The 72,089-nt window shown below is 42.4% G+C and overlaps 3 protein-coding genes across 3 annotated transcripts in view; all 3 read left to right on the forward strand.

Annotated features, from left to right (window-relative positions):
* The first annotated feature begins 21,743 nt into the window (after positions 1-21,743).
* LOC117467445 (calretinin-like) lies at positions 21,744-34,924 on the forward strand. Its single transcript, XM_034111084.2, has 11 exons — positions 21,744-21,911; positions 28,768-28,844; positions 29,189-29,278; positions 29,555-29,635; positions 30,882-30,938; positions 31,712-31,789; positions 32,188-32,243; positions 32,347-32,386; positions 33,259-33,312; positions 34,229-34,300; positions 34,470-34,924. Exons 1-11 carry the CDS (start codon positions 21,818-21,820, stop codon positions 34,587-34,589), a joined length of 819 nt encoding a protein of 272 aa, XP_033966975.1. The 5' UTR covers positions 21,744-21,817; the 3' UTR covers positions 34,590-34,924.
* Positions 34,925-52,587: 17,663 nt separating this feature from the next.
* Positions 52,588-63,549, forward strand: LOC117468263 (aspartate aminotransferase, mitochondrial-like). The gene is made up of 10 exons (XM_034112286.2): positions 52,588-52,745; positions 55,479-55,635; positions 58,426-58,554; positions 58,645-58,704; positions 58,782-58,943; positions 59,382-59,486; positions 59,651-59,801; positions 60,682-60,847; positions 61,003-61,153; positions 62,459-63,549. Exons 1-10 carry the CDS (start codon positions 52,663-52,665, stop codon positions 62,579-62,581), a joined length of 1,287 nt encoding a protein of 428 aa, XP_033968177.1. The 5' UTR covers positions 52,588-52,662; the 3' UTR covers positions 62,582-63,549.
* A 715-nt stretch (positions 63,550-64,264) lies between these two features.
* Positions 64,265-72,089, forward strand: part of slc38a7 (solute carrier family 38 member 7) — a 20,729-nt gene continuing 12,904 nt past the window's right edge. The window contains exons 1-4 of the mRNA XM_034112273.2: positions 64,265-64,334; positions 67,002-67,434; positions 68,142-68,195; positions 69,262-69,406. Of these exons, the coding sequence (XP_033968164.1) occupies positions 67,177-67,434; positions 68,142-68,195; positions 69,262-69,406 (457 nt within the window). The 5' untranslated portion in view covers positions 64,265-64,334; positions 67,002-67,176. The remainder of the gene's footprint in view (positions 64,335-67,001; positions 67,435-68,141; positions 68,196-69,261; positions 69,407-72,089) is intronic.

The following is a 72,089-nucleotide window of genomic DNA, read 5'->3' on the forward strand; positions in this document are numbered from 1 at the left end:
GTTTAGCTGGTAATTGAGTATTTTTATATTGATGTATTAGTACTTTAACTTAAGTAGTGTATCTGAATACTTCTTACTTCGCTGTTAACTAGTGTCAGTCAGTGCTTCAATAAATATGTATTTACTACAATTCATCTGTAGTACAAAGCCAGACCCCTTGAACAGAATATTTACATGATCAGAGGTGCGGGAAAATAAATATGCATGTTAATATAAACTCATCATATGAATGATCGTCTTGCTGATTTAAACATTAGGCTGTTGTTGAAGACTTTATGTGCACTTGTAAGCATGTGCACATGTGAGAATACAGAGACATAATTAGATCCAATCTATTTTGTAGGGATCTAACACCAAAGGTTTGAACATATTTCATATGAGTGTGTAACCTACATGGTGGGACTGCAGATATAAAGCACAGGAACAGCCTGCAGACTGGAAATATGCTACTGTAGTACTGAATGTATGTTGGTCATCATTCAGTTTCACTCTGAATTCAGCCTCTAATGAAGGGCTGCCAAGGATTATGTCAAAAGAAGTAGAGTTATTAAATTATGTGAATGTGTTAATGTGAGATAACTGTTGTAACTGTCTTACAGTCATAATTCAGCTCCTTTATTTTCTGTAAAACAGGCGGATATGTGTGGTAGATTTTTAATTAGCACCGTGTCTGCAGACAGATCTGTGCATTTCCATGAAACTGGGATTCCTCAGCGCTCCATGGATAAAGAGAAAAAGCAGAATCTCCTGCAGCATGCCTTCACCTCCAGCACCTGCTAATGTAGAACTGACAGGATGTTGGATGTTAAGACGTTAAGTGATCCGGCCCAGTGGCGTCTCCAAGGGGGGGCTGTAGGGGGATGGGCACCCATCTTCTGGCCCCTCTTCACCTCTCTATGAGTATCCTCTATGTGGCAATTTTAAACATAAAAGGCTTGTTCCCTTCAAATAAATGTCTTCCTTAAAATCAATGCACTGATTAATTAATCACCGAACACATGTAGCCCATATAAAGACGCATACAACATTAAAACAGGATTGTTGTGTCACTCAAAATACCTTACAGGTATTAATGCACAACAGATATTTAGCTGTTTAACTGTGAACTAAGGAACCAAAGTATGCAGTTCCTTAAAGGGGCTCTATTATGGTCATTTTCAGGTTCATTTATCCTATTTAGTGACTCTATTGTGACCTGACTTTAATGTTAAAAAGGGTTTTATTTTTCTCATCAACCTAAGTTTCGCAACAGAACATCTGGCCCACATCGAATATTTCTAAGGGCATCATAGATTTGCACTAGTTTTACTTCAGAGGTATAGCATCTGATATCTGTTTCAGTGCTCTAACAAAAAAAACTGTCCAGCAACTTGTAAACTGAAAAAAAAAAACTACAATCTGCTTCTATATACACGAGATAATTCCTTATGTAGCCCAATATCCTCAGGTTAAACTTCAATCAATAGAAATTAAGTTTGTGAGCCAGAAAAATCAATGCAAAGATGAATGCCATTAGTCGATATTAACAGTTCTCGAACACTTTTCACTTTGGCTTTTGCCTTTATTCACAGCCATAGTTTTGCCTCGTGTTTTGTTTTAGTTTATACAGCTTGGTTTAACATGCAATGCTAACTCAGCGTAGAAGGTTAAAATGACTCTAATCTGTGTCATTGTTGTCCCGTGTTCAGTCCTGACATACCTTGGTTTAGGGTCAACCCCTTTAAAATACCCCTTTAACACAAAACACACCAACGGTTCTTTTTCATCTGAAGGTTTAATACCTCCGGAGTTTCTGATGCTGTGATTTTGTGGATTACGGTCATGAACCAGATCAGAGAAAATCATAAATTATGATCCGTCTAATCTCTGTTCCTTGTCTGGCTCCAGAGGCACAACCCGTCCATTCAACCCAAACACAAATCAATAATGTAATCGTTCTTTACATGCTTAACATAGAGATGGCAAATAAGTATTGTGTACAGTGAGTCAGCGTTTGGTTAAAAGGAGGGTGTGTTTGTGTGTCAGAGAGTGAGTGTGTGTGGTTGAGTTTAGAGATTGGGTTGTACTGTGTCCCGGGAATGTAATCTGTCTTCGGCGCAATATTCTGCTATGTGACTACAGCCCAATCTGAGCGGATGAAGTAATCACATGGTGAACTTGTGAACTGTGTCCTGATGAACTCAGAACAACCACACAGATATGTGTATTGATGAAGTGTTAGTAGGTCAGTCGGTATCCATTCACACTTTAGGCAGCAATACATTATGGACCTATTAAAGCTGTTCAGATTTTAACACGGTGATGAGGAGTCAATAATGAATCAGATCCATGTTGACAAAAATGACCCTTCAGGCAAGTTGTGAACTAGATAGGACAAACACTTACAGAATATTATCTTTATTTATCATAACAGTTCATACAGTATTATTAAAAAACATTAAAAACATAATCAAACAACAGTAAAATTAATAATAAAAGCAAGTCTAAATTAGTAAATCTGCTGATGGAGCTGATTATAATGTCAGTATAAATGTTCCTAATATCAGTATACATGTGTACAATTGTGTAAATTGTTAGTATAAATGTTACTACGAATGTTTAATATTTCAATGTCTCAAAATGTTTACAACGCAGTAAAAACATTTTGTATAAGTGTCTATAATGTCAGCATAAATGTTTGTTTATGTTTTAAAATGATTGTATGTATGAATGTGTTTGATGTCAGTACAAATGTGTGTATAAATGTGAGGGAATAAATGCGTTAATGTGAGTAAAGTGTCGGTAAGAAATAGAAAAACAAGATAAATATCAGTACATATGTCACAAAATGCATCAAAATCTTACATTTATAGCTGATATAAATGTACACATTTTGATATAAATGTTATCTTCTTTTTCTGTTTCTGTTTTGTTTTCGCATTGCTGCTGAATGAAGACTTGCCACTTTTCTTTGCCGTCTGCAGAGAGAAGAAACTGACGGACCAGGTGAAGTAAAACTGTCGTTATGTAACAACAACGCTGCAGCAGGACAGGAAGCTTGTGAGGAGGAGAGTTTTGTTCCCCACGGAGCGGGATGTGTTCATCAGAGGGATTCGTCTCCATCAGTCAGTCGTCTCTGTGATCACATTTCAAGAGACGCTGTCTTGCTTGTTAGTCTCGCTTTGTTCCTGCAACCATTAATCTGTGAGAGAGAAAAAAGGTAGGCTACAGTAAAGAAAGTATTTACATTTCTCAAAACGTCATAAGCCTAACTAAATGACTCCATGTTTTATTCATTGTTTTCTTGATCCTGTCAGGAAACAATAATCCTAATAATTGGATTTCCAAGGTGTTCAGTGCAGCTTTGCATGGTCTGCCTGTAATGACTATTCATTCATTTATTCCTTATACCTAAACGTTTTTTGTTTCAGACCTCAAGTAAAAAAAGCAGCCTCGGGACATGTGTCAACGTTAAAGGAATAGTTGGAAAAACACTTTCTTCCTGGGAGTTAAAGGAGAAGAGGGAAACCACTTGCCAAAATCGCTTTAGTCAAAGTTCATGAAACAATAGACAGAGGCCCAGTGAAGTCGTCCATTACTGTGTGTGCTATGGTTTTGAAGCCTCAGTTCGGCCACACAAGAAGGGGGGAGCTAAAACTGATTTAGCCACACAAAATGTTACGTTTAACTTTCGTGAACTGAAAACACAGTGTCGATGGGTTACAGTTCCAAGACGGAAACACAGACTACACAGAAAATGGTCAACCGTGGTTAAAAGCTCTAACTTAGATGTTAGCCTGTCCTAAATCCTTCTGCTTTATCGTATTTTTTCTTTAAAGGTGTCAATAATTTACAAAATGAGCATCATGATGTATTGAAAAAGGACTTAAAACTAGTGGATAGGACCATAAACTCATTAGTAAAATGTTTAGTGAATTGATAAATCAAGTGAGAAGTAGGTTCATTTTTTCATAGACTTCTATATAATCTACTTATTTTCGCAACAAATGGAGTCCCTCTCTGCTGGATATCATAGAAATGTAAGTTTGAAGAACATTTACATTGGCTTCTCTTGTTTGCTAAGTGATGAATACTTAAAATGCATTTAGCAGAGACTCTGTACTCAGGTCACATCTGTCTGTTTGATAAAGCAGTTCAGTAATTACATGTGTGTCCCTTCATGTTATCTGATCAGTTGTTGTTACAGATGCTGCGTCCGCTCTGCAGTACAGAGAAGAAGAGAGTCAAAGGGACTTCTCTTCCTGTTTCCTGGTCTGAACATTATACCTATAACTTAGCATTTACCTGCTGTAGACTCTTGTACCACTGATCAAAAACAGCACACTAACGTAGCCTGCTGCCGACACTCGGTGAGATGTCAAATTCAATCTCATACATCCCAACTGCACAGTAAGTGGATATATGTATGCATGAAAAGTCAGCCTGTGTACTACATTAGCAATCATTTGACTCGTAATGCATTGCGTCTCGTCAGATGGTGGACTGCAAGGCATATGGATAAAATAATTAACCATGGTAAAGCTAATAATGTCAAATGACCTTAAGATGCATGATTCACATATAGAATGTGGCACAGTAGGTAGTGCGCTGATCTTCAGATCAGGGGAGCACTGCAATGTAAGTCGCTTTGGATAAAAGTGTCTAATAAGTGACATGTAATGTATGCATTGTACAAAAAAACACATTCTATATTGTGAATTAAAATACAAATAGTAAAGTGGGCCTATCATGCTTTTTGGGGGTTCTCTTTCTTGTAGTGTGTTACATAGTTTTGCATTCCTGTAAATTGTTTACTTCACTATGTAACTGTTGCGCTTCTATTGGATAGCGCTCCAACACATTGTACGTGATAGGCTAAGGGGAGGGACATCTCTAAGTGGTTGACCAATCACAACAGAGCTAACCAATCAGAGCAGACTGGGCTCTGGTTTCAGACAGAGGGTGAAAAGAGGTGCTGCAGCACAGGCAGTATGAGAAAAATAAAGGGCTTTTGGAAAATGTAAAGCATGGAGACATGTCACAGAAGAGGCACAAAATACAAATATGAAACCTGACAATGAGCCTCTTTGGGCCCCTTTTAAATGTATTTATTGCCTTTCTTTAGGTTTAGGGGAACATAGCTGATTGAATCCAATTCAGTCCATTTAATTAAAAAATACGTTATTCATACTTGAGGGACAATACCTCTTGGGAATACCAAATAAAAAGATATCCAGTCTGGATTATAGAGTGATTACATTTGGTCTAACTTTAGCTATTATGGGCTACTTGTTTTAATCGGTCACAACAGCAAAAATAAAACAGCTGAGCCAAAGAGGGCCAATGGGCCGTTGCTCGATAGACTGTAGTCTGGCCTTGTACACGTGATAAACTGATCATTCCACGTTAGCTGAGACGGGTAGTGATTGTTATGAGTTGCCAAGAAGACGTATTGCTTGAGTTCACTTCAGTGTGAACGGTCTTCTGGTAATGACATACTTTATCATTAATCTAGTTTGCAGGAAGCAGTTAATGCTGATCATAATGCAATATGCAATTTTGAACACATACAATGACCCAGTTTATGCATATTTTCTGTAGTTATTTTCATCATAATATCATAACAGAAAATGACAGTAAAAAGTGAAGTACCTATAGAGCTTTTAAGGACTGATTGTGTGATACTGGAGTGCGTCTTTATGCAGGATGAATGTTGGGGATGACAGTAATGTTTCAGCTCAAACTAGACGAGTATGGGAGTAGAAATAGACACACCACTAAACATCACAGGGAACATCTGCTCTCTGTCACAGCGACGCTGCAGCGATGCAAACGAGTCGCTCTCTTTCCTCTTGCAGCTGTTGTCTGAAAACAAACCCACTTTGTCCCTCTCACAGACGAAAGAAGGATCATTTAAAAACCGAGGGAAGACAAATTACTCTCTGAATTGGAAAAAAAGAGATATGGGGCACATCACATCTGGCACAACATACACAAACAATACTTTGACATCATAAACAGGGATATGAACACATAGGAATACACATTGTATTTGTGTTAACAGCCCAAGAGTCGCTGGTGAAGCTACTTTCATGTCTGAGGAGGCTTTTAAAATGTACTGCCCAAAGAAAAGCCTTCCGAGGTCTGCAGACTGGTTGTGATTAAGCTCAGCAGTATTGGAGGAGAATATATGAATGAACTAAAGAACCATAGATAGAAAAGTGTGAAGTTGTAATCCAACCATACGTTGATGGGGTTGCCTTCAAATCAAATAAGATAAAAACACTGCTTATAAACCTGACTCCTGCAGATAATGTTTGAAGTGATAAATATGTATATTTTTATAATAATCCTCGAGTCCTTACTGAAAAATAATATACTGTAAGAAAATCTGTTGGATGGGGGAAATGAATAAATCCAACTTTCATTTGGAGTACAGTGTTTGGTCTGAGTGTGTGAGGTTGTAGATACAGCTTAGGAGTCTGTAGGGGCAAATTAAAAAGGAGAAAACAGCGATTTGGGGTCACAAATCTTTCATTGTGACAGGTGTTTTCCACTCATAAACAACAACAACCAATTAACCTCTGACACCCGGCCAGAATTGGAGTGTCAATCGTTGTCGATTCTTGGAAATATTGCACTTTAGTTTCTGTTCTAACGGCTGGTTTTATGGATTGACTATGTAAATCATGTTGGATGGTCTAAGATTTATAATCAAAGCAGAATGGTCTTTGGGTTGGTCTTCTTAAAATGCTTATCAGTTTAATTCTCTTCTCTGGTAATCCTGCTTCTCTTCAGACAATCATCTGTGCGCGAGGATCCAGCACGAATGCATGTCATGAAACAAAACCTTGTCCTATATGGAGCAGCCTTGAGCTAAAAAAAAGGTATGAACAGTAAATGTAAATGGGGACTATAGTTTTTTTATTGGATATTTTAACTTTTTCATGAATTGTTAGTATTTGTTTATTTCATGTCTTGTTTCTATGCATTTATATTTCCATATTGTATGTTTTGGACCTAAATGGCCCAAATTAGCACATTTATTCAACAATGCCACTACATCAGTACGAATCATCTAACTCATTCAAACAGTTGCTTAAGTGACATATACTGTAAGTTGCAAAGCTAGTGGTTTTATACATTTTTAAATACATGTGTTCAAACCTTCCATTATTCCTGTCAATGTTAATCTAAAATACAATAATTTAGAGACTTTTGCTCACATTTAAAGGTCCCATATTGAAAGAAGAAAATATTGTCATCTATCTTTAAGTATAAAGTGTTAGTAAAAAAATGCTCAATACAGAGAGAAGTACACAGCTGGTATTCAGAATTTGTGCCTTCACAGCGAGCCATACAAATAAAATAAAGTGCCACTACAGTGCTGTTGCCGCCCGGCTGCAATGATGGTGCAGAGATGCCCAGAAAGCATGCGCGAAAGAGCCAGAAACACTGACCAATAAGAGCTAACCGGTTTTTTTCATGAGGGGGGCTTAAGGAGAAAGTCTCTTAATTGATTGATTCGAGATATCTTTGGACTGACAGCAAAATATGAGTATGGACTGGCACATTTGCATAAATTGTCTCCTTTAAGTTCTAACTTTACATCTCAATACCACACACATTAGACTTATTTCACTAAGAAATATATTCAATAAATAACCACCACTAAATCAATTGTGAAACACTCACAGACACACTCAATGGCGGCATTAGAGACTTACCATTTACCATACATCAACTGCAGCCAACTACAACATGAGGTCTTGATGTTGGATCAATTGACAATCATAGTCAAAGTAGTAGTAATGAAGGCCCTGAGTGATCTGGAGCCCTGCATCTTGTATTGAAAGGTGAAAATACTGTTGAAAATAAATGATATCCGTGAGACAACGGTAACACATGACTCAAACTGATTTAATTTGAGGTTGATTTGTTTCGAGTTATTGGATTGGACATTGGAAAGATATTTGAAATTGAAAATAAATAAATGCATTACTTTGTCTTTTGCTACTATGATAGAGTTAATGCACACATCATGCAGCGCTGGCAACCAGCAGGAGAAGTATAAAAGTTGAAGTTTTTACTCACAAAAACACAGGTGACTGTCGGAAAAATCAAGCAAATGTTTCAGGAGCAGGATTATAGTCTAAGACAAAAAAGGATGGTCAAATAACTTGGCCTACTGTGTCTGGAACGCTAAAGCAGCGAAGACAGACTGGAGCACACAGAATAAAGTCACAAGAGAAGAAGGGTAATGAGGTACAGGTACAATCAGACGAGGTAATCACAAAGGTGAGAAACACATGAGAACAGGAAGTGAAAAGAGAGACTAAAATAGAATAGGAAATAACTTTGAAACTGTAAACAAGAAGCTTGGCAGAGGACCGGATCGATAGTTACGGCTGTAACTACGGTTCTATGAGTCCCGGATGACCGCCAGAGGCGGTGCTTTGGCACTGGATATGTCCATCGCGCGCATGCGCAGCTCGAGTACCAATAACAACAAAGTCACCTGTGACCCACGTGACACCGGCTACATCAGCCGGTGTCGACAGAGGATCTGTTCCCAGAATCTTCTCGCGAGCACACAAGAATTCTGAGTGACAGGAAACTCTGGCGGTCATCCGGGACTCATAGAACCGTAGTTACAGCCGTAACTATCGTTCTATTTCGTCCATACTGACCGCCAGAGGCGGTGCTTTAGCACTGGATGACCTATACCAACCATGTCATGAAGAATCCAAGCACTTACTCACCTAGTTGGAAGCAGCGGAGCTTGGCCACAAGACCACCCCCAGGGGGTGAGGAGTGGCGACATTGACCCGGTAGAACCTGGAGAATGTGCCCGAAGACGCCCATGACGCCGCGGCGCAGATGGTCTCCAGGGGCACCCCTCTTAGGGCAGCCCACGATGTTGAGACGCCTCTTGTAGAGTGGCATCTGGCCCCTGATGGCGGGGGGCGGCCACTGGCCCCATAGGCACATGTGATGGTATCCACCACCCAGTGGGACAGCCGCTGCTTCGAGAGAGCACGACCCTTCCTAGTGCCGCCATGGCAAACGAAGAGCTGCTCTGACTGTCGTATACAGGCCGTAGCATCAATATACGCCCTCAGGGCACGCACAGGGCACAGCAACTCAGGTGTGCCGTTCTCCTGTGGAATGTTAAAGCGTGCCAGCTGGATAGGCCGATTGGAGTGGGCTAGTGGAAGCACCTTGGGCAAGAACGCCACATTCGGCCAGAGGGTGACACCCGAGCCATCGGAGTTCCACCTCAGGCATGTACTGCTTACGGAGAGGGCATGAAGCTCTCCGACTCGCTTCCCTGAGGTTATGGCAAGCAGAAATGCTGCCTTCAGGGACAGCCATTTAAGCCCGACCTGGGCCAAGGGTTCGAAGGGAGGAGATGATAGTGCATCCAACACTAGGGGCAGGTCCCAAGCCGGGGCCCTTGGGGTGCTAGGGGGGCGCTGCCGTAGAGCCCCTCTTAGAAAGAGGGACACCAACCTGTGGCGCCCCACTGTGGCGCCATCGACTCCGACATGTCGGGCAGAGATAGCAGCCATATACACCTTCAAAGTGGAGTGAGAACGTCCACTATCCAGAAGGGACTGCAGAAACTCTAAAATGGTGGCCACGGAGCAATGTCCCGGATTCTCAGCCTTACTCACACACCAGTGGGAGAAGAGCCTCCATTTGCACTCATACTGTGCCCGAGTGGATGGAGCTCTGGCATTCAGGATAGTTTCCCTGACAGATGCCGTGACACCGCTCAACAGTGGGTTGGGCCCTGCAGAGGCCAAACCCAGAGCTGAAGGCGGCGAGGGTCGGGATGCCAGATCTGACCCTTGAGCTGTGACAGGAGGTCCTTCCTGTCGGGGAGACGCCACGGTGGGCTGCCGCAGAGACTGCGTAGCAGTGGGAACCAGACTCTCCCCGGCCAGCGGGGGGCGACTAGAAGGAGCCTGTGCCCCTGGGTAAGGACCCTCTGAAGCATCTGAAGTATCAGAGGCAACGGCGGGAAGGCATACAGGAGAGTGTCCGGCCAGTCGTGCGCCAGGGCATCCTGACCCAATGGGCTGGTCACCTCCGACCAGGAGAACCAGAGGGGGCAGTGCCTCGACTCTTCCGAGGCAAAGAGGTCCACCTCGGCCCTGCCGAAGAGGCTCCAAATTATCTCCACCACCTCCGGGTGAAGCCTCCACTCCCCCGGTGGAGGCTTGCGCCGTGAGAGGAAATCTGCGACCTGATTCAGGTCCCCTGGCAGAAAAACTGCCCGCAGACTGGTGAGGTGGGGGAGCGCCCAAGGCAAGAGGCTCTGCGAAACGCGGAGCAGCTGTGCGGACCTGGCGCCCCCCTGGTGGTTGATTTGGGCAACTGCGGACATGTTGTCCGAACGAACGAGCACATGCCTGCCCGCCAGTTGGGGTAAAAAGTGCATGAGTGCGAGCAACACCGCTCGAAGCTCCAGCACATTGATATGGCGTGCACCTTCCTGGGCAGACCACTGACCCTGCACAGTCCTGCCCTGCCACACCGCCCCCCACCCCGAGAGACACGCATCCACAGTGACAGTCTCCCGGCGGGATGGGATGGTGCCCATGGGCACACCCCTCAGGAGATAGGCCCTGTCCCTCCAGCGGGACATAGAGTGGAGGCACCGCTGAGACACCCTGACTCTCTTGTGCCTGTGCCGCTTGGCGTCCAAGTGACGGCTGTTCAGCCACATCTGCATGGGGCGCAGTGACAACAGGCCCAAGGGCACAACGGCTGAGGCAGCTGTCAGTCTGCCTAAGAGCCGGAGGAACTGTATGTAAGGCACCCTCTTGCCTAGTCTGAAGATGCGAAGATGGTGGGAAATGTCGTCCACACGACGAGGTGTCAAGTAGGCCCTCATGGTGACCGAATCTAGGACCATCCCCAGATAAGTGACCTGCTGGGAAGGGTCAGGGCAACTCTTCCCGGTGTTCACTGTCAGGCCCAACCGGGCAACGTGGGATGAGAGGCGCGCCGTATCCTGGGCCCCTTGGGCCCGGGACGGCGCGCAAACCAGCCAGTCGTCCAGGTATGGCAGGACCTTCATGCCCTGTGCCTGCAGGGGAGCGAGTGCTGCCGCAACAACCCTGGTGAACACCCTTGGGGAGAGGGAGAGACCAAAGGGAAGCACCCGAAACTGATAATGTCGACCCTGAAAGGCGAACCTCAAGAACCTCCGGTGATGGGATGCAATTGGCACGTGGAAGTAGGCGTCCCTCAAGTCCACGAAGGGTGTCTGCTGTGGTTAGCATATGGAAGGGTAGTACCCTCAGGAATCTGTTGATTCCTCTGAGGTCCAGAACTGGACGGAATCCGCCAACTTTCTTGCTCACAAGAAAGTACGTCGAGTAGAACCCCCCGCTCTGACGCAGGGGGTCCACTGGCTCGATTGCGCCTTTGGCCAAGAGGACGGACAACTCTTGGGCTAGCGCTAAGGCCTTCGCCGGGTCCTTGACAACTGTCATTCTGACCCGGCCGAAGGCTAGGGGCCGGCGTCGGAACTGCAACTCGTAGCCCCGGGTTAGTGTGGAAACCACCCAGGGGTCGGAAATACAGGCAGCCCAGTAGCTGAGCTGCTGCTGGGAAAACCAGCCGACGACCGGCCCCGGGACTTCAGGGCCTAGCCCCCCGGCCCCTGGAGCCCCTCGGGGGGCGCCGGTAAGGCTCTGAAGCGCGAGGCCGCCTGGAAGCCAGGCGACCTGGGGCACGAAAGTCATTGGCCGGTTGAGTGGGCCGCTGGGAACTCTGCCGACCACCCCAGTAAGCCGGTGGCTGAGCGCGGCTGCTAGAGCGGCCCCTGGGCCTGCCGGGAGCGGCCGCGGGACTGCGAAGACCCGAGAGCTGCTGCCTGGTCTGCCTCGCTTGGGCAGCGCGCTCCAGTGTCTTCAGGGCAGCTGACCCAAACAGCTCCCCTGGCTCGACTGGCACGCTACGTAGGACCCTCCTACATGTCTCCGTCAGTGGTGACTGGGCCAGCCAAACCTGGCGACGAGTCTGTACCAGAAAAGACATAACTCGTCCCAATTCCCTAGTCATTAGGGCAAAGGCCTGCAGTGATGCATCGCTGAGGCCCAGCAAAGAAGGCTCGGCCGGAGCCTGCTGCAGCGAGGCGGAGACGGCCAGCATTAGATGGGAGAGGGAGTTCCCGATACGACCCATGCGTGCCGCTGCGTCGTAGGCCCTACAGAGCAGCCCATCCGTGACCCTGCACTGAGGCTGAGGGCACCTGACCTCAGGCCTTAAAGCCTCGTCAGGAGCCAGAATCAGGGAGGCGATGGCAGGCTCAATGGGTGGCATGCCACCCAGCCCCGCCCTCGCCGGGTCCTGCATGGCAGCCAAGGTCCGGGCATCGGAACCAGTGCGGCTAAAGGCCCTGGTGTCCCTCCAGCATGCCTGGAGCTCCCTCAGGTACTCCTCTGAAGGAGGAACGGTGAGGGGGACACGGGCTGGGTTACGCCTGAAGAAGGCACTAGCCGGAGCCAAGTTGGCCTGCGGAACCGGAATCTGCAGGTGCGCCAAGGCTGTACGAATGATGGCCGCCATGGAGCCGTCCTCCCCGTCCTGCAGAGACCCCTGAGCAGAGGAGAGGGAAAACTCCTCGAGCGGGACCTCGTCCTCCGTCTTTTCATTGAAGAGGTTAGCCGAAGCCGCTAGCGACAAGGCATCCTCGTACAGAGGTGCGGCAACCGAAGGAGGGGCGGCAACCGAAGGAGGGGCAGCAACCGAAGGAGGGGCAGGCGGCCCGCTAGCAGCCCCTATACCGGGCCCCGGCTGAAGGGCCACGAGGAGCGACTTCATCGTGTCCATGTCGGTAGCTAGCTGATCCACTCTAGAGGACAGCCTGTTCCTAGTCCTCTTATTGGGGGGTGCACCCATGGCCATCGCTCCCTCAAGTCGCCAGGGACGGTCGAACTGATCTGGGGGAGGATGTGACCAAGAGAGGTGTCCGTTGGCTGCCGCCAGACGTTCCACCTCAGTGATTCTAGCCACTCTGAGTGCCCGGGGCATGCAGCTACAGTTCATGCAGGCCCCTACTGTGAGAGCTTCCCTTAGATGCTCGAGGCCGAGGCAAGAGGGGCAACGGTCGTGGCCGTCCTCGGGCTCGAGAGAAGCCATACAGGCGCTACATGAATGAGCCATTCTGTAGGTAGCCAGATGCAGAGAAGCCGGGAGCGGGTGCGGGAACACAGCCTTCACCAGCTACCTGCCCTTCACTGGCTGAGCCGAGGCGAGTGCCAGATGCAGCGTAACCGGGAGCGGGTGCGGGAACGCAGCCTTCACCAGCTACCTGCTTAAACCAAACACAAGGCAGTTAGCGTCTACCAGGAGCGGGGGCGAGAACACTGCCTTCACTGGTTAATTTACAGACGAATGCCTGATGCAGCGTAACCGGGAGCGGGTGCGGGAACACAGCCTTCACCAGCTACCTGCTAAACAGAAAACACAAGGCAGTTTAGCGTCTACCAGGAGCGGGGGCGAGAACACTGCCTTCACTGGTTAATTTACAGACAAATGCCAGATGCAGCGTAACCGGGAGCGGGTGCGGGAACACAGCCTTCACCAGCTACCTGCTTAACAGAAAACACCAGGCAGTTTAGCGTCTACCAGGAGCGGGGGCGAGAACACTGCCTTCACTGGTTAATTTACAGACGAATGCCAGACGCAGCGTAACCGGGAGCGGGTGCGGGAGCACAGCCTTCACCAGCTACCTGCTTAACGCAAAAAACCAGGCCGTTTAGCGCCTACCAGGAGCGGGGGCGCAAACACTGCCTTTACTGGTTAAACTGAAGACGAACGCCAGATGCAGCGTAACCGGGAGCGGGTGTGGGAACACAGACTTCACTAGCTACTTGTTTAACAGGATAAACACGGCAACTTTAGCGTTAAATCAAAGGCGAATGCCAGCTGTAGCTAAAGAAAAAAGAACGGCACGGGAAACTCCGGTGCTCAACCCGGCGTCCGCCGAGTGGCTGCAGCCGCTACTGCTAACTAGCCAGTACAGCTCAATGCCAATGAAGTTTAGCTCAATGCTAATGAAGTTTAGCTCAATGCTAATGAAGTTTAGCTCAATGCTAATGAGGTTTAGCTCAATGCTAATGACGTTTGGCTCAGCGCCGCGGCCAAAACAGTACAAAAGCACAGCAATACTCCTGGGAGAGGGAGCGAAAACACCTCCGTCACCAAAAGACTCAGCAAACAGACAGAAATCAGGACAACTAGGCTGGGAGAGGGAGTAGAAACACTGCCGTCGCCAACCAAGCCAACACCAACCTGTCCGAACGAAGTCTCTGCGCAGCCAGCCGCAGCTCCTGGAGGACGGGTAATCCCGCGGCCCTGACTGGATGAGTCGCGAAGCTACATGCAGCCAGCTGTTTGCAGAGAATCCTTAACAAATGTTCCGAACGAACGAACGCTGTAGGCTACAAAAAATGTAGCCAAGGTACTCTCGCGCAGCGAGAAGATGAAAAGGAACAGATCCTCTGTCGACACCGGCTGATGTAGCCGGTGTCACGTGGGTCACAGGTGACTTTGTTGTTATTGGTACTCGAGCTGCGCATGCGCGCGATGGACATATCCAGTGCCAAAGCACCGCCTCTGGCGGTCAGTAGGGACGAAATAGAACTGACACACGTTCTTGTGAATATTAAACATATAAATGAAGGTATGGATGGTTTCACAAAGAAGCAAAGAGTCATTTGAGGTCTGAGACACCACAGATCAACATTCTGCTGACAGTGCGTGTGAGTCGACATATTTATCTGTAAAATCCGAAATGGTAATCTGGTGTGGCTAAAACCCGCCTGGCCTCCATTCAGAGCCAACAGCTTGCCCTTTGATCTCACTGTGTCACGTTATGTTCAAAAATGAAAACCCGATAGAGCCACAGCTTTAAATGTGCAGCTGCCAATAAAACAGAGTGTGAATCTGCGGACTATGTGTTGGGTCACGCATGTTCTCCTACTGTGTGATTATGTCCCATATGGCCCCGTAATGGTTTTTAGATTCATTTGAATAATTAGTTGAACACTAATAATCACAGAGGCTGGTTTATGCTTTCTTCCCACTGTGTGTTTTAGCAATCAATGGCTAATGGTCAACGCTCTTCGCCAGCGTTGTGTACTATACATGGGAGTCTCTCTCTTTGCCTGGAGGCACATCGATAGACCTCTGTTCCCTTCGCTGGATTGAATTGACTTTATAAAAGGGATTGCCTAGATAGAGGTGGGGCAGAGGGCACAAATCAAGCCTCAGGGACAACTTGTTGGCATTTAATATTTTCACACACACACACACACACACACACACACACACACACACACACACACACACACACACACACACACACACACACACACACACACACACACACACACACACACACACACACACACACACACACACACACACACACACACACACACACACACACACACACACACACACACCCATCTGAGGACATGTATGCTCAGGTACTGCACTCCTATGTGTGCATGTGGGAGGGCTGGTTGCGCTTCAGTGCATTTGTTTATGGAGGCCTGTCAACACACTGTGAATGATCACAGCGCTGACCTCCTGTGCTTTCCCTCTGTGTGCGTGATCCATGTTGGGCTGCACAGGTTCATTCTTCTCTAACCAGAAAACACTGATGATGAAGGGTGATGGGTGCAGGTCAGAGGGGCAGGTGGTCATGAGACTTTACTGCATGCTTGCTTTATGACACCCCGGGAGATCTTAAATAACACACATATTCCCGGACCAGAGACGTCTATTTGTCCCGAGATCTACAGACTCCTCCACATGTGGCCGAACCTCTTCACCCTTACTCATCAGCTCGCCCTCTTAGATCAAACACATTCGATTTATTGTCCTGCACACTGGCCTGAAGACCCCGTATGATTGAGGTTTAGAGGCTGGAGCACCACAACTATGGTATGTTCTGCCTGCATCCTTACGCTGATTCTGTGGACTCTGATAAGCAACTAAAGACACACCTGTTTGGTCAGGCTTAAGGTTATGTGCATCATGCCTGAATTTTGTATGTATTAATTGTATTTTCCAACAGTGTGTTATGTTTCTAATTTTGCAATTTTAAAATGTATATCTTTCTTCTGTAGGTGTAAATGCCCTTGTCGTGTATGTATGTGACTTATATCTGTAAAAAACGCTATATAAATACTTTTCATCCTTCCTGACTTACTTACCTCATTAATTATTTACTTACGTATCTACCTACCTGCCTACCCACCTACCTATGTAGTGGGTAATGCTCTCAAAACGAGTGCAGTGCTCTTGAATGCAGCCTGACTCCTCCCCCAACCACTCCCTTAATTAGGCTGCTTATAAAAAGCACCTGTTGACCTTTGACTCTGTGTGTCATGGTCGGTGGTACATGCTTGTTTAATAAATGGATAACTAGTTTCCTCAGATTATGCTACCTATGACTTGCTGCTTCCTTACAGATTGTCCTGCACACCAGTAGTTTGTCAAAACCTCACTCTTGTCGTGAGTAGGGCCAGAACACATTAATTGTTTAACATGCCGCATGGTGAGCCATTTTGAACATGCATTATACATTTTTTTTGGATCACCTGCTGCTGTTTTGTGTATTCTTGTTTTGCATTTAGTTTTGTGCCTCTAGTTATTGTTGCCTTATCCTGTTTTGTTTGAGCTTTTGTCTTGCTTTGTATTTTGCCCCTTAAATATTGGTTTAAATATTAATTAAACCAACAGGGATGTTTTCCTATTTTTGTCTAACATTGTTTCAGTTTCCTTCTGTTTAGTGGAGCTGAGTGCCCGTCATTGGGGGGGTCCTAGTCACTCTCACTGTTTGCTGCGGTGAAGAGCGAGTGAGTTCGGTATATATTTTACTTTAACATGATGTAATTTGTGTCTTTGAAAGTTTTGTAAGAATTATTTCAAATTTTTTGGGAATTGTGTTTAAACGCTTGTCAAAATTCTAGCAGTTTCCCCAAGTCTTTATGCTAAGCTAACCAGCTAATTGCTTTGACCTCATATTTAATAAGAGATGGGGAGGGACTGTAGAACTGTTAGAACTACTGTTAAAGATCTGGTTGAAAACCACAAATGTTTTGCTCTCAACCTGTATGTTATCTGGCCGACTTTAAATAATTTTCTGACTATGCATTTTTGTCTCTGGACCCATAGTTATTATCTCACAACCTTATTGCAGCGCTCATGGTTGCATCATGGACAAATCACTTGTTGTCTCCGGTGACATTATTAGTTGTCGTGTGGTTGTTTTTGAGAGTCTTCTCTCGGGAGGTCCAGCATCTTAATTGTTCCCCGGGAGAACATAATGTCCTGCATGCATACAGAGGGAGCCATTCTCCTATACAGCGCAGCAACTTAAAAATACAATTGTATCATGAAAAGCTATCTGCCGAGCTTAACGCCTGCCTCAGTGTGATGGCAGTGTTTACTCTGTGATTTTCTGCATATGTGTTTCCTGTAAATGATTATGCAGTTTTTCTCATTGTGCAGTGTTTATCTGCAGGGAAATAATCACAACGTATCTGCCAAATAGACTGAAAATTGGACTCTGCGTTATCTGTTTGCAGCCTTTGGCAACTCTCTGATCAGCCTCTGGTTACTCAGTCCACGTTGTGCAGCTGATACAAATGGCTGATTACCACAATGAGGCACACTGTCACTCTAATTTACACACATCCTACACTCCCACTCTGACTCCTGCTCAACCGTATTAACGCCGGAGAAAATGTTCCTGGCATTCCAATCCAGGAAACCTAATCTAATCTTCATGCACACTTCCACACAAATAATCTCACATTGTGATATTCATTCCTACCAACACTATGCATATTTGGTATTATTGTCCCTCTGAGCACGTAATTATGCAGTTTTAGGCATTTGTTGTCTCAGTGGCCTCGCATCAGATATAAGGCCTTTGGTAAGTTAACATTTAAGATATCTGATACTGGATGAATATTTTGTAGTGAAGAAGCATGAGGTTCGGTTTGGAGATGTCCTCCTGTGTCCATTACAGAATACTTTAAAGGAACAGGTTATTTTGTTTCAAGTGGGGTTGTAGTGTTCATACTAAGTGTGTATAACTTACAGTAGATGACGTTCGACAAAGCACCAGTTTTTAGAACAGATGGTTACAGCAAGAGAGCTAAACAATGGACTGCTGTGGACGGGGGCAGCTTGAATCACCTCAAATATATTTTAAATAAAGCACACACTTGATCTGATATTAATGTTTGTAGGTGGCTTTGCGGCTGCCCACACACACATCAGTACATTGATAATGCTCCAGAGCAGGATTCTCCAAACTGGGTCCGTGCCATCCACCATCTACTGTAGCTGAGACACTGATTGTGGATAAGTACCTCATCCAGCCCCACTTCAAAACATCCAAACTATCTGTTTAGTGTGCCTGTCCTGAGTGGCTGTGGATCTAATGATGACGGATGGGGAGACAAACAGCCACATGCTGCACTGTTATTCACTGAGGCCGGGATGGAGAGCCTCCTGGCCGTTCAGAAGAATGATGTTTGCTGAGATGAATATGCTGCTGTTCTTGTACAGTATGTACAGGGACGTGGTATATGCCGTAATAACCTAAACCTTTAGTCATCTGTAGTTTGAGGAAGTGCAGGACTATACTAACACCTATGGTTCCTGATCATAGACATAAGAGGATGTAGTCACCTCGATGCCGTTGGTTTGCCGTTTGAATTCTTTAATCCTTCATCTTGGCCGTGACCATCTTGATTGTTTGCAACCAGCAGTAGCACAAGAGGACAAAAGGGTGGATCTAGGGAATCAGTATGTCTGAATGCAGTAGGCATACAATTGGGAAACACTACTGCAAAATGTGCGTGTGTGCAAAGGATGGTAGGTCAGAATAGACAGAAAACATTTTTGTCTTAATTCAAAAGGTGATCTTATGCATTTTGTGTATGTATTTTTTACATATTTATGTTTTGGGAAATACTAAAAGTGTTTGTGGTTTCTTAATAATATGGTTATATTAATACTGAAGCACAGTTTGTTTATAGGAATATACCATCATGGTGATGGCTCCCATTAGTCCCAGCTCCAACAGCCCTGCATCATCCTAAATTAACAGGATATGTTATAATTAACTGGTAAGAGTTTACTGGGATGTACATGAAGTCATCAGATGTAATCAACGTATTGTAATGATAAATGGCCCCTTAAAATCAGAAGGTGCCATAAAGCAAACAGAGTCCATATTTGGAGAAGGAGAAATTATTATTAGGAGGCAACAAGGAATACTCTTTAGAAAATTAAATGTTTTTATTTTTGCTCTATCCGTACTGTGGCAGGTGTATTTAATTAAAAAACAACAATGGTAGTTTGAAAGATTGTGTAATGAGATAAGCTTTCTCACTTTGTGAAGGTTAGTTTCATCAGTGCTTGCGAGGGAGGCCGTTGTACAGCTGCATCTGTATTATTTATAAGACACTAATGTTTAATGAAATGTTTTGGCCTCTACATTTTTCAAACGTCTAAACCAATGAACCTCACAAAGGAACAAACTAAATGAAACCAAAGCCTTGGCAATGTTTTTGCCTTACTGTTACTTCTCAAAAGGTTACAATTGGTGTTGAGTTTTTCAAAAAGGTTACTTAGGATTAAGGTCAGTGTCTGTCGGAAGAGGAAATGGGAAGCTCGTCCTCGGAGGCTTTGTGACAAAACAGTCTTACTTTTTAGACACACTTAAAAGACACATCTTTTTTTAGTCATTACAAATGGGTACCATGGATATCTAACTATAACCTTAAATATCATACAGGGAAATCTATTTGTTTAAATAAAGTTTTGCTTACAGTTACAAAATGAGAGAGAGGTGTTGGACAAATGGCTTTCATTGATTCAAGCAGGACAGATGTGGTGAAACAGCAGCACACACTGGAGGTAATAATCATCCATAACGGAACCCATTAGCCCTCAGTTTCAACCTGCAGTAACTAAGATGTGTGTCTTTATTCAAATGAGAATGTATTTCAATCAGAGTTCAATCAGTTAAACACAGTCTGCACTTTGAACATATAGGTTATATTTGTATTATTTTTATAATAATCTGGGTTTTCTATGCATCAACGAAAGCAGGATTTGTGCGCTTGATCCTGCATAATCCTACATAACTCCAAAGACGCTACATTGTTGTTGCATGTCAGAAAATTAAATCAATTTGAACTAAAAGCCTCTTAAACACCTGCTGTCTGTATATCTTTCCTCATCCTGCTTTCACTTTCGATGATAATTATCCACATTAAGTCCATTTTAGCACATTTCACATATATTTAATACAGCATTAACAGGATTGAATAATTATCCATAATCTGCAATTCATGGAATGCATGCAAGCAAAGCCAGATGTACATCGATTTGCATTTATTTCATATTGTGTATGTGTGCATACAGTAAAGTGTATTTGCCATACGTAAGTAGATGAGCGTGCATGTCCACATGACACTTTTCCAATTGAAAGTTGATCGGAGGACCATTAACATCTTTGTCCCTCCATCATTGTCATTCTCTCAACCCACACCTATCCATTACTCATCCCATCACTTCACCACCGACACTTTAAGCAGAGCGCTTAGAGCTCTACAAACAGACCTAAATGATCTAATTATAATTCATACAGTTTATTATCTGGCTTTACGATGAAAATCCCTATAAATAGATTCCCACACTCTGCTTCACCTCCCTTCCTTCCTCTCTTTTTCCCACATAGTTGTAAATGTGTGCACTTATCCTACAAACACACACACAGTTATTATCTGCTTTCTCCCACTCTGTTGAGTTGCTTCTCTGCAGCAGCTCTGCAGAGAAGAGATAAAGTATCTTCTTCTTCTTCTTCTTCTTCTTCTTCTTCTTCTTCTTCTTCTTCTTCGGCATCCTCATGTGATCCCCTCCCCCACCACAGCACCCATCCCTCACACCAGCTTGTGGGGAACAAACCCTGAGAATGGAGATGCCCCAAAGTAGGAGGAGAAGATGGGAAAAAGATAGGCTCACCCTCTAGAATGAACAAAAGGCGTGTTGGTGATTTAGTAGCCACACCAAGTGAGTTCGATTGGCCGAGGATGCTGAGTGGCCCTCCAACGTACGCAGTCCAGGAGGAGTGATGAAGGGGGTGTGAAAGGTTGAGGGAGGGAGGAGATGAGAGTAAAAGCTAAGGAGGGAGGGAGGGTCTCATCTGTGACATCTGATAGGTGAAATCAAAACTCAGCAGAGAGTGAAGGAAGAAGAAAATGTGGCCCTCACTGGAGCATGATGCATATAGTTGTGATCTCTCCAGAGGTGAAGTGGCCCCTGGGATGGGATGTTTGATCTATGTAGGCTTTATTTGATAACTGACAGTGCAGAGAGCTTGGAAGAGACAGGTATGATAAAGATCCAACAAGATCAACTGGAGCCAGCAGGGCGCCGCTGTATAGGATTTAAATTGTTTGATGTGATTGTCTCCTCTGGGGACAGCAGGACTGGATGATGTATAATGATCCTGCTATCAAACCAGCAGCATGGACAGCAGTTAATGGTAACTAAAATGCAAAGCCCTGGAGAGCCTTTCCTCCTCTTCCTCCTCTTCCTCCTCCTGTAATTGGTCTCTCTGCACAGTGCACACGCCCCCTTGTGGCGGGCAGCAGCGCACGCGCCACGGGGGGTTTAAAAGCCTCAGCTGAGGAGGAGCTGCCCACAGTACTGAGGAGCTCTACCGGGGAAAAGTTTACTTCCAACTACCACTCTCGACTACAAGCACCGAGAAACAGCAGAGATGGCAACTCAAGCCCAGAAGCCCCCCCACCTGCACCTGGCGGAGATCACAGCCGCGCAGTTCATCGACATCTGGAAACACTTTGACGCAGACGGTCAGTGCGCGTCTCAAGTCTGATGAATGTGGCAGTAATTGAGAGATCAATCAGTGTTTAATAGACGCTAAATATATAACTGTGGTGGGGGAGTGTTATTTGTAATAGGCATTCAGATCCGTAACAATTACTCTAGTTGTGGTTGGTAGAAATGGAGATTGAAATGAAATGATTGGTTGATTAATCAGTTGTTGATCAACTAATGTTTAAAATATCTCTCGGTTTCAATCCGGAAGAATAAATTGTATCGACCCCCCCCCCCCCCCCCTTTTTTTTGTTCAATTAAATGGACAAAAGGATTCAATTCAAATGAAGAGATCAATCAGACGCTAAATATGAAGACGGAGTTTTATTTGAACTGACTTTTTAATTAAAAATATTCGAAGGTGTTGCTTTTATGAGTTTGTTTCTTATGCTGTGTTATTTTATCTTCTTTTGAAATATAATAGTAATAGCACCACTGCCTATTACAAATTAATACAGAGTCATTTTATTTCAGTTTATTTTGGAAATGAACTATAGAAAATACTTGGTGCGCCTATTGAAAATGGTATATACAAGTTTAAATGATTGTATGTATGTGATTTATGATGTGAATTGTTTTATTTTCTGTGATTTGAAATGGGCTTCTATCGTTGTCTTAAGACTCTGATTAGATATATGAAATAAGACAGAGTTAAGTTATTGAGGGGAGGATGGAGGAGGGGGAGAGGGGGGAGGGAGCTGAAAGAGAAGGAGAGTGAGAGGGTGAAGGAGAGATGGGGGAGGGATAAAATAATGCAGAAGAAGGGAGGATTGAGTGAGAGAGTGAAGAGGTGGGAGAGATGAGAGAGATGAGAGGATGAAGGGGGTTTTTGATGGGAGGAGCTTCTGAATCTGATAGTTTAATGGGGATGAACTGTGTGTGTGTGTGTGTGTGTGTGTGTGTGTGTGTGTGTGTGTGTGTGTGTGTGTGTGTGTGTGTGTGTGTGTGTGTGTGTGTGTGTGTGTGTGTGTGTGTGTGTGTGTGTGTGTGTGTGTGTGTGTGTGTGTGTGTGTGTGTGTGTGTGTGTGTGTGTGTGTGCTTAATACTTAATGTTGGTAGAGATAGAGTTTAACCATTATGCTGTCCTAGTCAACAACAGCTGAAATTAAAGGTTGATTAATCAGTTGTTGATCAAACAATTAATAATGTTTTAGAGAAGAAGACCTTTTTTTCCTCTTTTTTAGTTAAATGAAATGGACCGAAATATGAATTGATTAATTGAAAGGAAATCACCGGAGTATACATATTGACAAAATGATCTGTTGCAGACCTGATAGCATTATGCATCATATTTTATAAACTGATCGTAAAAATGGAAATGCTCAGTAAAAGGAAAAGCATTACAAAATTGTACTTAAGTTCAGTAGTTAAGTACACATCTTAAACAAATGATTGCCGACATTTTCTGGAGCAGCAAGTCTCAGGTCTCATGATTATTATTGGCAGGTCTCCCTTGAAAAAGAGATCGATGATCTCAAGGGACAATCTGGATAAATAAAGGTTTTAAATTAAATGAATTTGGCACATTTCCCATTAGCCAAACTGCAGAAGAGCTTTGTCTCTGTTTCACTAGAGCCACTCCAACTTAAGTGATTTCCATGTTTCATATTGAAGGATTATATCTTATCTGACCATTGACCTCATTGTTAAACCCTTTTAAACCCATCCTAATATTTTCACAAAACACTTTTTTTTTATTCACATTAATTTCACAAAGCATCCTGATTCATAAAATGAATGTTTTTTTTGTTGCATATACACCTTAACCCTGACAATAGTGGAGACAAGTGTTGCCAGTTGCCTTGGTTTTGAAAGGCATTGAAAAAACTAATCATGTTACCGATAGGGGGCGCCAGATTAGAAAATACTTATATAGGCCATTTTGGAAAGAGATTACCTATTTTGTTGTTAGTTTTGTTAATTTATTTTTAGGCAACAATACAAAGATTTTCTTGTTAGTGTGAGTAATACCGATTGGACCGTAGCCAATCTCTATCGTAGCATGATAAAGTCTCATCTGCTGGGTAAAACGTAACCTCAGAAATATATTGCGTAGATCACGAAAGATTATTGTCATCAGACTTGAAGACATATTGGCTGTTCAATTAGGAGAAGTTGGTGTTAACCCTAACCCTAACCCTAGTTCAGGGGTCGGCAACCGCATGCGGCCCTTTTAAGCCCTCTGCTCTGGCTCCCTTGAGTTTAGACAAAAATAAGAAGGAAATAAAATAAAAGTATTTGTAGGACTATTTATATTTTGTTGCATGGTTGAAAATGTTTCGTATCTTGTATTTTGAGGTGATACTGTGACACATAAATAAAAAACAAAACGGTTTTAATTAGGTCAACTAAAATATGCGTCACATCCTGCTACGGTCCCACGCGAGCGCCCTTTAATTGGAGGCGAATAACCTGACCCCCAGCTCGATGAGCGAACTATGGATACATCAAAGAAAAGTACTGGAGGAACACAGGATTTAATTCTGTGTGGACAGAGTTATCTGCTTTCACAGCAAACGATGCTGGGTTACCGGTATGTTTGATATGTAGAGAGAAGTTGTCAACGGTGGTGCAGCCTTTACGAGGGAGAGGAACAACAAGGGAGAGGAAGACAGCTGACGATCGTCAGTCATAATTCAATGGGGTATGTAATTTATTTCAGAAAACACTTTTTGTTATATTCCATGGAATGCTCTTAACATCCCGATAGCAATGAATATATTAAATGCTTTGACAATAAATACATACAAAAATGTATCTGTGGAAGCCGTAGTACTGTAAAAAGCACGACCAATCATCTGAGCCGGCCCGGCTCAAATAACTGGATGGCCTACCTGCCTGTCAGCCTTCAATCTGTGCACAAACGTATCTCGTGCCCTCATTGGTCATGTGCGCGTTCGTGTGTGTTGGAGGAGGGGCTCTGTAAGAAAGTCTGAAGGAAGAGGCATATTTTTTTCCGGTTGTGTATTTTCAAATTCTAGCGCACTCGAGCTGGTTTCTCCATTCTTACCTACCTTTAACTCTTTTTAGGGTGCAGCTATATGTTTTATTTGTTTCAAAGTGGGCCCATTTTAATTATATATTTTTTTCCTTCAAATGTGCAGAGGACTCCCCAAGTGCTGTGTTTAATTTTTTTTTAAGTAGGTCTGTGTATTATTTTTAATTCTCCTTATAAGAGTTCTTTGTTTCTTATTAGAGGTTAACAGTTTTATATCATGTAATAAATAGCCTAATAAATGCAAAAAAACTGTAGTTTTTGTCTGATATAACAATAAAAAACTATGAAATATGTTTTGCGGCTCTAGACAAAAATTTTTTTTGGAAAAAGGAGCAAAATGTCTCTTTTGGTCAAAAAGGTTGCAGACCCCTGCCCTAGTTAATCAAGAGATGCACTGACTTCTGTAACTGCCAATTCTTTAAGCCATAATCTTCAAGCTGCTCCACTGGAGAAGTTCAGGGTTAACTGCTCCGCTGCATTGGACTCATGGTGACAAGAGGGAAGACAACATAGCTTACTATGTTCCTTCTGGTATGAAGAGGACATGTTTCAAATCATTGCCTTTTCCTGGTAATATTGAAATATGGGAATGGAAGTTTGTATCCCATAACAAGAGAAAGGGCTGAAATGCCTATCGACTAAATAACCCTTAAACAAGTTTAATTTGCCGTTCTGCACTTTAATGCAATGTGTGATTGGAGGTACAGGTATTTAAAACAATTTACATCATTTGAAAGCCTCTCAAAATGTTAAATAGTACAAACATTTCATTTTACATGTCACTTGTTACACAACTGAATGCTTCCACTCCCATGATGGTATCGTGTGAGTGGAAGATCAAATGAACTCTATTGATGTATCACTTAACCAAACCATTTTAATTCTCACCAGCCTGAACAGGGAGGGTCTTACTCCAAGTCCACACAAAATCTCATTGTATTCGCTGTAGAACAATCTGGGGGACATGTTGGTGAAGACTGAAGAGCATCATGCTGTGAGTTGTTTTAGCTTAACAATCAAATAAACAACTGGACATTAGCCAGTAACAAGGATTTGTGAAGTGATTTTGATCCATACTTTTAGCGAGATAAAAGGTGTTGTTGCGTGATCCTCTTTGTTGATTTTAATCATGATGAGTTAAGCAATTGGATTGTTTTGGAGGTGCTATTGAGCCTTTAGCAGCAGATTAGTGTTTGGAAATGTTTTTTGGGAAGTAAAAGGCTGCATCTGCTCAGTGAGCAGTGTGCAGTGGTGCCCTCCATGTGGCAGCTGCGATTTGTAGAGCTAAAGCCTGGCAGTGAGCCCCAATGAACTGAACACATTTACTCATTTACTCATGTCACATAAGTCACATAATTTATCCCTCTCATACTTTACGAGATAGTGTCCTGTATTTAACGATTCTACCCTTAATGTATTCAATTAAAATGTAGTCAGGTTAAAAAATCTAGGATATCTCTGTTGACCTTGTCATGCACGATAAGGCGTGTATTTTTTTGCATGCGCTTTGTCTACTTGATGTTTTTTGTCACACGTGTTTTGAATAAACCACGCTCTGCAGCCGTACAGCTGTAAGGGGCCAGCGAGCATTATGTATTCAGCACTCAGTGAAATAATTACTACTTTGGGTAACGCTGAGTCACTAATCACAAGGTAGATTAACATTATTCCTATGGAAGTTTGTGGACACATTTCTAAATGTATTTTATAAAAGTAAGATAAATAGTCGTATTGTCATACTGATATTCTGTACACACTGTGAAGACCACTGAGACAAATGTAACATTTGTGATATTGGGCTATATAAATAAACGTTGATTGATTGATTGATTGATTGATTGATTGATTGATTGATTGATTGATTGATTGATTGATAGTGAAGATTCAATACTTCTATCAGATGGCAATGTCTGTCAGTTGTTCTACTACTTTGACCCAGACTGAAATGTATCAACAACTTCTGGACTGGCAATACACTTTGTTGTCATTATCAAAAGATGTAAACACCACGGACTTGGTTGATTCCTGACTTTTACCTAGCGCCACCTTGAGGTTCAAATGTGGGGTTCTGAGTGGAATATATCTTCTGGCACTGGATGGATTGCAATGGTTTATCATCATGTCAGTATGCATTGTAACTATTTTGGTGATCCTCTGACTTTTATTGTAGCGCCACCAACAGGTTAAAATTAAAATGTGTCCAATTCTCTGTCTTATGCCGAAATACCTGCAGAACTAATGACAATCACATGAGCCTCGGCTGTCATTTTCTGTTTATACTGATCAGCCAACATGCTGAATTTAGATGGTACTGTAGCTGCTTAAAATCCATGTTAGCATGTTGATCAATATAACATTTTCAATGAAGAAAGTTCATATGTTTTGTTTTCTGCCTTCAATTCTCATGAACACAGTGTTTAAGGGAAACCTTTATGGACTCTTTAAATACAAACTTTGAATGACGTGATGTTAACTATAATTCCAATGGTCAAGTTTAAATTTCAACGCAGCTGAATATAATAATATCAAAAGATCACATGAAAATCTGTCTTGTCAGTAATGCAGCTGTGTCAGGTTGTGTCCTGTGAAAAGCTAAATGCAGTTAGAGACATGGTTTATGCGACCACTGTTCTCTAAAATAACAATGGTGTCTCCCAAAGAGGTAAGCATAGATGCTGCAATAGCATCAGATTAACTGAGTTGAACTGATATACAGAGTCGCCTTCAGTGTGTCACGTTGGCTTGCTTTCTCTCCAGACCCCAAGCTATGTGTCCCTATAGTGATTTGTTTATATCCAAATCAGCAGCTCAACTGAAGCACAGATGGTGACATGGAGCACCTATCAGATACCGTTTGCAAATGAATCAGGGCACGCAGACGAGAGGACGGGGGGAGGGAGGTGAGGGAGGTGAGGGAGAATCCGAAAGAAGAGCAGATGAGAGGATCAGAGATTAAGAGATGAAGAGGGGGCAGGGAGAAGCTCTGCATTTTATTCTGTAGATCTGTGTTTTTTTCCAAAGTTGAAATAACAATTTTATAAACGTCTCTTTTTGTAAGATTAAAAGCCCCTAACCCCTTCTGGTATTGTAGACAGATGGGTCTCATTCTTCTGATTAAAAAGAGAGCGCTGAATGTTAGCCTCTGACTCACAGGGAAATCAATGGAGTAAATGACTGTATTAAAATCATCAAGACGCACAAATCCAAACAGTGGGACAGAATGCCCCAATAAGCATCAATCTGACCGGACACTTCACCCTATTAGGCAGGAAACTCATTAGACTGCTTAGACTGCAGCTATAATGGACTCTTGTGGGTTGTTTTCTTCCCTGCAGCAGCACATCCCTGAATCTCCTCTCAAGAAATGCCAATTTCGTGCTAAGTATATTGGAGTGACAAGAGAATATTCTCTAGACCCAAGCTTGTTTTTGTGTGGCATGCTTTCAGTTAATTGAAGTGAGTTTCCTATTAAAAGTTTGAAGTTGTGTAGAGATGATATAACAAGTGATAATCTTATTTCCCAGGTTTGTAAAGCTTGTGCTTCACTCCAGACATGAATATCGACAATCAGATTGACTAAACCAACCAAAATACTAAACCAAAATACTCTAAGAAAATAGAGTTTAATCAGTTTGCTGCTTATTTGGATCCTACTTGAAACGGGACTGGACGTTTGGTGACTGTTCCAAAATGACCCCCATTGACTTTTAATCTTTCATCCCCTTCCAAAGTCTTTAATCAAACTTTTGAACAGTCAACAAAACTTCAGGCGACTTAAAAGCTTTAAAGCATCATTTATGCCAAACTAATTTAGTTCCTCTGATGCTCTGCAGGAAACGGCTTCATCGAAGGCAAGGAGCTGGAGAACTTCTTCAAAGAGCTGGAGACTGCGAGGCGAGGAGCCGGCGTGGTGAGTGTGATGTTTCTGAACCTACAGAGCTACATTTAGGGACTCGTGTAGCAGGCACAAATGCACATATAAGACTATTTTCTTATTTGATTTTACAAAACACATTGAATACTGTGTGTATTTAAGATTCATAGACTTTGATTCACAACAATTCTTCATTATGATGACGGGAATTTTTACCTGGGGGAAATAAAAAAATATATTATAAAAAACAAAATTGCTGTTGCAAATTATTCCTTATGTACGTTTATTTCTTGGGCACAGGGTTAGTTTGGGTAGTGTCTTTATTTTTAAATAAATATAGATTGCAAGTCCCTGTGATCTATGGTTTTATGTGGTTGCAGGATCCTACAAATGCTGGGTTCAAAGAAAAGATGAAGGAGTTCATGGCTAAATTTGACCAGAACGAGGATGGGAGAATTGAGATGTCAGAGGTGAGAAACATCAGTAATTAGCTTCTTATGTTGTCCTAGAGGTGGAATGGTAGAGACTCAAACTGTATGTCCACTACGTCGCTGGTTTGACTCCAACTTCTGTTTCATGTCTCTGTATCTTCACCGTCGATCCTTTGAATGAAATAAAACATTTCCAAAATGGTTTCTTTTTTTTAGTAAAGTCTACATTTGAAAATGTCTCCTGTCTTTACAAATCTAAATCATAAATGTATAATACTGAAATAATTATCATTTGTTTCTTTATTTACTCTGTAGTTGGCTCAGCTTCTGCCCACAGAGGAAAACTTCCTGCTCTGTTTCAGAGAGTTTGTGGGATCCAGCTCTGAGTTCATGGCTGTAAGTTTCTATGTGTTCCTAACTACCTCACTATGCCTCAGTACTTGTTACGTATCTTTGTATTTTACATCTGCTCTGCAACACTCTCACACTGTTAATTTGATGAAGGCAACGGATTTTGTTTTTACCCAAACAACCCACTATTATATGAGCTTTCTTTCTCTCTCTGTTTCTGTCGGAAACCATTGCTCACTGACCAACTGCTAAACTTAACTGAGCTGTGAAGTCTCTCCACAATTGCCTCGAGTCAGCAGCGCCATCACAGCTCACCCTGTTGGACAAACATTCAGCTGCCTGGCCATTCCCTTAGTTTCTCTGCCAAGTCAGGATCCGTGTTTCTTGTGAAAACAGTCTAGTAAGGGTGAAAATTGTTAAACTTGCAGCCTTGAAGATGTGAATTAAAAAGCAGACAAAAAAATTGTTAAAAAATGGTACTGGAGACTAAGCTGCAATTAAGATGTTGTTGATATCTGACAGCACAAAGCTGACTTTAATTCATTGCCACACACATGAACAAAGATATGAATCAATCTAGAATTAAAAACTAACCTTTAAACACATTTATTTTAAACAGGTATTCACTACCTTGCCAGCAAGTTAACAACAGCACATTTGGTCTCCTCTTCGGTTCCATATGTTGAAATAATAAGAGAGAAAAACTGTGAGGCATCGAGCATCTGCTCCACTGTGATTGAAAAAGAGCACGCACATACGAACATTTGGTGTACGCGAGCTGAGGAGGGTTTCAGAAGTGTGTGTGTGTGTGTGTGTGTGTGTGTGTGTGTGTGTGTGTGTGTGTGTGTGTGTGTGTGTGTGTGTGTGTGTGTGTGTGTGTGTGTGTGTGTGTGTGTGTGTGTGTGTGTGTGTGTGTGTGTGTGTGTGTGTGTGTGTGTGTGTGTGTGTGTGTGTGTGTGTGTGTGTGTGTGTGTGTGTGTGTGTGTGTGTGTGTGTGTAAAAGCTATTCTCAGACAGGACATACATTATGGATGGAGCACAGCTTTCTGCAGGGGGATGGCAGTGAGTGCTGGAGGGGTTTAGGTATCTATCTTTGATAAGGGCTTTGACAAATTCTATATTTACACAATATCAGATGACACCCCCCTACCTCTGTCACTTTTATTTGACGGTCTCTTTCTCTGTAAATCATATATATAGGGAGAAAATTACCTTTTTGTTTTTCTTTAGTCATTGTGGTAAAAACATGTTTTCTGAAAGCTACAGTAACAACATCCCTCCTCTTCTGTAGGCCTGGCGGAGGTATGACACCGACCGAAGTGGATACATCGAGTCCAATGAGCTGAAGGTAAAACACTTTGCCAAACTCTGAAAGAAAGCTAATGTAGAATTAATTGTGAAAATCACTATATATCACAAGAAGTTATTATCTTTAGTGCCAGATTTGAGAACAACTCAAATATGTATATCCTTGTGGTCAGATACTTGTGATGGGTTTACAGATGTACTTATTCTATTGACTTTTCTTTGCCACAGTTCATGCTTGCTTGATGGTGTTGTGCAGATATTATTTGTGCAATGTTTTCGTGTGTGTTTGTTTGATTGATATCATTTTTCATTACTTCAATATGGAAGGACTTTCAGGCTTCCCTCTTCTCCCACACTGATTTCTTTTGAATATAGCTAATAGCTTATATGAACGATTAAGTAAATTACAAGCTAAAGCCACAGCTTAGGACACAGAGGTTTGGAGTTGTGTAATTTCAACACAAAATAGAGCAAGTACTTCATATTGGCATGTGCATATTTCTATTTTAGTAATTACTGCAAACAAACCAGACCTTGGTGTAGATGAGGATTGGCTTCTGTGCCATGCTAGTAGTACAATTGGTGCTAATGTCTCTACTAATGGAAGTACTCTGAACCTGCTGTTGTGTATTATGCTCTCCGTCCCCGAATTATCACTTTCATGTGGAAAACAAAACCACACAAAGCTTCAAAAATGAACACTCTGCATGCTTTCACATCCTGACCTTAACACCATTTATTTTCACCATAACTGCTGTAAACCAATCGTGAAATTAATCGAATCACTCACTCCAAGGGTTTTTCTCTATGCAGGGCTTCCTGTCAGACCTGCTGAAGAAGGCTAACAGAAACTACGATGACAAGAAGCTCAACGAATACACACAGACAATTGTGAGTTTTAATAGGCATCAGCTATTTGTGTCCACTTTCTACATAAATTCCAAGACTCAAGACATAAAGAACAATGGTTTTATCAGCCTGTTCACGGAACACGCAGCACACAGTGCTTCACTTAGCAAGATTACAACCCCACAGACAAAATATGAAAACAATAATAGATACCATACAAATAGAGATAATATATTTGCAGGATCAAAAATACTATAAAACTGTGAAAATGAATACAAATAATATAAGAAACAACAGTGAAATTGAGGCTGAAACAGACTATTTATTGTTATTCACAATAGGCATTAGGCATAGGCCATTCAAATGTTTTTGTGTGTTTCTGTCGGTGTCTTAAGACTTCCTGTTTTCTTCCTCTTATTTATGATTTTCTTTCTGTGCAGCTGAGGATGTTTGATCTTAATGGTGATGGTAAACTGGGCCTTTCTGAGATGGCGAGGTGTGTCTCCACTTTGTATCTTTCTTTATACTCTTTATGTACATTGTTCAACCTCTCTAAAGGATGATATTGTTATTAAACCTTCATTGTTGTTTTTCCGCAGGCTCTTGCCAGTCCAGGAGAATTTCCTAATGAAGTTTGAGGTAAGAAATTCTGCGACCCGATAGCGAGGTGGGTGGGTGCACATCACAAAGTTGTAAATACTCATATAACAGCTATTCCTTGGTTTTATTCCTAGACCCTTTTCTGCATGTATTTCCCTCTGCTCTTCTCTCTCTCCACTATCAAATAAAGTAATAAATGTCCTAAAAATATTCTGTAAAAGAAGAAGATTTCGCTCAATTGACACAAAATCACTGAGAAGTCAGACAACAATGGAGATTCAGTAAAACAGATTATTGGATTCACTACAGGGGGATTATTTGTCATCCAAGCACTGAATGGACACAGATGCGTATTGACTTGCGTTAAGTCCTTTAGCATATTACAGTGTAACCTTCCTTAAAAACATGACAGGCTACTGTTATGTGTGACCCCCTTTCTGTTATCGATATCATCAATATTAGAATTAATAAACAACAATATCTTGGATTTTTCATCTTAAAACAGAAATTGCTAATTCTATTGCACTAAAAAAACATGTGTGGGATCAAATAGCAGTAATATAATTATAATACTACAAAGTTCAACATTATAAATATACATATATATTTTACAACAAGTTTTTGTCATGTATGTTACCAAACCTACATACGAGTTTGCAAGAGCAGATCAACAAATCCTTTCTGACGGAGGATTAGTCTGATCAGGATTAACTCTAGTCCCAGTTATCACAATCTGCGTGGATTAATATCAATTCTGGATCTGGTGGGGCTTTTACCGCTCTCTAGAAATACCCTGGAGTTTTCTAACAAATGTATTATGCTCTCTCTCTCTCTCTCCCTCTCTCTCTCTCCCTCTCTCCCCCCTCTCTCTCTCTCCCTCTCTCTCTCTCTCTCTCTCTCTCTCTACACAGGGTATCAGGCTCAAAGTTAAGGAATTCGACTCCCTCTTCACCTTCTATGATAAGGTACTTACAATCAATAACCAGAAAACTGGTTTTTAGTGATGTCTCAAAAACTATTGGATGGATTGCCAACACGTGGTGCATACATTGTAATTACTTCGTTGTTTGCCAGAGAATCTTTGTAGCACCACCATCGGAACAAAATGGTCATTTCATCAGGACTTTATCCGGCAAAAACTAAAGACATCAGACTATGTAGTACTTTCAATGTTGTGCCAGTTAGCAAATATTGGCATGCTATTATACTTAACTAAAATGAAAGGTTAACATTATATATGTTAGCATTTAGCTGCTAGTACAGCTGTAGATCAATTTGCTGTTCCACAATTACTATACACTGTCTACACTGTTACTTGCGCAGTCAGTACAGTTTGACGGGGTGATGTTTTCTCAAAGTGCACACTTACCCAAAATAGCCATGGCTGATGTTAGCTAGGTAACATTCACATTATTGGCACAACCAAATTATTGCAGACTGCTGAATTACACAATAAACATAGTAAGGGCATATTTGCGTAGGGCATATAAACAGTAGCTTAAGTGGTTAAAAACCTATTTTTGTATTGTACAATTTTCACTGAAGAAACCTTTGCAGCTTCTTCGGCCACCAGTTTGTGGTCCTCCTTTATCTGCACTCAAGCCATTTTGGCTTCATGCACCACTGAGCAACATTCATATGAATGAAAGCTGGCTCTCTTTATACATCCAGGCGGCCTACACTCAAGATTTTGACCATTTTGAATACACCATCCGGGGCCTCATAGTGCACTTAATTTTGCAATACCTTTATGACCTCACTTCTACGCTAAATATAGTACAGAAGGACGTGAATTGAGACATGGTGTTAGTCTTCCTTCTACATAAAATACTTTTATTTCCTCTGTATAATTCAGACCTCTTGTTTGGTCTCTTTCTCCAGGATGGTAATGGGTATATTGACGAGCAGGAGTTGGATGGTCTGCTGAAGGACCTTTGTGACAAGAACAAAATGGTAATGAATAGTTATCTCATTGATTGATCAGTTCAGGTTACTTTTTTACTTGCCAAATATAGAGTTGAGATGGAGCAGCTGCCCGAGATGCCTTTGCACTGTACTGTATGTCTCTGCCATCCAAAGTACACTCTGTGCCCGCTGATTGTGTTCGCGTTGTTCCCGTCAGGACGTGGACCCTTCAAAAGGACTCGTGGACTACAAGAGGAGCATCATGGCCTTGTCTGATGGAGGGAAGCTGTACCGCACTGAGCTGGAGATCCTCCTCTGCCAGGACTCCCCACTGTGAGCCCCCCCCCTCCCCCATCGCCTCCTGCTTCCTACCGCCTGGTGCATGTGTGACCCATAACCTCGCTTCACCACTTAGAGTGAAAACAAAAGTGCTCCTGAGAGAACACAGTGTACTGCTGGCCCTGCTACCTTAGCTTCATACCCCTCTTCAGTTTTCCTTTTTAAAAGATGCATTTCCATAGTAATATAGCCATAGCAATGACTAAAGGAATATTTTCTGTATTTATTTATTTGACTTCGTTTTTATTATGCATTTTTTTTACATTAATATAATATAAATATATATATATGTTCTTCTCCCAATGAATTTTCTGTAGCATCGGTTTATGTGTATTTATATTATATAATCTTATTTAATGAGGCTTGTACTGTTCTATCAAATATACTACTGAGAGAATGAATAAATAAGATGACATCTCTTGTCCCAATTATTCATTTGCATTAAATAAACATACCCTCATCCAAACAATGTTCAGTTACACTTCAGCTATCCGAGGGATCATTTCATTAGCGCCACGACTGTGAAAGATTTGTTTGTTTTTTTATTCTCTGCGCTGTGCAAAAGGAAATCATTTCCCCCCACTCCGAAGAAGTGTTGTTCTGGTGAAGATTACAGCTCCGGTACAGATGCCCAGAGGAAGAGTGTCTTCTCCAAAGTGCTCCACCTTCACTTTCTAATCTCCTGGTAACAGAAAGTGTGATGTAGAAGAAGCTTGTGCTGCTCCATTTTTCATACAGGAGAGCCTCTGAGGCCTCTTCGGCACTTTGAGATGAAGTGAGGAGAGTGGGAGCGAGGAAAAACACAAATATATCAGGACGATTGTTTCACTTTTTCTACCTTTAAACACATCGGCCAAGAGATAGTACAACAAAGATTAGCACATTTAAATAATTGAAATATGCATTTCTCTCATACCAGTGTTTGAATTTGAGCCTCTACAGCTCTACAGCTTTTTTATTATGCTGTTGTAGTTTCTTAAACAATTAAACATTTTCTCTTTATGTGTTAGTAATGATAATAACAGCTTTATTTATATGGCACATTTAAAACGTACTGAAGGAGCAGACAGGATGCAAAGCATTATTGAGCAGTGAGACAAACTGTAGGAGCCATTTTATGGGTGTTGTTGGTGTCTCAGTTTACTTTATTTATATGTATACTGCAATACTATTTTGGACACTTGGTGGCGGGGTAAGCTGCACTGGGTGTATAAAAGGGGTCATACTAGGTGTCCGGAGAGGACGAGGACACCGATTCCACCAGCCCGGCAGATACCACAACCTTTGACACAGCATAATTAAACCTTGGTATGTAAAGCTAAATAAACATCATTCTAAACTGCAGCAAAAGACCGGAAATCATCTGTTTGTGTCTGCGTCTGGATTACTCTAATTCAATTCAAAACCTTTATTTATCCAGGTAAAATCCCATTGAGATCAATGATCTCTTTTTCAAGGGAGACCTGCAGCAGTAGGTTGCACAAGAAGACATAAAAACATAAACAACTCAACAACAAAAGGACATCATACAGCAAAATGTACAGGGATTACAATTTACATATTTAACCACATGTACAGGTACCAACAGCATCTGATTTTGTAGCATCCAACCGAGCTTTAAAAACATGTAGTGGTACTAGCTTGGTAATTTTCCATTCTTTTTGCAGACTGTTCCAATTTAGTGGAGCTGCACATCTAAAAGCTTTCTTCCCTAAAACAGTCCTAGCACTTGGCACATTTAATAAAATCACAGCATGCGATCTCAGGCAATAAGTACTTTCAATTCGCCGAGAGATCAGGGAGCAGATATAAGATGGTAGTTTATCCAACATGGCTTTGTAAATGAAAAATTACCAGTGACTGAGCCTCCGTACAGTAAGTGATGGCATAACCGCCTTGGTATACAGGGTACAGTGATATGTAAGTGCTTTACAATTTGTCAAAAATCTCAGTGCACTGTGATACGCAGCATCTAACTTGCTCAGGTAATTGGCAGGTGCATTCATATATAACAAATCACCATAGTCCAGCACAGGTAAAAAGGTCACAGTGACTAGCCTTTTCCTGGCCTCAAGCGAGAAACATGCAGCAGCAGGACTTATTTCTGTAAAAGAAACCTAGCCTAACCCTCAGCTTTTTAAGCAGATTATTTACATGAAATTTAAAAGTGAGACAATCATCAAGCCAGATACCCAGGTATTTGTAACGGGTAACCACTTCAAATTGTATTCCTTGCGTAGTTACAATATCCAAAGCAGTCTCCGGTGTATTTTTAGCTTTAGCTTTAGAAAAGAGCATTACCTTGGTTTTATCCACATTTAAAAGAAGCTTAAGTTCAGAGAGCTGAGCCTGAATAATGTTAAAAACAGCCTGTAATTTAACAACAGCCTCGTTAATCGAGGGACCTGCACAGTACATAACGGTATCGTCCGCATAAAAATGTAAGGTTGCTCCTTCGACATTTTCACCTAAACTATTAATATAGATAGAGAATAATAGCGGACCTAAAACTGAACCTTGTGGTACACCATTAGTGATGTTTAACCACTCAGAAGATAGCCCATCCAAGTGAACACATTGGGACCTTTCAGAGAGGTAGTTTACAAACCACCCCACTGCATGGATAGATATGCCAATACTGACCAGCCTCTGCTTCAAAATGCGATGATCGACGGCATCAAAAGCTTTGGATAGGTCAACAAACAGAGCTGCACAACTCTGCTTATTATCTAAAATACTCGTAATATCATTCACCACTTTTATTGTGGGAGTGATGGTGCTATGTTGCTTTCTGAAGCCTGATTGATGTTTAGACAGGATGTCATTTGTACATAAAAACTATAGGTTACTTAGTAACCCCAGGTCTCAGAGTAACATGAAGTGAGATGTCTCACTATGGGATGCGCCTCATCGCGGAGCAAACAGAAGCATCAATCTCATTACGCCAATCCTGATTGGCTGGTGATCTTTGACGTCAACGTCAGGAGAAATCACCCCCTATAAGTAGCCTGCGCCACGACGCATGCGTCATTCAAAATAAGCACCTCTTCTCGCTTCACCATAGCAAGGAGGGCCGTCTGGTGAGACATCTCACTTCATGTTACTCTGAGAACTGGGGTTACGTAAGTAACCTATAGTTATCATTCATAACACTCCGTTCGATGTCTCACTATGGGATATTGTAGCTCCCGTATTGCCAGACGAGCTTATCTCGAAGATCACCGATCAACCAGAATTTAACAGGTGGAGTCCCGACTCAACAAGGTGCCCAGCACTGCTCGGGCCACGCTTGGAGCGGAGACGTCTAGCCTGTAAAAGCGGACAAAGACCAGCGAAGACCAGCTCGCCGCTGCACAGATGTCTTGGATGGAAACACCCTTGAACAAAGCCCAGGATGTAGCCAGGCCCCGAGTCGAGTGAGCCCGCAGACCCGAAGGTGCTTGCAGATTCTGACTCGTATAGGCCAAAGCAATCGCCTCCACGATCCAGTGGGATAGTCGTTGCTTAGTAACAGGCTTACCCTTGTGAGGTTTAGCCCAGGACACGAAGAGTTGGTCATTAAGACGAAGCTCTTTTGATCTGTCCATATATGTGTGTAAAGCCCGGACTGGACACAACAGATCCTGCTGCTGCTCCCCGGAGGAAACCAGCTGCGGAGGAAATGCCTCAATGTCAATTGGGGTACACGAACCAACCACCTTTGGTGTAAAGGCAGGGTTGGGTTTCAACAACACTCTCGTTTGCCCTGGGGCGAACTGAGTGCATGAGGGATGTACAGACAGTGCATGGATATCGCTGACCCGCTTGGCGGATGCCAGGGCCAGTAACAGCACTGTCTTGAGTGACAGATGTTTCATGTCAGCTCCTTCCAGGGGTTCAAATGGGGTCATTTTGAGCCCATTTAAAACCACTGCCAGGTCCCATAAGGGCACCAGCGACCTGGAGACAGGGAGGAGCCTGCGCGCTCCCTTCATAAAACGGCAGACCAAAGGATGTTGGCTAGCCGTCTTACCCTCAAAGCCCACATGGCATGCAGCAATAGCAGCCAGGTACACCTTGATCGTGGAGAAAGCTCTGTGTTTTTCGATCAAGTCCTGTAGAAATGATAAAATCACCCCGACAGGACATTGAAAAGAGATGTGTCCTTCTTGAAGGCACCACTCCTCAAACACCCTCCACTTACAGTCGTAAAGAGACCTGGTGGAGGAAGCTCTCGCACTCTGAATAGTGTTTATCACCTTCTGAGGGAGTCCCACTGTATTCAGATTGTACCACTCACGGGTCAGGCCCATAGTGCCCCGCGCTCTGGGCGTGGGTGAAGGATCGCCCCCCCCCCCCCGCTTGAGACAATCTGTCCCTGCGTGGTGGGGGCTGCCATGACTGCCCGCACAACAGCTGATATATCTCTGCCAGCCCCTACATTACGGGCTAGGGTGGAAACATCAGAGTAAGTGTGTGGCGTTGCTCCTTCACTCTGGCCAGAGTCGGGGGTAACAGAGCCAGGGGTGGGAACGCGTACAGAGGACCCGGAGGTCAATTGTGTACGAGTGCGTCCCCGCCTAACAGTGCGTTTAAATCGTGCATTAAAGAGAACAGCTGTCATTGAGCATTTTCTCCTCTTGCGAACAGACTTAACGCGGCTCCGCCGTAACGCACCCACAGCGGACTCCCGATCCTTGGATGAGGAGTCCAGTCTGCATAGAGTGGTGCACCTCTGGACAGTAGTTCTGTCCCGAGGTGCATCACTCCCGGTACCTGTGTCGTTCTCAGAGAGAGGAGACGTCTGCCGCTCCAAGGGATCAGTTTGTGTGCCAGTGTGTGTGACTGGAGACAACACAACCTCCCCTGGCGGTTCATACACGATATCGTGTTGTCTGTCCTCACGAGGACATGATGTCCTCTGAGAGAAGGCAGGAAGCGTTTTTGGGTGGGGAACACCGCTAAAAGCTCCGGGTAGTTTACGTGTGCCCGCTGGAAGTCTCTGTTCTAGAGACCTCTCACCGGGCGACCTTCGTAAATCCCCTATCAGCCTGTCTGACCTGCGTCCGTGGTGACCACCTTCCATGAAAGGACGGCACCCGTAGGCGCGTCCCGCACTAGAAAAGTCGGGTGTAGTGCCACTACGCATTACATAATAACCAAAACTCTCCGTACGCCGTGGCGTTCGGGGTTTAGTTTTATTATGAGGCCCATGTTGAGTGGGTGCTTTACGAGGACATTTTCCTCCGTAATCTGACTCCGCTCGGTGGGCATTATAGATAAAACCCTTCTTTCTAGGAGAGAGAGAACCTCTCTCTCCAGAATATGGGTTGACTCTCTCTGGGTTTGTGAAAACAGATACATTATAACTGTTTTGAGAAGCCCAGGCAGATGTCGTGAGTATCTCCTGCTGTATGCTCCTTAGAGCCAGCTGGGATGTCACGCTTACGGCTCCGGCCGGCACTGCGCATGCGCGTGACGGAGGTGCCCTTACAGCTCCAGCCGGCACTGCGCATGCGTGTGGCGGTGGTGCCTTCACAGACCCGTTTATTATCCGCCTTTTGAGAGAGGCCGTAGCTGCTCTCAGAAGGGGATTTATAGTTAACGGACTGTTTATTGTCTTTCTTTTCATTTTTTTGAGCTGCGCCCTTGGCCGAAGCCTGGATGCGTCAGCGGAAAATGGTTTATTCAAACAAGAAAGATGTGACATGTGTTTTATGCGGACTTGAGGATGACGTTGAGGCATCTCTCGAGGCGGTGGGGACACATTTAGAGCCGGGGAAAGAACTTCCAGCTCTGTCACGGAGGGGAGAAGGAGGGGCTGTCAGGCCGCTTGCTTCTTCTTCCTCGACTGCTGGCCGAAATTCTGGGTTGGCTGCGCCTGGGCTGCAGCCGGAACCGGAGATTTTCTAGGCCAACTCGCCCTCATCTCCTGCCTGGGCTGGGGACTCGGGGCAGGCTGCGACCTCTGCTGTCCTGGTACTTTGAACCTAGCAGAGTTCGGTGCAGCTTGGGCGAAGGGCCGCTGTTGCGAAGGGCCGCTGTTGCGAAGGGCCGCTGTTGCGAAGGCAGCGGCTGGACCCTTCGAGGGAGACAGAGGTGGAGGGCCTCGTCTTCCTTCTTTTTCGACTCGCACTTCCTCTGCATGGAAGCGAGAGCGGGGAGCCGAAAATCCCCTCGGGAACGATGGGCATGTCAAGCACATCTTCCTTTTCCCGGTCTGGGAGGTTGGTGAATTTGAGCCATCTAGCTCTTTCCTGCACCACCATGATCCCCATTACCTTGCCCGTGGCCTGGACGGCGCAGCGTTGGACACGGAGACAAATGTCTGTGACCGCGGCTATCTCGTCCAGAGTGGCCGGTCCAGGATTGCTCGACATATCCTCACAGAGCTCCGCTTGGTACGCGGTTAGCATCGAGGAAACGTTCAGAGCCCTGGCGGACAACGCTGTGGCTCTGTAGGCCCGTTCAGTCATGGTCGACTGGAATCGGTCCATTTTTGCTGGCAGCGTGGGGTTCCTGCTTGGTGGCTGGCCCATCCTCGGTAGGAGGTGGGCTGCCACCAGCGGTTCCATAGGCGGTATGCGGAGCAGGCCGAGCCTCTCCATACCGTCACAGTCAAGGGAGTAGGCACCCTGGATTGGGGCCTTGTTGCTAAAGGGCCGGTCTCTCCACGAGACCGACACCTCATCCAACATCTCCGGGAAGACCGGAAGGAGTTGCCTCTTTGTCCTCGTTGTTTGGGAAAAAAGTTTCCCCTCGTAACAGGACCTGGAGGTCTCCTTGGCCATTTCGGGCCACGGGATGTCTAGCCTGGACGCGGCGCGCTGACACACGGCCTGCAGGTCCATGCTTAGACAGGGCGAAGCTGGTGTGCTATCGCCCGGGAGAGCAGCCATCGCTCCCGGCTTTGCAGCCTGAGCCGATGACATGAAGATGTCGTCTTCCTGCTCATCCGAGTCAGACAGGAGGAACTCAGAGGTATCCTCTTCGTCCTCCATGTAGTCTAACTCTAGGACATCTTCCGCGGGTGAAACCATGGTGAGGTCCAGCCGGGAGCCCCAGCTTGGTATAGCGGGGGGCCCCGTTCCCGCGTCTCTTGCCGCCACCGGGTCTCGGCCTGATATGGCGCGGGATTCCGGTTCTGCGGGTGCTGCTGTCGATGAGCCCCAGACCGACCCAGTGAGGGGCTCCATCTCTGCGGCGGACGCCCCCGTGTCTTGATTGCCGGTCGGCAGATCAGTGGACATGAGGGAGTCCCGTCCCGACAGGCTAGCTTGTTGTGCTAACCTTCGGTGGAGGCTCTTCATAGTGAAGCGGGCACAATGTCCGCACAAGCCGGGGTTGTCAATGGCCTCCTGGGCGTGTTCCAGCCCGAGGCAGGACGAACAGATCTGGTGTGAGTCTGTGCCTGACACTTTCAACCCGCAGCCGCAGCGCCGAGCCTCCGAATTCCTGACTCCTCTGGTGTGAGGGAGAGAGGCGTCCATCTCGTTCGCCGTGAGGCGTGGAGAGGGCCCGCTCGTAACAGGTACGCCGAGAAAGAAAAAGTGTTACCAATCTGTCTTTAATCCGGGGGAAAAAGGACAGTGTGGGTCTTTTTTCTCAAAGGATATTACCTGGTGTGGTAATATTCCTGTAATCCTTTTCTCCTCCGTGAGAAGAGAGAAGAAAAAAGCGTCCTCGCTACCGTGGTGTCGGTAGTGAGGGGAAAAACACAAGCTAGCAACGGGTGTGTTGCTAACTTGAAGTCAAAACCTTACCTTAACTCCAGAGGAAGAACGGCGAGGTTGACTATAATACTAACTGGTGTGTTAGTACCATACTCTTCTGCGAGGCAGAATAGGGTAGCCGGCTAACGCCCGTCGACCGAAAATGAGCTTTGGTTCAGTCTGTGGACTGTTAAGCTAGCCCGGCTACTATTAGAGATGTGCTCTGAAGCGAGAAGAGGTGTTTGAATGACGCATGCGTCGTGGCGCAGGCTACTTATAGGGTGTGATTTCCCCTGACGTCAAGATCACTAGCCAATCAGGATTGGCGTAATGAGATTGATGCTTCTGTTTGCTCCGCGATGAGGCGCATCCCATAGTGAGACATCGAACGGAGTGTTATGAATGAGAACTCCTTTACTTGTTCACTCTCTAGGCGTTCAAGAACCTTAGCCAGAACTGACAATTTAGAGATGGGTCTATAATTGTTTAATAAGGTGGCCTCCCCTCCTTTTAGTAGTGGCAGGACATAAGCTGACTTCCATACTTTTGGGATTTTGTTCGTGCTGAGAGAGAGGTTAAAAAGAGTAGTAGGTGGAGCAATAAAACGCTCCTGTGAAGAAATGGCAAAGGATATAGGACATTGGAACATTTAAATTGCCATTACACAAACAGTGAGGCCAAACAAAAGCAAGATGTTTTAATTCAAATGTGAGTAAAACTCAAAAAACACTTAGATAAAAGATTCAATGGTGATGATGAAAGACAAAACAGTACAATTAGAATACATTTTTTTTTTTAAAACAAGTCAATGAATACAAAGACAAAATTATAAAACAATGACAGCAGACAAAGGAAAAAAGACGATAAAGCAAGTCTAGCTATAAAAATGGGTTTTCCACATAGAAAAAAGAGTCAACCCCCGGTACTGCAGCATCACGGAACAGTCTACCTTCCATCAATTAATAATCAGCTATTTCATCTTTAATTAACACTATCTTTAAAGCACAACCCTTCACACACCACCATCACTTCAACCACAGACACGCAAACACACAGTGTACACTTCTTTCAGAAAATGTGGGCATGCAGATATACAGAGAAACGCTGTTAAATGCTGACAACAAGAACAAAAGTTATATCCGCTCTGATTCCTTCACACACATCAGTCCCTCTGACTGAGAGCAATGAGACACACGAGGGAAACAGACGGATGAGAGTCCCTCTGTGATTTACCCATTTACCCACTGTACAGCTGTGAGCACACACACACACACACACACACACACACACACACACACACACACACACACACACACACACACACACACACACACACACACACACACACACACACACACACACACACACACACACACACACACACACACACACACACACACACACAATTAAGTGACTTATACATATTCTAAAAACTGACATTTAGCTGATTTTCTGGACTATCAGAACAGGTCTTCTCCTTTTTTGACATAAGTTTGGCAATATCTCCTTAGAACCTCTGTTTCGAAGTATAAAGTGACCCATGGTCTTTGGTAGCACTTTTTGGTTTGTGCCTGATGGCTCTTACAGCAAATACCCCCCAATGTACAATACATGTTAAAGCAACACATCCTCACTCCCAGGTCGGCCTATGTTGACGTTATGTCAAGTCCCCTGCCGGCTTTTTCCAACGCAAGGGGGGGGGCCTTAGCGTCCATTTTCAACGCGAGGGGGGGGGCCTTAGCGTCCATTTTCAACGCAAGGGGGGGGGCCTTAGCGTCCATTTTCAGCTTTCCGGGATGTCCATGTGCTTCTATGGACGCTCATGGAAGCACGGCATTCGTTTGTGTCAACTGCCCTTAAAGGCAATGAAGACACTACACTGCCCAGAATCCCCAGCTATCGTTTGGACTACACCATGTGCTCTGTTTGACAAACCCCGTGATAGTCCTCAAGCTCTGTGATTGGAGAGTGTGCTCCGAGGGTTACCGAGCCTCGAACAGCACTTGAAATGGGATGGAACCACGGCAGACTGTTCAAAACTGGATTTGAACGGGTCCACCGCGTCCCCCCCCCCTCCCCAGAACTACACATGCTGGCTATTCTGTTTCGCAACATGTTCTCTATGGCACGTCTCTACTGGGAGTTGTAGTTTTAAAAGACGTTTTCGTATTTCCCATAATAAGAAGTTGCCAGTATTAAACTGTGTACATCCCTGGAGGTTTAGGGGACAGGAAACACTCACATTTAAAACATATAATTAATAAATGGGTGAAAATTGCTGGTGCCCATAATGGGCAGTATTAATATATATACCCACACGGCCAGCTAAGGTCAGAAGAGCTTTATTTAACAGCTGGACTTATGTTTGTGACCCCTCCTGTTGTTAATTGATAACATTACATTACATTACATTAATTGATAAGCCTGAAACATGCACTCGTCAAGGTTCATAGGCACATTTTGAAAATATGGCAGTAGCCATCGATCAGCTTAATATAAGATATACTTTATTGATCCCAAGTTGGAACATTTGCATTACATCAGCATGTGTAACAGTTAAATCTGCAGTGGTGTTTATTTGAAAATCATTTAGTATAATCACACAAATTCTGTGTTTTATATTTAACAATTCTGTGTTCTTTATTTATTGATTGTTCAATACCTGACAAGGCCGGAGATGAAATATCTGCATACATCTTATAAGAGCATAATACATTATGTATAATATCAGTTAAAATAAGTGCTTCAACATAGTTAACATTGCTGGAGGTATGCACAAATATTGATAGATGTCTTGTAATGCACTATTGAGGAACCTGCGACCCAAGTTTTTCATTCAGTGCAGAACTACACCATACCTATATGATATGTCAATAAACCTTAGAACATCTTGAAATCTTGAACGGGATGTGCAAAATAGTCATTATATACAGTCTTTAATTAACTATTAGTAGAGAATAACGAGTAATGAATATACTTTATAGGGATCCTATTAATATCTAATAATAAAAATAATGAAATTCAATAACATGCTTTAACCACCAGGTGTCTCTTTATATCATCTGTGCACCTTTATGGTGTAAATACAGCCTATCTACCAATTGGATCAAATATAAAAGTGAGCCGAATTAGTGTTGATACGGCAAAGAGACGTATTGTGTGAAAAGAAATGTAAGATGTTGTTTAATGGCTGATATATTTATGATCCACGTCACGTTTTCAGTTCCTCATGTTTGTCTTCTCATCAGGGCTCTATAAATACAGAACTACGGCAGATATGTAATATGTAATGCAGCCGAACCGTGTATTACAATGCCGTTATGTGATGACTTTCAAAGAGAAAAGCAAGCACACTCGGAATAAGGTATTATTTTATTTTCTTTAAACGTTTTCGGTCTGTTTCCGGTATTTGTTAATGACGATGTGCTGTGAGATGTGAGACTGGAATTGCACAGGGGGAAATAACGTATCTTTAGATGCGGATTTTGTTAACTAATATGTTTGCGCTGTGGACCAACACTATACATTGACGGGGAAGGGGGTAGCAATAAAGATAACACCATTAAACAGTTACACAACATAACAGAAATAATATCGATAGCAGCGTCCCTAGCAACCACCTTGGTAACAATGAAAACGTTGGACGCAATTTCCTGAAGTAATCTTCGTAATAACTAGCAAACTAAAGATCATGTAAATCCACTGCACACATAATCTGAAATAACAACTCATATTTCTCGCATCAAATGACATCAAAACGCATTTTAATAGCCAAACTAACTTTAAAATAGGCATTTTACACCCAGAATAAAACGAAGTTCGGCCATGTTTTCTTTTTCTGCAGGGAGAAATGATAGCTGGGGATGCTGGGTAGTGTAGTGTCTTCTGCCATCATTTACTCCGAAAAAAGATTTGTTTCTCCGAATCGAAGGGGAAAAATACAAAAGCATTGCACACAATTTAAACCAATCAATGTTGTGTAATTAACAAGGATAATCTGGTGTTTTTTAGTCGATGAGTAGTGCAGATATCACTGTAAAATCAATCGTCAGTAAGGGGAATATTTACTTCCGGGTGTACAATTCTCCGGTATCCAATGAGAATGGACGCTCACATTGCCTTTAAGGGCAGTCGACACAAATGAATGCCGTGCTTCCATGAGCGTCCATAGAAGCACATGGACATCCCGGAAAGCTGAAAATGGACGCTAAGGCCCCCCCCCTTGCTTTGAAAATGGACGCTAAGGCCCCCCCCCCTTGCGTTGAAAATGGACGCTAAGGCCCCCCCCCCTTGCGTTGGAAAAAGCCGGCAGGGGACTTGACATAACGTCAACATAGGCCGACCTGGGAGTGAGGATGTGTTGGTTAAAGAAGGCTGTCTAACCCTGAGTCAAGCTGTAAGATGTCAATCAGCGGTACAGTCATAACTCCCTCTTATCCGTTTTTATTCTTTCCCTGCTCCTTCATGTTACTGTAAAGCCTTCAGCTCTGCTTGATTCACACTTCCTCAACCTGCTCTGGCTCTTTATATTATTCTGTCACCTGTTTCTTTCCACAACGTAGTTTAAATCTAGAGAGGCAATTTATTTTAAAAGCAATTTGTGTTGTGTTTATTGAGATTATATTTATACTCCAAAAGCAATCAATAGATCAGATATATATGGCTGTCACAAGCCTGTAAAACGCCTTTCAGAACAATTCATTTGGCCCGCATGAAATGATAGGATGACCCTAACCTGCGCTTTGTCACAAATCCTGTTTGTAATATACATGGATCGGATTTCGAGGCGTAGTCGTGGGGGGGGGGGGGGGTCTGCAGTTCGGTGGACTAAGGATTGCACCACTGCTTTTTGCAGATGATGTGGTTCTGATGGCTTCATCGGTCTGCGACCTTCAGCACTCACTGGATCGGTTCGCAACCGAGTGTGAAGCGGCTGGGATGAGGATCAGCACCTCCAAATCTGAGGCCATGGTTCTCAGCAGGAAACCGATGGACTGTCCACTCCAAGTAGGGAATGAGTCCTTACCCCAAGTGAAGGAGTTCAAGTATCTCGGGGTCTTGTTCTCGAGTGAGGGATCAATGGAGCGTGAGATGGGCCGGAGAATCGGAGCAGCGGGAGCGGTATTGCAGTCGCTTTACCGCACCGTTGTGACGAAAAGGGAGCTGAGCCGGAAGGCAAAGCTCTCTGTCTACCGGGCCATTTTCGTTCCTACCCTCACCTATGGTCATGAAGGATGGGTCATGACCGAAAGAACGAGATCGCGGATACAAGCGGCCGAGATGGGTTTCCTCCGCCGGGTGGCTGGTGTCTCCCTTAGAGATAAGGTGAGAAGTTCGGTCATCAGGGAGGGACTCGGAGTTGAGCCGCTCCTCCTTCGCGTCGAAAGAAGCCAGTTGAGGTGGTTCGGGCACCTAGTTAGGATGCCACCTGGGCGCCTCCCTAGGGAGGTGTTCCAGGCACGTCCAGCTGGGAAGAGACCAAGGGGTAGACCTAGGACCAGGTGGAGGGATTATATCTCTTCGCTGGCCTGGGAGCGCCTTGGGATCCCCCAATCAGAGCTGGTTGATGTCGCCAGGGAAAAGAAAGTTTGGGGCTCTCTGCTGGAACTGCTACCCCCGCGACCCGACCACGGATAAGCGGGAGAAGATGGATGGATGGATGGACCCTAACCTACCCTCTTTATCCCTCTCACCTTTAACACTGGGCTTTCAGCAAAGTACGGTTAGCTTACATTTACGCATTTCCTCTTAGCCACAGGGTTCATTTGGGACCATCAATAAATTACCATTTGAATGCCACAATATCATGGTATGTTGGTTTATCTTATTTTCAATTTCTCCTTGTAAACTTGCATATATTAGTGAAAATCATGATGCAAGTATTTTAAACGTGTCTTATGTGGCACACCATTTTGATTACGAATATATCACGAGTTGATTCTTTCAATAGTTTTCGTGTCAATTGACTCCAAACCAGTTATGACACGGGATAGAAAATACACCCCTTTTTATTGGATTTTAGTGTTTCTTACAGTTCAATAAATATTGTTTTGAAAAATTCTGCAGTTTTTTCATGTTTGTCAGACATTTTTCGAATTTGTTTCATGTGACCCAATGACTCCAAAATAATGTAGCATTGTATTTCTACATCATGGGACAGATCTCTTTTATTTCATTTGAGTGTTTTTTCAATAGCTCCAATTTCATGTCTTTTGATTTGTATGTGTTTGCGCTGATGAATACACATTACATTACATTACATTGCATTTAGCTGACGCTTTTATCCAAAGCGACTTACAATAAGTGCGTTCGACCACCAAAATACAAACTTGAAGAAAACAGAATGATATAAGTACATCAGGCTTCATAGAGCAAAAACATTTCAAGTGCTACTCAACTGGCTTTAGATAAGCCAGCCCTTTATTAGTATATAAGTGCTTTGTTAATAGTTTTATCGCTCGAAGTGGAGTCGAAAGAGATGAGTTTTCAGTCTGCGCCGGAAGGTGTGTAAGCTATCTGCTGTCCTGATGTCAATGGGGAGCTCATTCCACCATTTTGGAGCCAGGATAGCAAACCCACGTGTTTTTGCTGATGGGAACTTGGGTCCCCTTCGCAGCGATGGTGCAGCGAGCCATTTGGTTGATGCAGAGCGGAGTGCACGTGCTGGGGTGTACGGTTTAACCATGTCCTGGATGTAGGAAGGGCCAGATCCATTCGCAGCATGGTACGCAAGTACCATTGTCTTGAAGTGGATTCTAGCAGTTACCGGAAGCCAGTGGAGGGAGCGGAGGAGCGGCGTGGTGTGGGAGAATTTAGGAAGGTTGAAGACCAGACAAGCCGCTGCATTCTGGATGAGCTGCAGAGGTCGGATGGCACATGCAGGTAGACCAGCCAGGAGGGAGTTGCAGTAGTCTAGGCGTGAGATGACGAGAGCCTGGACCAGAAAGTGCGTCGCTTTCTGGATCAGCTGGGGACGCATCCTCCTGATGTTGTAAAGCGTGTATCTGCAGCAGCGGGTTGTAGCAGGTCACATCAGTGCCTTGATTCAAGATACTAGCAGTAGCAGTCTACTCTCAGGCAAGCTCAGAAATAATGTTTTGATCCACCCCATATACTCCATGAGCTCCTACCAGATGGCAGACGATAAAGAGGAACCTAACGTAAAATCAACTGCTTTAAAAATTAATTTCAGCCTACCCCAATAAAAAATGTAAATGATGTTGCTCAAGGCTTCAAGGGTTGTGCAAGTGATTGATGATATGATTAGGGGTGGTGCAATGTGTTGCTTGTTCTTTTCACTGGTAGTGAAATGTGTGCCATATATGTATTGGGATCTGTTTGAGTATACACTCTTTTGTTCCTAGGATTATTGTTTATTATAAGGCTATGGAGGCAGATAGCATTATATGATAAAACAATGTGTTATGTGTAACATTTAATTCCAAAACTAATTTCCCTATGGCAAGAATAAACTATATAGATAGCGGATGAGATATGAGTTGATATTCGTATCACTGACCTCCGCCCCACACTCTTGTGGACTTGTCAAGCAGATGCTCATTGAGTGCTTCAATGTGTTATGTGGAAACTTTCAGGCTTAGATTTAGTTGGTTACTTTCCAAATCTAGCTAACCCTGGTCCCTCAAATGTTGCCTTCCCCATCTCAAAGAGAAAATGTTAAATGAATGAGATACAAAACCATACAGCATCACTGCCTGTTATTTGACATATAACCAAATAGGATAGTCCTTTATTAGTCCCACAGATCCACACATGTTTGACAGTCTGAATGGATGAATTCATAATATTGCACATAATAAAACAATTATGAATAGACAAAAGCAGCTGTTTGGATCATTGCATGTGATCTCGGTTGCAAAAACAATTGTTTTATACCTATGCGTGAATGTGAGCTCTGTCTGACATTATGTTTTTTTTTAAACATCCATATCTCCTCCTCACACTTGCAGTCTCACGTTCAAGCCAAGAGTGTGCCAACACTCTGTCTCTCTGTTGTTGGTGCCATTGAGTCTGTCTTGTTGCAGGAAAATGTTTCATGGACTTCCAGGCTCTTCTGTGTGATGATATTCCAGGTTGATGTTCATTCTGCAAACACGGAACAACTTGTATGACTCTGAAGTGACCGGCATCTTCACCACATGAAGCAGTATTACTCGTCCCTAAACATCAGGCAAAGAGAAACTCACATGTTCAGCTGAGTGTTTGGAGTTTTTTTTGTGGAATGGGATGTAGAGGACGTATCCATCTGGGGTGTTAAAGGTACCAGTGCTTGATCAGGAAAAGTAAAACTTTGATGACGAGCTTTATGTTTTATGCAGTTGTCCCTCAATCAAATAAATGATTTTGCAATGGATCAGGTTAAAAGTATCATTCCATTTTCAATTTTTGTAAGGCAACATATACTTAAATATCTAAATGTAGGATGTCATCGTGTAATTAGATAATGAATTCAGAAACTCAAAACATCCCCATGATGGCATATAAACATGCATGGAGCAGCTAAAAAAGCAGCTGCAGCTCAAATCATGATATAATGTAATGTCTATTGTGTGACATCGCCCTCAAGTGGGCACATTCCTTAAGTGCAGGATTTAGACCTAATAGACCCTCTGTTCACTGCAGGTGGATAATTCAAAAAGTGATATGGATACAAGTTTTAGGATTAACAGCATCATGTTTATTTATTATTTTGTTTATTAAAAGAATGCCCAATAGCTGATGACATGGCAATGAACTAATCTCTCAGGGCTCCACATCTAACATAACATACAAAACACAACTTGAAAAATATTGATATACAACTTCAGTCATATTCAATTATATTCATAACATGTAACCTTAACTTTTGGGAACTGTTTCTAAGCAGAGGTGGAAGAAGTACTCGAGATTTTGTTCTTAAGTAAAGTACCATAGTGTAGGAAGACTCTGTTACAAGTAAAAGTCCAGCATTCATAATCTTACTATAGGAAAAGTAGAAAAGTATTAGCATCAAAATATACTTAAATTAAATTACCAAAAGTAAAAGTATGCTGCTCAATATCATAGCGCTGGGGATGTCCCCACCACTTTTTTAAATGGCCAATTTTGTCCCCATCACCTTTTTTAAAAATAGCCTTTAAGTATTGATTTAACTATTGATTATAAAATCACATTCTTAATCCAAATCTGCAAAGTAACTAAAGGTATTAATGTAGTGGAGTTAAAGTACACGATTTACCCCTAAACTGGGTATAAGTACAAAGTAGCAAACAATTGAAGTACACAAGTAACATTGAAGTACCTCAAAAATATATAATAAGTACATTACAAGTTAATCTACGTTACTGATCTGTTTTGCAACCTCAACGTGTATTTTTCAGATACAAACGACCATACTGGAAACTAATTATTAAAACAAATGTTTAATGGACTTTCATTCAGTTAAATAATAGCAGCAAAAAACTGCTTAAAGTGTACATGTTTTGTTTTATAATAATTGCCATGAGTGGAATACAAAGAAATACAAAAATAATAGAGGTTGACGCTCTGACGTTCTCATAGAACTTAATCATAGCCTGTTAAGACTTCACAGAGGCGGTATAGATCTGCAGTTCTGCAGAACAGCACATGAGGGGGTAAAAGGGAACGAGTGTGCTGATAAATTAGCAAAAAGTGCACTACAGAAGGAAATAACATTACCAGTTTGACTTGGAAAAGGGAAGGAAAAGCAAAAATTAAGAAAAAAGGGGATGGCAGAAAAGGTGGGAGAAAGACCAGAAAGGCAACGAGTATCATAAAGTACAAAAAACAATTACAATTAATATTTATAAAAAAAGAAACAGAAGGGAGGAAATCATGATAGCTAGACTCAGACTGAATCACACAGCATTGAATAGTACGCTGATGTCATGGGGAAAAGTAACAGTGACAAGTGTAGGAACTGTGGAGTTAAAGAAATTGTGGAACATGTCTTGTTACATTGTAACATCTATAAAGCTGAAAGAGAAAAACTAAAGGCTAAAGTTTTAGAGGCAGAGAGGGAATGGAGTGTGGTTGGTATTTTGGGAACAAAAGGAGAGGGAGTAAGAGCTACCAGAAAGAAACTGTTTACCTTTAGGTCAGGAAAGATCATAGATTTTTATTTTATTTTTATTTATTTCATGTTTTTTGTTGATTTATTTATTTGTATTGTTTGATTAGATCATAGGTTAAGAGATGGAATGATATGATGATTCATACTCATGTACAGTAGGTGGCGGTATGCACCTTTAAAGTTGTTTGCAATCCGCCAAAAACTGAGAGAAGAAGAAGAAGTTGTGCTGCCTGCCCTTCACATCCGTCTACATCCTCTGAGGCTCTGCTCCCTGCCGCAGCTCAACCATGGCCCTGCTCAAGTCAAACAAGGTGATCTACTGTCTGGGGAACATTTCTCCGTCCCTGGGGGTCCTGTCCACCCGCAACAGGTAAACCTCAATAACCCGTTAAAACTATCAGAGCCAGAGACATATAACACCCGTTGTCTGGGTGATCCCCTCTCACATTAGTGTCACAGCTAGCATTAGCTTGAGCAGCAGACAGGTCGCTGTTCTAAGGTTAACGCCTCTGTCAGCCTTTAAAGTGCTGTATCTCCATCGCTCTGTGATTACTTCAGCTATACTAGCTTGCTTTAGTGATCAGGGGTCACATGATTTTAATAAGCCCCGGTTTGCTGTCTTAGTTTGGCTCCTGTAGCGTTTAATGTTCATATGTATGTAAACGTTACAGACTCCGGTTTCTTGACTCGATAGCCTCATATGTAGGGACACTTTGTGCTAGACTTCCTCTCCGGTTACCTCTTATTTGACCTCAGAGAAACTTGGTGTTGCTATCGGTTTAGCTGGCTGCTGATGAAAGTCATGTTGGTGTGTGAGCGGTACAAGTTCCTGTTCAGAAGTCCCCCGATGTATAGGCGAGAAAAACAAACTCGTTTAGGCTTATTTATTTATAATATAACTTAACTATATTAATATTGTATTCTTTTTTTCTTTGGTTCTGTTTAAAAGTCCAAAAAGAAAGGGATTTACACGATCGCGATGCCCTTAGCTGTAAAAATCCCATGCACGGTTTGAGCTAAGCGACTTGTCGTAGTTGGAGAAATCGTGCAAGCTGATTGGCTGTCCTATCCCGCCTATGATCCCTGATTGGTCAATTCCCTGCGATGAAACTGTAGAAGTCACCGATGTCCTTTCAGTGTCTGCTTGGAGGGCAAACCGATTTCTTTATGCATCAATGGTGCAACTCGCATGATATATTTCACATATAGCTTTTGTAAATGTACACAGTTTCATCGGGCGTTTTGTACATGTCTTGTACAGCTTCAACTCTTTTATCCCAAAGTGTAACCGGTTTTCGTTTTGCTAGCTAGTGCTATCATATTTCTGTCTGTGGGTGTGTTTAAAATTTTAGGTTTTTTTTCATGCTCAAGCACACCAAATAATACATACATGTCAATAGGCTTTTCCCCTTTCCACCACCATTACTTTACGTTTTTTTTCTATGTTTGGCCTTAACATTACATAATATTGTTTGAATATGGATCCCCATTTAAGATCGTAAATCCGGTTCTGTAACTTCTTAGAAAGGCTGTTGATCAGGGATAACCTCAGTCAATTGATGTTTATAAAGCTCAAAGCTGTTCAAAGGTTCTGTGTGCACACTTCAGTTTTCCTGAAATTAATACCTCCCCTGTTTGCACTTAATGTTTAAAAGTATAAAGCATATAGGCTTAATAATAGCATTTACAATAAAACAACACTATACAATTCAATGAAAGTAATATCTCTGAAATTCTGAGCATTGTAAGCTTCAACAAGGTCACTACTGCATACTATTCATTGATTAAACTGGTTTGTCAGGTAACTGAAGTTACTGTCAAATAAACCAGTGTGATCTTTTGTTTGGGGTTAGGAGACTCTTGCCCTTTGCAACATGTTCCGACCTAAATTTAGCTGCAAAGTTTAGTTGGCTTACAAAGTAATGTGGGCAGCAATGCAGTAAAGGTCACACATGCAACACCCTCATGTATCAAGCTGATGTGAATGTAGCTAATTATGCATCTAAAGTATGGTTCTACTCTTCAACAAGAGTTGACAAACCCAGATTTATTTCAAATACCTCTTATTTTCCCAGACAGAATGAGAATGTTGAAGAACCCTGGTCAAATTCATAAGGTTACAGTGATAATACAAGTATTATTTTTTTAGCGATCCTTTATGACATAAAAGCCAAACATCCAATAGCAATTAAATCGATAGAACTTAATGTGAATTATCATACCTTTTTTTTATGGATTTTATTTGGTATGTTGTACGTAACAAGTCTAAACTGCATCTAATGCAATTATGCAGCCTGCACCACTGTCATGTGCATAATGAGCTGCAGACTGTCAGTCTGAGGTCAGAGGTCAGAGGGCATGGGCTTTTACATCTGCCGCTGACTGAGCTGTCTTTAATTCTGATTTACTTTCTCCTCTCTCTCATCTGGTTTGTTCATAGTCAGGAGTATTTCGTAGCTAAAGAATAATATAAGTAAAACTGGTTGGAAATGCAAACAAATTAACAAGCAATTGGCCATATGATGGAACAATTTGAAAAAGCATTGCAAATATTGCCAAGCACGTAGGAAAGGTAACAAAAACGGTTAATAAATCAGCATCCTTGTTTGTCTTTTTATTTGATTGTATTTATATTTCTCTCACTATAAGGTGCCTTATTGAGTGTTAATAATGGTAGGAATATTAGTTTGGTGAAAAGGAGAGATTATCTTTGTATGTAAGTACTGTATTAACTGTTAGTCTAGTATTTGGACTCTGGACCTTCTGAATGGATTAAAATGTTTGTTTGGTGAAAGATGTGTCCACTGACCCGGTGTCGTTCATGCGTCTCTACGTCAGTGTGGTATCCTCAGGTCACATGAGGAGATAAGCTAAAGTATTAAGGTCTGCAGCGGCTAATGGCTAATACGGCCTTCACATGAGTGTGACCTGTGTCACATTGGGCTGTACAAACTGAAGAAGCAGCTTATTTCATTATCTTGTAAAAATGCATTCATGTGTCTAAAGGAAAAAGCTGTTAATCAGAGCAGTGTGCACAGATAAACTCTTGACTTTCTTCCGTTTTTGCACATCACATTCACATCACTATTCATCTGATTTGCAGCTCATGGTGGGGTGGAGTGCAGATGGGCCCCCCCGATCCCATCCTGGGGGTCAGCGAGGCCTTCAAGAAGGACAGCAACCCCAAGAAGATGAACCTGGGAGTGGGAGCCTACAGGGACGACCAGGGCAAGCCCTTTGTGCTCAGCTGTGTCCGCAAGGTATGACTGTCACCAAGCCTGCCAGTGAATCAGCTAATGCTACATTACACACCCAAACAGTGATATATGTATTTTTCAATGGATTCTATTTCCTTAATAAAGTATTATGTTACAATAGTGAACTAAAAGAGAGCCGCGGTGCTCAGATATTCAGGGAGAAGGATGGTTTAGATTTTCACGATGTTTGAAGAGTTAAAGGTCGGTCCGGCTCGCTGTCTTTTTCATTGGTGAATTGTTGTTTTGTCATGCTGAGTTTAGCAGCTGTAGCAACTTTAAGAATCACTTTAGTATTCAATAGAGGCTTCTCAATACTCTAATTTCCCCTCCTCGACTCCTATCCTCGAGACTTAAGAGGCTTCTCAATACTCAAATTTCCCCTCCTCGACTCCTCGGTCCTCCGGTAGTGACCCGGAAATGAATTTCAGCGCGCCATTTTGAAGGACGTCTCATTACTCAAAATGCACACCGAGGACCGAGGATCGATCATCGAGGAGGCTCTCTGGAGGAGCTATAACCGAGGATACACTGATGGTTCCTCCACGGCTCCTCCGCGGATGCATTTCCGGGAACGGTGGAGGCGTGACGCACGGCCGGACTTATCTCAGCCAATGACAGCTCTGCATGCATCCCCTGGATATTATTTGAGAACCTGCTCTCATCGCAACGCGATGTTTACAGAGAGAACAGCTGTGAGGTCCTGCAGAAAGCAGAGCAGTGTGTAGAATATATATCACTCAGTATAACAGGCCTACTCTCTTTATTTGCTTTAGTTTAGTAGATATATACAAACAAAGAGTCCATATTTTTCTAAAACCATTTAGTGCTTCACAATAAAATACACAACGGCTGTAGCCTGATTATGCTTTAGCAGCTGTAGGTGTGTGTGGTACAGTATGTAGGTGTGTGTGGTACAGTATGTAGGTGTGTGTTGTACAGTGTGTAGGTGTGTGTTGTACAGTGTGTAGGTGCGTGTTGTACAGTGTGTAGGTGTGTGTGTTGTACAGTGTGTAGGTGTGTGTTGTACAGTGCGCAGATGCCGCGGACAGACGGGTCTCAGTTGGTTTGATGTCCTTACTTTTAATACTTGCAAATACAACTTTTGGCCCGTAATTTCAATTCCCCATTTCAGCGACCAGAGAGAGAGGGGGGGGATATATCCAGTCTCTGATTGTGTTACGTTATTATGAGAGTGCTCTCATACTTTAAATTGTATATATTTATATAAATATATTTGTGTGTGTGTGTCCGCATCTGTAGCCTGTTATTGTCTCATTATACCGCACTCTCAATGAATTCAAAGTAAATATGTGGGGGAACAATGTTCAGCTGATCTAACAGAGATTATAAAATATGACAAAACACTCGACAGCTGATGCAGCTGTTGCCACGTAATAATGAACGGACGTCGCTTTAATATGACCGCTCAGAGGAGAGGAGTTCTCATTTCTTTAAACGTCTGCTGCTTCCCCTCCTCGGTCCTCCGCTCGCATCTCCTGTGGGCAGGTCTAAGTCTCGAGGAGGGGAGTCGAGGAGGGGAGTCGAGGAGGGGAAATTTGAGTATTGAGAAGCCTCTAGTCCCACCCACAGGAGATGCGAGCGGAGGACTCGAGGAGGGGAAGCAGCAGGTGGTTAGAGAAATGAGAACTCCTCTCCTCTGAGCGGTCATTTTAAAGAGACGTCCATTAATGATGACAGGAGGCACAGCAGCCCTCTGTCTGATGGACAGATGTGTTCATGACGACTTATATATTTACTTTTAATTCACTGACAGTGCGGTATAATGAGACAATAACAAGCTACAGATGCGGACATATACACACACATATATTTATATAAATATATACAATTTCAGAATCAAACAAGTATGAGAGCACTCTCATAACGTAACACAATCAAAGACTGGATATATCCCCCCCTCTCTCTGGTCGCTGAAATGGAGAATTGAAATTACGGGCCAAAAGTTGTACAAGTATTAAAAGTAAGCATAGGACACCAAACCAACTGAGACCCGTCTGTCCGCCGAATCTACGCACTGTACAACACACACACCTACAGCTCCTAAAGCATAATCAGGCTAAAGCCGTTGTGTATTTTATTATGTGAAGCACTAAATGGTCTTAGAAAAATATCGAGTCTTTGTTTGTAGATATCTACTAAACTACATCATACAAATACAGAGAGTAATGTAGGCCTGTTATACTGAGTGATATATATTTTACACACTGCTCTGCTTTCTGCACGGACCTCACAGCTGTTCTCACTGTAAACATCGCATCGGGGTGAAAGCAGTTACTAAAATAATATCCAGGGGATGCATGCAGAGCTGTCATTGGTTGAGATTAGTCCGGCCGTGCGTCACGACTCTTTGAAACATCTCTGTTCCCGGAAATGCATCCACGAAAGAGCCGTGGAGGACCCATCAGTGTCTCCTCGGTTAGAGCTCTTCCAGAGAGCCTCCTCGATGCTCGGTCCTCGATGTGCATTTAGAGAAATTAGATGTCCTTCAAAATGGTGCGCTGAAATCCATTTCCGGGTCACTACCGGAGGGTCGAGGAGTCGAGGAGGGGAAATTAGAGTATTGAGAAGCCTCGCATGTGTTTGGGTGAAACGCACATGTTAATAATCAGAAGAATTTCTGCCTTACTATCGTGAGAGAGATTGCGCTGTCACAGCTTGCATAATGTTTTTTACAAAATGTCCACAAAATCATGGATTTTTGATGTACAAAGAAGGGACTACCAGTCAAGGAATCTTTTTTTGCACATATTGATTTGGACTCTTTCCTTCCAGGCCGAGGCGATCATCTCATCCAAACAGATGGATAAGGAGTACCTTGGCATTGGTGGTTTGGGGGAGTTCACCAAGTCCTGCGCCCAACTGGCTTTTGGTAATGATGCTGAGGTCTTGAAAAGCGGCAGGGTAAGTTGAAATGCTAACCAAGGCAAATGTCATTAATTTAATTAATTTCAAAAAGTCAAAATCAGTGCAGCAAGTCTCTTTTCCCAACAGCACATCACTGTCCAGACCATCTCAGGAACTGGATCTCTGCGCATTGGAGGCAACTTTTTGGTGAGGTCTTTTTATATTGTTCATTAATACGTTTAAGGTGACACTGGATAACTGACCAGAATGTTATTTTTTCACAGTCTCGCTTCCACGGAGGTCCACGTGATGTGTATCTGCCCAAACCCTCCTGGGGAAACCACACACCCATCTTTAAAGACGCAGGCATGCAGCTCAAGGGGTACAGATACTACGACCCGTCCACCTGTGGCTTCGACTTCACAGGAGCTCTGGATGACATCTCTGTAAGATTTCAATGATAGATTAGCCAATATTTACATAATATTATTCAGTAATCAACAAGCCTTAGCATAGTCCCTAGGGAATATACTTTGATTAATAGTTCAAGTTTGCATCTTTTAATATGCTCTGAATTAGGAAGTCCATTCAAAACACAACATCAGAGTATTTTAACTAACTAAACTAACTAAAAATAGAAAAGGACATGACACAAAAAAAAAACAGTGACACGACAACCAACCTACAAACAAGCTAAAGACAAAAACATAAAAGGAAGGAACATTGATAGCATTACTGAAGGATACCTTATTGTTTAATGGTTTAAGATGGGAACATCTAACTCTTTTAAATAAGCAACATGTTGGCAGCTGAGACTGAAAAAAAAAAAAGTCTCCACTATACGAGGTGTTGTAATTGACCAAAACTGTTTTATTATGTCACAGAAAATCCCAGAGCAGAGTGTGATCATGCTGCACGCGTGTGCCCACAACCCCACCGGTGTGGACCCCAGGCCTGAGCAGTGGAAGGAGATCTCTGACATTGTGAAGGTGAGTCTGCATCCTGTTGGCAAAGCTCTGTAAAACCTTTGCAAACACGTTATCTGAAAATCAGAAGGTCTTGACAGTTCAAAAGCCGAGATGATAAGCACTGTGTGATATCTAGCTGTAAATGATTATGAACTTGTTATCTCTCTTTCTTTCTCACCCTTTAGAAAAGGAACCTGCTGGTGTTCTTCGACATGGCCTATCAGGGCTTCGCCAGCGGAGACATCGATCGTGATGCCTGGGCTGTGCGCTACTTCGTCGAGCAGGGCCACAACATCCTGCTGTCCCAGTCCTTCGCCAAGAACATGGGGCTCTACGGTCAGTCAGGGTTCACTATGGGCTCTTTAAAAAAACAACAAAGACACACAGATAACACTACAGCAATGAGATATGTATCATTATGTAAGAACTAAAATTGGCATCAGTAATTTTCTGTTTGGTTCTGTTACCATTTTGGCCAAACTGCAGGATCTATTTGAAAAGAGAGTTTAATTTAATTCAAATTCTTCTGTGAAGTTTTTTAAAGTGCCTGTCGGAGAATGGAAAATCTACATAGAGGTGAACTGAAGCTTGTGTTTACCAACACCCAGTGGTACAAAGTAGTTAGTGAAACATGATTTATTTAAATAGGCATTAAGACTTTCCAAAGACTGAATATATATATATATATTGTATAATGTTGGACAGATTTGTCTCTTTTCCATATGGCCTAAAGCGGTCATGTAGTAAAAAGTCATTATTATGAATCGATTTTTTTGGACTTGGTTGGTTTCTTCACAAAAACAAGTCCTATTGACCTCACAGTGACAATCATTTAGATAAAAAGACTGAAACAGTAATTACATGTTTCATATTTTACAAACAGGGCAACATTTGTCTATTTTGGCATACTGTTCTGTGACTGTTGTTTGTAACCTCAAACCTAATTTATAAAATAAAACATTTATACAAAATACAATATACAGGTTGCAAACTTACAGCAAAAATAGCGATGTAGTGAGTCTATCATTATATTGTTCTTTTATATAAATGTAAGGTGTTATAGCCTTTTTGCCCTTTTATCGCGGCTCCTTGTGATTACTGAATTAAATCATCGTTATTAGCCAATTAAATTAGTTGTGGTATTTCTCTCACATGTTGGTCAGACTCACTGTAAACCGCTTTGTTTAACACTTAACATGCATGTTGATATTCGCAGGTGAGCGTGTGGGCGGCTTCACGGTGGTGTGTAAAGACGCAGAGGAGGCAAAGAGGGTCGAGTCTCAACTTAAGATCCTCATCAGACCCATTTACTCCAACCCACCCATGAACGGAGCCAGAATCGCAGCAACCATTCTCAACACACCCGATCTCTACTCAGTCTGGTATGTGCTTATAGATGCATATATACACAACATATTATCTGAACCGAGTGTGTAGTTTGGATGTGTGTTAGAAAACACTTCAAGTCTCTCTCTTTCATATTCTGTTCATGAAACATCCCAATATGTATTTCCTGATTTGATTTTGTTCATCCCAGGCTGGGTGAGGTCAAAGAAATGGCTGAGCGCATCATTAGGATGAGAGAAGAGCTGACGGCCGGTCTGAAGAAGGAGGGCTCCTCCAAGAACTGGCAGCACGTCATCGATCAGATCGGGATGTTCTGCTTCACTGGACTCAAACCCGAACAGGTACACACGTGCACATCTCGTTTGCTTTTGAGTGTTGATAATAAAGGACAGAAACATTTCTTCATCATTTAAATGTACTTTATAAATTGCGGCCATACAACAAAAGCTAAGGAAAAGTTTCACAGTTTGGAAGAAAGAAAAAAATGTGTTTATACCATTCACTTTTGTTTGATACAATACATACCATCCAAATAAGTTTGACCAGTCTTCTCATCTAACTCTCTTACTTGATTTATTATATTGAAAAAGGGACTTCACACATTTCTCTTACATGATTATAAACTAGCATTTGTGTTCGACTGCCACAGCTGCTCTAATGTAGTCTAATTGTATCGTTTATCTGTTGTTAAGGATCTTTTCTATTACAGTACTATAAATCTGTGGCATTATTTCTATCATAAGAGTTTGATTTATTTCTTAGATCATATTTTAATAACAATGGCTTTGAAAAGCTGTTATTTAAAAGGTGTGAAATACACTAATCACCTTGTAGTCAATGTTTAATTAAATTAAAATATCTGTCCATTTGCTTTTCTCACTTACAATATATGCAAACAGACATCAAGGGTTTCAATGAATTTACTGATACATTTATATTTATATTAACGTTTCTCAAATGACACCTTGATCATAGCAGCAACAAAGCGGCAAGTTAGAATCACGTTAGACCTCAGTAATGAGCAATCACAGGCCCATATCAAACATCCCACTTTTGAGTGAAATCATTGAATAGGCTAACGGCTAAAAATAACTTCTAGGCCCTCAATAATAGTTTGGATGTTTGATGTCTGAGTGCTACTTTAAGGTCTTAAATGACATGCCCTTTAAACAGTCATTGGAACAGTTTCAGTCTTGGTATATTTGGATCACAAATGACACGAGCACCCACAACATATTAATATACACACTTTAATATCTCGCACCGTGTTCAACTTGTTAAAATCCAATTTAATGGACAGGGACTACTTTGTGTCCAGCGATAATTAATCACCCTGGCGTACAAAAATGCCAATGAGTTTTTCTTCTGTTCAACTTGCCCCTACTAAGTCATACATTTAAAAATATCAAAATATCTTAATACCATATAAATACCATAACTACGCAAAAACGATTTATGACTTCAATCTTATGAATTTGTTTAAATGTGTGCCTGCTATTCTGTTCAGATCTACTTTCACTCAGTACCTTTTTAAAGGTCGATCAGACATCTATACAATGAAAGGACAAAGTGTAGTGGGGATATTTGATGCTAAATTACTGGCATGTGGATTTTGAGTTGAGTGTGTCCATTTATTTGTCCCGCAGGTTGAGCGCCTGACGAAGGAGTTTTCCGTGTACATGACCAAGGATGGCCGAATCTCCATGGCAGGCGTGACCTCTGGGAACGTGGGCTACCTGGCTCAGGGGATCCATGCCGTCACCAAGTAGAGTGGATCCTGCTGGCAGAGCTATGAAATCAAAGCAGCAGTGTGATCGAGGAGCTTAATGCGTCACTTATTCTCTGTCTCCGCCATTCCACCTTTTAGAAAAGAGCACTATGTTTAGTTAGACATTTTCTTGATCGGATTTCATCATGAGTTTAACTTGGAAACTGATGTCGAACACATTTCGATTTTTTGTTGATGGTTTACATTTCACTAAACTGGCTCCCCTACTAAATTGTAACTCACATGTTTTCTCCCTGACGGATCATCTTTTCTTATTTATTATCTGGAATCAACTCTTGGCTGTGCGTTAGTGTCCTCTACGTGTGCCGTTCATCTGCTTTTAGCCCACTCACAATAAAACATCCAGAATCGGGGTAATGTTAGACTGCACTATTGAGGTCTCTGTTTCTATGTGAAAGCCTGTTTCTATGTGAGTTTTTTTTCTTGTTTGTTTTGTCTCAATTCTAATAGTGGCATTTTAGCACTTTATAAGTTGTCAGGCACTGTTTGCGTATCCAGATTAGGCTGATCTGTGATTGTCCATCTGAACTAATCAATCATCCAGTAATGTCTTCATTATCTGTCTTTGGAATTTTCCTTACCATCTCCCTTGTAATCGGTACTTTTCCAGAGGGTTTTGTGAGTTTTTATTTTGGTTTCAATAGTTGGTGGTAACAACAGTTTCTCAGTCAGTCCTTTTTCAACCCCTTAAATAAAAAACAAGAACACAAGCCAGTTTTAATTTCAATCATGGAGGCTTTGTATTTGACACAAATTTCTATGTGTTGTTAATTAAGATGAGTGGGGTGCGTTATGGGGTAAAGAAATATATTCATGCTGCTCATTCACATTATGGTGTACAGTGTATGAATCTGTTCATCTTGTTCATCAATGTTTTGCATTCTGTCAGAATATAATGGATCACTGGACATGTACCTTATTGAACAAACAATAAATGGTTATAGAGAAGTGCTAATGTGTGACTTTTAAAAAAAATATAACATCTTGCTCATCTCAGTTGATGGGTTTACATATTCAACACATACACCGTACTTCATCTTAACAATGTCCTGTATAATAAGAATGTGTTAGTTTTCATCCTCTTGTTTGTCACTGTAAGGTGTTCGAAAGATTATATATTGATTACAGTGGAGTACTAAGGTTCCTCTGATATTGAACTGTAGGCCCCTTAAACTTTGACACGTTTCCCGTTGTCAGTTGTTGTCCTTATGTCTTTTAAAACGGAAAAATACGTGATGTTTACTTACAAATTATTACACATTTTGAGAAGACTTTCACTGTAATCTTATTGCGACACTGCATATTTGTTGTGTTTAGAACTATGCTTATACAAAAAATGGGTATCCCACATAACATTTGATATTTATTGTATTTTAATGTTTAGATTAGATGCTTTGGATTTATAGGATATAATTTAGATGTCTTTAATGGCTAAAGAATAGGGAAAAACTATGTTTGATAGGCTTTAACAATGTGATTCATCTAACTTTATCCCACAAGTCACCGATAAAAATATGTGTATGGGTTATTTAGCATTTAATTAACCAATTACGTTAAAACTCCAAGTGAAATGTGATATTCATAAAAAGATTACACTTTAAATGGAAAATAAGTCAAAGAGAACTACAATACCCACAACTCTTAACGTGATGCAGTGTCACGTGTTTCTCTGCATTCTACGGGCAGCAAAACAGTCAGACGCTCAGTCACCGGGAGGCTGCTCCACACTCAAGGTACTTTTCCTTATCAGCTTTTTATCTTCTACACTTTGCTAAACAGCTGAGGAATAACAGCGATTGTAAATGATATATGTTTAAATGTGTAGAACTGTTTGATGAAAAAAATACTTGCATTTGTTGTTTTAGTCAGCTATGTGAAACGTTAGCTAGCTATTGTGGTACATGAGTAACAAAGGTGTTGACTGCGTTGACAGATGTTATTGTTACCTTATTGAAAAGAAAAGCATAATCTAATCACATTAAAAGGTGTGGTGTTTGACCAGATTTTTGTTTGGGTTGCTGAAGGAGAAGCTAAGTTAGCAGTAAATTAAATTAAGGTCAGCTGGACATCATCTGCAGCCTCTCTTGTTTCAAGTCATGTTAGTTTCATTAGCTATTAGTTTCTAGCAGTTTATGTACATCAGGGGTAGACATTAAGGGTAAAATTCCACTGGCCCAAGAGCATTCGTCCAAAAAGTCGACTAATAACGAAGAAAATTTACACATTTGTTGCAATAGTAATGTATGCACAAACTTCATTACTACTTGTACTACAACATTTGAATCATCAGTTCTTCTTCATTTTCCTCAATTGTTCATATTTGGTTTATTAAAATAATTATATTGTGGTCATTGTTAAAAAATGTCTGCTATTATCATTATTATGAGTATATTATTATTTGTATAATGCACTTGCTGCCTTCCTGTCATTAGGAGTTAGACATGTAATGGCTAAGTAATAGCCTAGATTAGAACCTTCATTATCCTAAACTGCTGGGACATGTCTCGATAGCGAATAATTACCCTTATATTTTCTACTCTTCACTTACTTGTCAGAATAGGTCAGCATTGATGTACAGAGCCGACAAAAGACCTTGTCTATATTGGCATCATATTGAAGCCAACTCCATCGATCAAGCCAGTGTGGCTGAAACTTTCTCTCCTTCTTCTTCTCATACACAAGGCCGGATTAACCATATGGGCAACCTGGGCAAGTGCCCAGGGGCCCTTGAGCAAAGAGGGCCCTCAGTGACAAGATGGAAAAAAAAACCTCACTTGTCATACATTGTTTTAAATGACACTCACTCTTCGCCATAAATAACACAGCTTTTCTATAGGGTCAAATTAATATATTTTCTAAACCGTCTCTGTATTGTAGCCATACTCCCGGTCACTCTCCTTTAACTCCTCCGGTGACATTCTTTCATTTGAAGATTGTTTTTTGCACGGCGCTTGGCCGGTTACCGCTGGTATTAAAAACATTTTGGAGAATGGTTAGGTGGCGAGAAAATCTGTAGTGAAGGAGCGCGCTCCTGCACGGGAGACGGCTCGCGCTGCGCTCTGCAGTAAACAGCTGTTTGCTTTTCACCCAACAACGACAACCGCCTCACGAAACGCTATGTTGTAGCGTTGATAAACGAAACAATTTAACTAAATGGCTAGTCAAAATACCACAGGACCTTTTTTTTTTTTTTTTTAAAGCAATATTTTTAGTGGCCCGAGCGGGCAAGTGGAAAGTACATTATGCTGGCCCGGGGGTGTCTAAATAGTGCTTCCGGGCCAGCGGGCCATTTATAATGTCGAGCCCTGTAATAGCTTTAGTTGTTGAGGTATGTAATGTGAGGTCCAGCCTTCATTCTTCAACATGGTTGTATTTTAGATGTTTCTGTATGATCGCAGGATATTTCACTCCATATAGTCAAATGTGAAGGAAGTATTCAGATGTTTTACAGCTCCTTAAGGTGTTTTTAATGACTTTACTTTTTGTGAGTTCTTGTTTTTTCTGATCCTTAAAGTAACACGTAATTTAAGTTATCAAATGAATGCATTAAAGTTAAAATATAACTTAATCTGAGATGTAGTTTACATATTTAAATACTAAAGTAAAGGAAAAGTACATACCATTTTTACTTGAGTAAGCAATGGTTTCAATGTTATGTGTCAGAGTCCTCAAAACTAAAACAACTTAAACCAAACTCAAGTAAACCACTTGTATCTAGTTTTATCTCATTTTATGAAAAGCTTTGTTATATTTGTTAAACTCTACAACGATGCTTTATATCAGCATTGACAGCCTACATTAATCGTAACTATTGGTTTAGTGGCTTGACCTGTGTCAGTACCTGGTGTGCAGTCACAGTGGTCAGATGATGTTACTGTTACTGGAAAGCTACCATGCTCTTGATTGACTTTTTCTTGGTTTGCATTCTTCACACAAGATGTTCTGCATTAGATCACCCCCATGCTCCTGTCCTAAGCACTTCTTTGTTTGTTAGCAGGAGATAAGGTTTAGGAAATGGCTCGTCAAAACTTAGCAGTAGTGGTGAAAAGCTCCAAAGGGATGGAACCAAAGATAGCGTTGGCCAATAGTATGCACGTTTCTTGTAACCCAATACGTTACAAGCAACTATTTAGAACTATTATGAAATAGCCTACAGTTTTTCACCAATGAGGAAAACAGATACCTTGCTTGGGAACTGATGTGTCTTCTAAAAATACAGAGAACAAGTGCTGTGCTAAAAGTGACTTGTGCTTGGATTTATTCACAGTAACTTAAAACAGTAAATAGATTAAATACTTGTTTACATTGACCTAAATGTTGATATGATAACAGCCGTGTGCATGTTAAGTTCCTTTTTTGCTAATGCCAGTATCTCTAAATGCAATTCTATCTCATTACAGATAGCTAAATGGTTCCATCATCATACTGATACTGGTGAAAGGCTTGAGAAACATCAGCTGCCTCCTGACTGTGGTGGGACTTCAGATATCGCTCATCAACATTTCCTCATTGGGATCGAGAGAGGTGGAGACAGCAGTGTGAGGCTCGGGAGGTCGAGCTACAGCCTGGTAACTCATGGCGATCAACACAGACGTTGAGGACTGGGCCGGGGTTGGGAGCCATGACTCTGGAGAGCGAGCCTGGCTCCTGCAGAGCCCCAGCGTGGAATCGGTCCGGCATCTTGAGACGGAGAGCCGGGGGGGCGGCGGCTGCGTGTCGTCCTGGGCAGCGGTCTTCATCGTAGTGAACGCAGCACTGGGAGCAGGTCTACTAAATTTCCCCGCAGCCTTCAATCTGGCTGGAGGAGTGACCGCAGGAGTTATGCTCCAAATGGTGAGGAGATCCCAGTGACGAGTGCAATACTGTGGTTACCTTTTACTAAGGCAACCTATAATTCTGTTGAACAATGACTAATCAGACATTACATTTCTGTGCCGAGTGAGACTAAAAAAATATCTATGTTATTCCAGTTATTGGTATTTATCTAGACTCCCTCGTCTCTCTGACCCAGGGGCCTTTAAAGATTTTCAGGTATAAGAATCCCTTAACTGAAAGAGAGACAGAGCAGGGACCCTCTACAACATTTGTATACAATTACATTTCATATAACTTGGCCTTTAACAACAGTCACATGTATGATGCTACAATACTAAGCTATTCAATAATAATAATAAAAAGCCTTTAATTTTCCAATGGATAGTTGTCACACAGTATTTTGACATCGGCCAGCTAGCACACTTATTTGCATTAATGAAATTTCAATGTTGGATTTGTCCTAACCCTAACCCTAACCTAACCCTGTTTTTTTAAGAGATCAATTATAAATTGAAATTATTTGGCCGTTAAAGACCCATGGATTAATCGATTAGTCGACCTATTGTTGCAGCTCTAGTGCTCGCACACAGCATTTAAAAACTAGTTTGAAACCCAATTCGGGTTCATAACTGCTGACTCAGACTGAATGTCCTTTTTTGTGCAACTGCCTATATAGGAAATAAAAATGGGAACTATAACGTTTTCCTTCCTGTTTCTTGTTTCAGTTTATGCTGATCTTCATAATCAGTGGATTGGTGATCCTGGGCTACTGCTGCCAGGTACGTGTCCCTCAATACGGTCAGATGTATTTCCAATTATCACTCTGCCACTTGTCTTACTTTCATTTTAAACCATTGTTAATATGAATCAAATCAAATCAAGTTTTATTTATATAGCACATTTATAAACGATTTTTGTCGAGCCAAAGTGCTGTACATATAATAAAAATAGCCTACAGTAGAGACACTTTACAGCAAATACAACAGCACAGATTGTTCAGAATATCAGTATGAGAAAAACGACACCCTCACCCTGTGAATACATACGTTTTGTTTCTTCTATAGTAGCCTTGTGTAATAATTCTGTTCTGTGATAGTATTCCTGATCATAGGAAGTGCATTGCACAACATCCCAGACTTTCACTTCCTGTTGGTTCAGATTTTTGCTTACATGTTAAAAAGCAAAGGAGATTTTTGTCAGTTAAACAAAGTCTGACCAAGATACTCCTGCTGAGTTTTGCTCTAAAATACAAAAAACAGTACATTCAGCAGCACAGTGAACTTTGTTTTAAAGCACGTGCCACCATTACAATTGCTGATGTCATGAGTATGGGTGACTACTCAGCAGCCTGAAACCTTCTTTATAACCATGCCTTAAACTGAAGGTTGTTAAAGTCAGCTGTGAGGCTCCTGCTGCAGGCTAAGTTGTAGGTATCTGCTGGGAATATCATATAAAGGGAAAATGCCGTAGGACAAATACCCCAGTAACTGTTATCCCTTTTTATATTTATATTTGCTTCAAACTTGTCACGCTGTGTTACAAATGTATTAATCAGGAGAGAATCAAAGAAGATAAGACAACGCTAACGTGGGCACATGAATAAGTATCTCAATGTCAGAGTTTTGAATGATACTGCTTGCGTTGAAAGAGCGCTTGGGAATATTTTATTGACTCAGCATTGCATTAAATCCCCAGTCTGCCTAAAACATTGTTGGCTCAGCAAGGGCATCCCCTCAAGGCCTCGCTTTATCCAAATGGGTATTTTTAGACTATTACTGCACCATCATCTCAAGCTATGCATTTACTGCTGAGTCCACTTTCTAAAGATGTGTCTGTTGTCTTCAGGTGAGCAACGAAAGCACCTATCAGGAGGTTGTCCGAGCCACTTGTGGGAAATTCACAGGGATCTTATGTGAAGTAGCCATTGTCATCTACACCTTTGGGACCTGTATTGCTTTCTTTATTGTCATTGGAGACCAGCTGGATCGCTGTAAGTATAAGTACACTGATAACTGAATCACTGCCACCATATTTATGTCTCATTTTATCAGACCGTTCAGACAATCGTTAAAAATTCAATTTCTCTGAGCCTTGTCTTATCAAATCACATCAAATCCAGTTTTATTTATATAGCACATTTATAAAAAAAATTGGTCGAGCCAAAGTGCTGTACATAAATGTTAGAAAAAATATCACTCGACACCAGGTTGAGAATCAATGATCAGGTAACTAATGTATTCTTGCAAGAAGGAGCAGAGTTAAATCACATACAAAGGATATGGGTTAACTCACACACATGGGGTATGTTGCTCAAAGGAACAGCAAAAAACATCAGGCTTATATAGTCCGAAGCACGGAGATAACAACAAGGTCGTAAATCGAGGTGGCGCTAATATCATCCGCGGGTGTCGGAAAGGTGTCAGGATCATCTGCGACGTCTTCTGGAAAGAGTCACGTACTTCCTTCACGCCTCATAGACAAGCGATATTTAGGAGACAGCAAGTCTGTCTCCTCATAAATATCAACAACATGAAATGCCCTGCCTCCTGCCTCCTATCACAAGAAGAGGCAGCTTCAAGGTCATACACAGTTCAGAGCCACACATGATATCGGTGCATTAAAACAACCCAAAGAGTGGAGAAAACAGTATTTCTCCAACATATCCCTCCTGTTTATACTACGGAATAACATAGAACTTGGAAAAATACAAATGATTATAAAAGATAAAAAATTCATATACAAAAGTACCCAAACGGCTGAGGTAGGTAGATTGTATAGGCACATGTTTTTTAATGTAATCCGAATGGATGCCATGGCCTAATTCTTTCTCTGTACATTGTCGGTTTCTATCACTCAGACCCGTTACTGTTTCCCTGCTAACGTCCACTCTTTAAATTCTACTGGGTTCTGTTGGTTTCTTCACTGGTTTGAGACAAGTGCCCTTATTGGAATCACCTCCCTTTGTAGCCGGACTTCACCACAGTAGAGGCGAGTTTCTGTCTTTAGGTTTAAACAGCTTCACAGTCAGATGTATCCAGGATGGTCTCACCGCCACTCTAACTGCAGTCGGTGTAGACAGGAGTGCTTGGTAGGGACCCTCCCACTTGGGCGAGTGCCAGCTCTTCCTCTTTATCGCTCTGGTGAACACTCACTCTCCTGGTTTCACTGTCTGTGTAGTGTCAGGTACTTCCTGTGCAGAGGGGACAATAACATTTGTGATCTCTTTTCTTCTCAAAATGTTTGCCATAAATTCTGCTGTGTTTTCACTTATACTCTCGTCCTCTCTTACAAATGGTTTTAACTCAGGCAGATAATATGGTCTTCCATATAACATTTCAAAAGGTGATAGCCCTCTAGCACTAGGTAGGATGTGCATGCTTAGCATCTCTGGTGCTAAGCATCTCATCCATGTTTTCCCTGTCTTGGCCATACTGTACCATTATTTCTTTCTATCAACCCTGCTGATTGTGGATGATAAGAACAATGTCGTTTTAATTGTATTCCAAATACAGCTGTTAAATCCTGAATTACTTTATTTACAAAGTGTGTGCCATTATCACTATAGATATTTTCCAGAATTCCAAAACATGGGATTATGTGATTTGTCAATGCTTTAGCCACTGTCAATGCATCTGGATTCCTAGTTGGAAAAACTTCAATCCATTTTGAGTACCGGTACATGTCAATGATTGTTAGACAATATTTAATTCCCTCATATTTATTTAGTTCAATGAAGTCCATGCAAATGTGCTGAGACGGATACTGGCTCCGGTATTTTACCTCTCTTTGGTTTGAACTGTCCTTGAGGGTTATACTGTGCACACACAGAACATGCTAAACAGTAGTTTGTAAAGCCATAGGCTGTGAATATCTTCTGTATTACTTCCACCATCCCCACTGTTGAGCCGTGGTCCAACCCATGGCTCAATGTAGCTGCATATCGAAATAAGCTATTTGGTAATACAAATTTGCCTTCTGTACTTTCCCACAACCCCTCTTTATTCTGTGTACACAACTTCTTCTTACAGTATACCTTTTCTTTGTCAGGTGCATTCGCTTGCATGTCTTTTAGTATGTCATGATCAATGTGTTCCATATTTTCAGCATCGTCCTGTCACTGTCTTTGCGCTGCTTTCTTAGCCTCTTCATCTGCCTTCCGGTTCCCTGTGGAAATTGGGTCCGTCCCTGTAGTGTGTGCTGCACTTACAGATCGCCACTCTCTTAGGGAGTTCTACTGCATCCAAAAGTGATGGGATCAAATCTTTATGTGCAATAGGTTTGTTTGTGGATGTTACCATCCCCCTATTTTTCCATTGTTGTGCAAACACATGTATACATGAATAAGCATAGTTGCTGTCTGTATAAATGTTAACTGCCTTCCCTTTTCCCAGCTTGCATGCCTCTGTTAGTGCGATTAGTTCTGCTGCCTGTGCTGATAAGTGTGACGGCAATGCTGCGCCCTTGAGCAGTTTCGTCTGTGTCACTACAGCATAGCCTGTTGCATTAGTTCCATCAAGATTCCTCTTACATGAACCGTCAACATACATCGTTATGTCTGCATCTGGGAAGGGAATGTCCGTCAGGTCCTTGGTAACACTCTGTTCTCAATTTCTGCGATACAGTCATGTGGTTCCCCATCTATCTCTACTGGCAGTAGTGTAGCTGGATTTAAA

Source organism: Pseudochaenichthys georgianus, chromosome 3 (genome assembly GCF_902827115.2).
Source record: "Pseudochaenichthys georgianus chromosome 3, fPseGeo1.2, whole genome shotgun sequence".
In the NCBI taxonomy this organism is placed as follows: Eukaryota; Metazoa; Chordata; class Actinopteri; order Perciformes; family Channichthyidae; genus Pseudochaenichthys; species Pseudochaenichthys georgianus.

Coding starts and splice junctions, on each gene's coding strand:
- LOC117467445 (XM_034111084.2), top strand. CDS start 21,818: ATGGCAACTCAAGCCCAGAAGCCCCCCCACCTGCACCTGGCGGAGATC. Junction 28,845..29,188: donor CGAGGCGAGGAGCCGGCGTG/GTGAGTGTGATG, acceptor ATGTGGTTGCAG/GATCCTACAAATGCTGGGTT. Junction 30,939..31,711: donor TCGAGTCCAATGAGCTGAAG/GTAAAACACTTT, acceptor TTCTCTATGCAG/GGCTTCCTGTCAGACCTGCT.
- LOC117468263 (XM_034112286.2), top strand. CDS start 52,663: ATGGCCCTGCTCAAGTCAAACAAGGTGATCTACTGTCTGGGGAACATT. Junction 58,944..59,381: donor GAGCTCTGGATGACATCTCT/GTAAGATTTCAA, acceptor ATTATGTCACAG/AAAATCCCAGAGCAGAGTGT. Junction 60,848..61,002: donor CCCGATCTCTACTCAGTCTG/GTATGTGCTTAT, acceptor TGTTCATCCCAG/GCTGGGTGAGGTCAAAGAAA.